Source organism: Equus asinus, chromosome 2 (genome assembly GCF_041296235.1).
Source record: "Equus asinus isolate D_3611 breed Donkey chromosome 2, EquAss-T2T_v2, whole genome shotgun sequence".
In the NCBI taxonomy this organism is placed as follows: Eukaryota; Metazoa; Chordata; class Mammalia; order Perissodactyla; family Equidae; genus Equus; species Equus asinus.
In genome coordinates, this window is record NC_091791.1 from 155,117,842 (window position 1) to 155,178,708 (window position 60,867).

Genomic DNA, 60,867 nt, shown 5'->3' on the forward strand with positions numbered 1-60,867 from the left:
ATCGACATTCAAAGTTAGGAGACTCCCCAGATACTTCCTTGGGTCTTAGTTTGACAAAAACTTTCATAGCCTAAACCTGAGGCTCTTCACCTTTTTTTGTACCACAGCCCCCTGTGGTGGTCTGGTGAAGCCTTGGAATAATATTTTGCATAAAATATACATACGATTGCAAAAGAAACCAAGAATATTGAAAATTAGCTATCAAAATACTAAAAACCAAAAATGTGATATTGATATGTGCTTCTTTATGAACACATTAAGATTCTGGTGGCAGGTCTAATAATTCTGTAATTTCTAGATAGTGATGAGTACAATTGATAGCTTGTAATATCTTCAATAACTATAAGGTGATAGAAAATATCTGTGATTTCTATAGATGACAGAGTCACCTACTTTACTAACGTCTTATAAAACTATGAATTTACAATATTTCATAAAATATTCGCTACATTTCAGAAGAGGTTAGGGAAAATAAAGATGCAACTTTTCCCTAAGTTTACCAATCCCCTGAATTCTGTCCACAGACCCCTAGGGGTCCCAAAGACCCTAGCAAGGACCTTTGGCCTAAAGCTTACCCAAACAAAACAGTTAAAGTTATACACACGAATTCACCATTAGCTGCAGGCTTGCGTGATTAAGGAGCTGCCCGCTTACGTGGACCATCCCTCTCTCTCCTTTCACCGAGGGGCATACCCGGGACTCAAACCAACACTCTTGGCCAGCGGGTCTCTGAACCTCTGTGGCACTGTACCACAAGAAGCTTAACTGTCCTGGCATGATGAGGTTCTTACCTGGATCTTCTCCTTTTACCCTTTTCTCTTCAAAGATTCACTACAGGGTGAGGTGTGTGTCCTCCCCTTGGCTCTCGGGCACCCGTCCCTGGGAGGAGTCCCATGTTCCATAACACTCTTGTGTGGCTCCCAAGCTGAGAGGAAAGGCCCTAAAGAGACTCTGCTCATCCCCTGTGAAGACGAAGGTAACTCCCCAGAGCACAAGGACCTCCTTGGTTGTTAGGCAACCAGTCATGAGGAAGGGGGGCCAGGAGACCTCCCGAGCAAGAGACACCCGGCCAGTTCACCCTCCGGCTGAGAAGGGTGAACTGCCCTATGGTTGCTAGGCAACGAGACATAATTTAGTGATAGCGGTACCCAGAAGATTGTTATACCCTTGGTAGTGTGTGGCATGTGGGATGTGAGAGAGAGAGAGAGAGAGTGTGTGTGTGTGTGTGTGTGATGTGATGTATCGTTTCCCCTGAAGGTCTAGAAGGCAGCAGAAAAAGTCAAATTTCTGAAACAGCAGAACGGGGCTTTTGGGGGTTCCAGCTAGAGCTGACTATGGAGACCCAGGCTTACTGCAGAGTAAGTTGGAGGTGTCCCCTCCCCTGGGATATCCCTCTTTTTCCCACACCAGGTCCTGCCAAAATCTGCTCTCCATTCATGGTCAAGGTGCTAAAAGGGGCTGATAAACGAATCCATCCTAAGACCCCTACTGACAAGACTTCACAGCTGCTCCTGGCACCACAGGGGATGAAGACAGACCCAAGAAGCAAGCTCTCTGCATCCAATCCCGGTTCAGCTTCTCACAGCTCTGTGACAGGCCTCTCTGAGCCTCAGCCTTCATTTCTGCAAAAGGGAGTAGTAAAATCCATCAGAGGGTCACTGGGAACACTCAACGTGAGAGCCAACCTGAATCTAACCATGAGGAAATCACCAGAATATCCAAACTGAGGGACATTCTGCAAAACAACTGATGTGAATGCTTAAAAATGTCAATGGCATAAAAGATCAAAAAAAAAAAAGGTGGGAGACTGTTTTACAGGAAAGAGACTAAGAAGCCATGACAACTAAATACAGTGCATGATCCTTGATTGGATTTTTTTAAAAAAAAAGGTCAAAAGACATTATCTGGACAATTGGGAAAATTTGAATATGGACTTACATAATACTGTTGTATTAATGTAAAATGTCTTTTAATTACGGTATTGGATCACACAGCAGAATGTTCTTCTCCTTAGGAAATACACTTTGAAATATTTTGGGGGTGAACCATCACCCCCCATGTCTGTAATCTGTTCTGAAATGGTTCAGCAAACCTACATCCACAGAAAGAAAAAACAAATGTGGCAAAATGTAAACTGGTGAATCTAGGACCAAGAGTGTTCATCGTACTATTTTTATAACTTTTTTGTAGGTTTGAACATTCTCAAAATAAAAATAGGAGAAAAGATATGCAGACATCTCTTCGCACAGGGCCTGGCACAAAGAAGCAGTTAATAAATGATAGCTTCTTACTATGATTATTTGACTTTTGCATCTCTGTGGGGATGATTTCTTAAACCAAAAGAATGACTGTAGAACAGGGGGATGACAGGATCTGGCATGGGATGGTGACAGGACTCGGGGTGCTGGAGCCTTAGTGGAGCCTCCTCCACTTTGCTGGGCCACTCAAGGGGTGATGACAGTGTTCCTGACACTCTGAGCAGAGAATGACTGGGCCCAGGCTGTCGGCCACGTTCAGAGCCTGGCCTTCAGACTTCTCTGTGGAAGGTAAGAAATTGGAGGTGGAAATGGCAGTTTTAATCCCAGGCGTGGTGGAGGCAGCCTCCCCGGGCGCAGAACTTGGAGAGCAGACGGTACCTTGTGAGAATGAGAAAGAGGTGCTCCTTCCTCTGGGAGACCCAGCCTGAGTCTGAGCACCCGCAGCCCAGCGGCACACAACAGCCCTGATTAATCCCTTCTGTGTAATATTAGCTCCCATTTATTGAGTGCCAGGCATGCTCTGTGATTTACTTTGAAACCTCACAACAACTCTTCAGGATAGATGTTATTTAGCTTGTTTCGGTTGTGGGGAAACAGGCTTGGAAAGGTTGAGAGGCTTGTTGGATTGGCCCATCTAGTAAGTCTGAGCAAGAGAGCAAGGATCTGAATCCAGCACTTCCTGACTCCTAGGCTCTCAGTCTACTGACGCCCTCCAGCCTTCTGTTTGTGCAGTTTTATACTGTGCAAAAACTCCTTTCCTCACGTGGTCTGCAAGTCCCTGTAAGGTAGTGAAGGTGACCGGTGAGGAAACTGAGACTTAGAGAAGGGACTTGCTCAAGATCATCAGAGGCTTGTGGCACACTCTGGACTGAAACACAAAAATTGGGTCACTCTGAGTCCTTAACACCCCAAGGGACTCCCTCCCTAGTAACCACTGGAGGCTGAGACCCATCTCCTCTAGGAAGCCTGGATGGGTCAGGAACAAATGAACTCCGCCCCCTTTTACCTCTGCTTTAGGGAAGCCATTTGATTGCTGAAAGTTCCTCCCTTCAGGGAATTCCCATGGTCACTCCTCAACTCCTGGGCTCCTTTCTTGGTTCTACTTTTCATGACATCTGTCTCTCACCTGGCTATGCTCCTGCCAGTCCAGGTGGCACCCCTTCCCTCCTGTTTGTCAGCATGCCCAGGACCCAGCCCTACCTGGGCCTCTTCCTCCTTCTAGGACCCCAAATCTCTACCATTGCTTCTGTAGTGGAACATCTCTCCTTCCAGTCTTCTCCTTTTAAGAAGCACTATGCTAACCAGCAGATGTCCATTGTGACTCACGATTTCTCTTCCTGCAGAAGGTCCTCTTCCTCTATTCCCCTTGCTGCCATCTGCCCATCCATCCATACATGTTCTCCAAAATCCACCAATCCATCCATCCATCCAACTACTTATCTATCTACACACACACACACCATTTACACATATACTCACTCACACACACACCTATCTATCCATTCATCCATCCATCCATGTGTTCATCCATTCAGTCATCTGACCTTCTACTTATTCAATCTTTATTGAGCACCTATTATGTACTAAATACAAAGAGAAACAAAGCCTGGCCCTTGTCTTTGGGAAACTCTCAGTCTACAGGGCAGGGACAGACTAGTAACACCATGGGATGAAAGCTCCGCTAGAAGTGTGTAGTAGGGACCACAGAACTTTAGAGGAGGAAGGAGCTAATTGGTCAGTAGCTGAGAAAAGCCTCAGGGAGGGCCAGACATCTGAGCTGTGACTATGAGTCCCCTATCTTGTTCTATTCCTCCTCTGTGCCCATCGCTCCCTCATCCCTCCATCTATTAACTTTATCTGTGGGTTCTTGGGCTAAGGGTAGTCTCAGTGAACAAAAATCAAGGATTCCTCCCCAAAAGTTGCACAGGGCTGGCTTTCCTGCTTTAGTTAGGCCAGCTCTCTCTTTCGTCTATCAGATCAGCTCTCTTTTTATTACCGGACACTTGCACCCAGGCAGCAGGAGACGCCCCTTCCATGGACTAGCCTGCCACTGTATCCAGCAGCTTCTGTAGAAGAGGCTTATTAAGGCTTCTCATTAGGGGCAGAAGGTGAGAGGGTCAGGCATGCCTGGGTCACCAGTGGTCAGCTGACCCCCAGTTCGGCTTAGCTCTTCAACCAGAAAGCCTTGCCCCATTCCCCTGACCCCTGCGCAACCAACCTCACCATTCTTGGGCCTGCCTCAAGTGCCTTCCTTCAGGCAGCCTGTGGCCCCTCACAGCGGCACACTTAGGGGCCAGCCCGATCTCCAGCTCCATGGACACCTCTGCTCTAATGGTTCCTCTGACCAAAGTGCCTGGACTCTTGGGACTCTGCTGCCCCTGGGGCTCTGGTGGTGTTCCAAGAGGCAACTCAATATCTCCAGGGCTAAGGACAGAGAAATGATCCAGTGGATGCCTGATGACCTCCTGCCCCCTTGGCTTCTGTGAGGTTGAATATCTGGTTCCCACCAACTGCAAACAGTCACTGAGTCAGCAGGTCTGGGGGCTCTGCTGGGCCAGTGGCAGGAATGGCACCACAAGCTCTTCCTTCCCCAGCTCCTGAAGTCCCGTTATGTCCTTCTGCCCTCCAAAGTCCCACCGCAAGGCTGAGCTGGCACAGTTTTCTTGTGGGAGGGTTGAGGAGCAGGGGCGACCTGGTCTGACCTTGGTCCTCCTTGTCCCCTCACAATGGTGCAATCAGGACTGATGCTGTGATCCTCTTTCCCTCTATGGAGACTCCTCTGCAGCTGGGTCCAGGACCAGGCGGAAATAAGCTAAAGAGCTCAGGAGGAGGATGCTACAGAAGACTTGGTACTGCTCTGCATATGGGTCGCTGGAACTTCACTTCCCTCTCAGGCCGCCCCTGGCATTTAAGTCCAGGGGGATGATCACACTGGGAGGAAGCCTGGACTATATCCCCTGGGAGGTCTGGGGCTTCAGCATCCAGACTCAACCTCTGGGTGAGTCTGCTCTTACCTGAAAGGATGTGAGCCTATGAGAGGTGGAAGCTAGGCAGAGGTGATCATCAATATCTACCTAATTAATGACAATGACACAAACCAAAGATAATCAAAACCTGCAATGAATTGAGTAAACTGCCAAGAAAAAACCCTGACAATTATAGGATGGGCTTTTGGGCACAGTGATGGCACCTGTCCTCCAATGCCCAAATGAGGGCAGGGGCTTTATTCCTGATAAAGACAGGAGTGACCATGGGGGAAGAGTCTAGTTCAGGATCTCTCAGACATCTAGAGGCTCTTGCATGGCCAACAGCTGTTTTCTGGCTGTTGAAAAGGTCATTATGTCAACTGAACCTATGGGACCAATGTCCATATGTCAGAGTGGCCAAGTTAGGTCTGTATGGCAGCTGCTGAGGTGTCCTACTCACATCTCCCTTCAAGAGAACCTGCTGTGAGATGTGTAATTGGCTGACAGTCCCTAGCTGCTCTACATCTTTCCATCTGCCTCAATGTTCGTGTCCTCCGACTTCAGCCCAATGGAGGACTCCTCCAATAGGCCATCTTTGCTCCGAATTCCCCACTGGCCTTGCTGACACTTTCTTAGAGCTGCACTGTAACCTGAGACTCTTCCCACCCAATTCTTCCTTCCCTCTCTCCTTTCACATGTGTCAGGCTCTCCCTGCCTACTCCTGCTCCCCTCCCCCTTTATCCTTCACAGCTGTTTACTCCTATAAATCTCTTGCACATCTAATTCTGTCTTGGCATCTGTTTCTCAAAAGACCCAAACAAAAGTCTAGTATGTTCATGGTCCGGATCCAGCACTACTGGAAGGTTGATTCTCAGGGTGGGCAAATCTGGGGAATTTTGTAATAGCTGGAGAGAGGGCTGTGGACAGAATCACTTGAGCGTTGAGACGGAGGGCTGGAGAAGGGTGCAAAAATCAGAGAAAATGAACACAATGTTCATCAGCAAATGCAATGAGCTGGATAACTTACAATGCACGTTCACTGACGGAGGAGAAAACATTAGATGGTTTTAATTCCAACACCATCATCTCTTTGGCCAAGTCACTTAGGCTTAATTTCCTCATCTATAAAATGGGAATAATTTAGGGGCCGGCCCTGTGGCAGAGTGGTTAAGTTCACACACTCTACTTCAGCGGCCCTGGGTTTTGCAGGTTCGGATCCTGGGCGAGGACATGGCACCGCTCATCAGGCCATGCTGAGACAGGCATCCCACAGGCCACAACTAGAAGGACCCACAACTAAAAATACATAACTATGTACCAGGGGGCTTTGGGGAGAAAAAGGAAAAAATTTAAAAATCTTAAAGAAAAAAAGAAAGGGGAATAATTTAACTTACTTTGCTGGGTGGTTGTAAGAACGAAGAGGATGATGCATGTAAAGTACTTAGCAGGGTGCCTGGCACAGGAGCTCTCAATCCAGAGTAGCTATTGTTAATTATTAGTATTTTGCTTTAGGAAAAGAAAGAATGCCTTTCCTCTTGCTTGAAGCCAGGTATGGGCTGGTTCAATAAGAAAAGCACCAGATCCACTCTGGGAGGGGCCCTGGGGGTTTGGCCCCCTCTGGTGATGGGCCCCTGGGAAAGGCAAGTGTTCTGCATGCACCCAGGGGGGAGGGTCAGCTGCTCCACTCAGACCTTGTTGCTTCTGGCTGAGGGCCTGTGTGGGACCCTCCTGGAGGGAGGGGACAGAGGTGGGAGAGAGAAGGGGAGGGGAAAGGACCTCAGAATTTAAGGTGAGGTGGTTTCTGGTCGGTAGCTTCAGATAGGATGAAAAATGGATCAGAATTGGAGCCTGGAAGTGGAAGGCCAGGCTTTGGGCTCCTCCTCTTTCCTTTGTTCATTGCCCTCAGCTGGTGAGAGAAGTTAAAGCACTGCCAGCCCCATCCCGCTGTGCCCAGGAGGACTGGGTTGTCCATGATGGAGCGAGTTCTAAAGTGGACCCTTGTCCTCACAGGTGCCAGGCAGTGGCGAGGGCTTGGCCGTGTGGGGATGAGAGCAGACCCAGTAAAAAGGGGGAAGTCCAAGAAGACAGGTGTTCAGGCCTGAGAATGCTCCTGTCCTGCCCCTGGTGACCCAGAGCCTGCCACACACCCCCAGCTCTGGCCTGATTGTCCAGCATAAGACAGGCCCCAGTTTGGCTAGCTGGACCCCCACAACTCTCTGCTGTCTCCTTCTCAGCTGCTTTTAAGAAGACCAGTTTCCTGAAAGGAAGGGTAGATGACAAAGTAAGTTCCTCAGGAGCTGACCCTAGGGAAGAAAATGACACTAGGTGGCAGTTTATCTCAGCAGTCCGTCTCCCTTTTACCTCCAGCCCTCCTCCCCACACCACACGTGTTGCGTTCTGGCTGTCAGGATGCTCTGCGGCCTGGCACTCTTTTCTGCCTGGGAGGAGAGTAGCCAATAAGCTAACCACATTAAGGACTTCATTTGTCTCCCACTCCTCCAGGGCAGGGACTGGTAAATGTCAGCTGGGCTGAACTGGATTCTCTGCAAATGAAGGAATGAAAGAACTGAGGGAGAACGGGTGCAAACCCCCTACATACAACCTCATCCACCCCTCCTCCTCTTCCTACTCCTATTCCCTCCTCTCTCCACCCCCACCTTCCACAGTGCCCCTGTTGGGGGCGGGATACTTACTCTCTCTGTGCCAGATTCCGTGTCTGTAAAACTGAATAACACCCGTGGTATCGGGCTGTTGTGAGGTTTAAGTGAGATGAGGTCAACATAACAGCTGGCCCAGCATTTTCTGGGTCCCGCGCTGAAGGCCCTTGTGAGGGGGATGGAGTAGCTGCTGTGGGTCTGGGGAGGCAGTTCCTGGCCAAGGAGGAAGAAGCTAGGGGCAGGGTGGGGATGGGGGGCTTCCAAGGGGACGGAAGCTCAGAAGAGGACTGACTGGTTGGCAGAGGAAGTGAACCCACGCGTCAAAGGGGCTCTGCCCAGAGGCAGCTCTGGTCTCTATCGCTGAGTGGACACAGTGTCCTGGCTTCTCTCCTGTCCCCACAGGCTCCTGGTGGATCAGGTGTTCAACTAGCATTTCAAAGAACATCCATTGAGCCAGGTGCTGGGATGGGCCTTTTTACTCGTTTTGTCTATATAAGACAGGTGTTATTGTTCCCATGATACAGTGGGGCACTTGGGGGCTCAGAGAAGTGGTCAGCCAGCTGGTGAGAAGTAGAGGTGGGGCTTGTTTGGTCTGGTGATTCCAAGCACAGTGCTCTCTGTCCTGCAGTAAGATGTACACCTTGGTTCTGCTGGGCCATCTGCATGCCTACTGTGTGCCAGCCCCTTGGACTAGGTTCTGGGAATGTCAGGTGAACAAGACAGACACAGTCTCAACTTCACACAATTCACAATCTCATTTGGGGAGGCTGACAAGTAATGGGGCAGTTACAACACAGCACGCTAACTGCTATCTGAAGTGAAGTCCCCAGACCAGGTGACCTTGAAGAGGGGCATCTGACCCAGACAGGTGATCAGGTAAGGCCTCCTAGTAAGTCATGGCAGAGAACCATGAGTGCCCCTAGAAGCCCCACCCCCCAAATTCCTCCTCCAAAATCAGGGCAATAGCAAAGTTAGGCATAAGTGGCATCTGCAAGGGGGCCCTTCCCACCTCCCTCCCTCACTCCCTCTGGCACCGCCTCTCACCAGTGTCTCAGGTCCCTGAAGTATAGGTGTTTCCACTGTGGGTGTATGAAATAGACCAAGAGGGCAGAGCCAGCTCTGGCCTTGCATCTCTCCCATGGGCACAGCAGGTGCAGCCACTCCGTTCCCCATCCCCTGGTGGGCCTGGGATCTCAGAAGAGCAGTGGGGGAACAGGTCACATTGAGGCCTATCCTCTACTGCCCTGACCCTATTCCTCCCACATAGCCCACAACTTCTTCTGGAACTAAGTTGGCAAGAACCTGTCCCTCGCTCAGCTTCCCTGCCTTCCTTGTAATTCTCAATGCCAGGAATAACCTCCCTTGCTCACATGATGACCTCCTTTTTCATCTGGGGGCCTCCTCAATCAAGAAGTATTCCTGCCTAGGAGGAGAAGGAGTTGATGTCTCATCCCGGCCCCCTGCTTCGGGAATAATCCCTGTAGGTGTGCTATGGACCTGGGGCCATTCCTAAAGGGGCTGGTCCATTGGTGGCATCCTAGAAGCTGAGTCTGTGATCTGGCACGGCCTATGGGAAGCCCCCAAAGGCTCCATGGCCCGGCAATGGCCCACCGGACCGGCCTAAGCAAGTTACCCTTTGTCTTTCTTTCTCTTTGTCTCACTTTCTCTCCCTGAAGCTCCCGCTCCTTACCTGGGAAGACAGACACGGAGACTTGCTGGACCCACAGGAGCTCAGAGGGAGAATCAGAGACAGAGACGCTGACTTTGTACACAAAACAGCTTTATTAAAAATTCAGCTATTAATAAAACAAAGGCTTCACAAGGGTTCTATCAAAAAGTACAAATTTTAAATAAATGCGTCAGAAAACTGGTAACCAGATACACCAACCAGTCACAACCTTGAGGGAAGGGAGGAGGTGCCCAGAACCCCAAGAAGAGGCTAGGTGCAGGGGTCTTTGGATGCCTGTGGGCCGGGTCCTGGAGCTACCAGGCAAGGGCCCTGACAGTTTTCCTGTCCTTGGAAAAATGGGTCTTTACTTGTCAAGTGTAGGAAATTCTCAGTCTGAAGCAGAAAGGCACAGAAGTCATTGATAAGGCACTTGTGACTCCAGCCCTTAGGCACACAGAGTGGATGAATGGGCAGTCAGAACCATAGGGCTCCCGGCTCTGGCTGTGCTCCTGATTGGTGCCACCTCTGGGTTTGGCCCCAGCTTAAATTAAGGTGGACCACGTGGACGGCATAATCCCTGCAGCCAGGGGCCTGGAGTCGGTCTTTAGAACAGATGTGTTTGTTGCTTCACTGGCAAACTGGTGTCTGGCCCCGCCAGGGCAAGAAGGATCACACTGGCCCCCAAGGAATCCCCTCAGTGGGGACACCAGGCCTCCTGTCCAATCCTGTTCACTGAGCCACTGTGGGCACCCACCTTAGACGAGGAACTCCCTGGCATCTAGGCATCTGGAGAAGCCCCAGACCCCAGAGCCAAGGTTTCTCTGGATGGCAGGCAGCGGCCCAAGAAGCTGGCATTGTCGAAATCAGTCTCCAACAGCTGCTGGCCCATACCCATGGTCATTGGTGGCAGGCCTCCCTGGTGACATTAGGCAGTGGGTAAGCGAAGAGGGAGAAGTCCAGGATGTACTTAGGTAGCACGTCCTGCAGCAGGGCCCGGGGAGCACTGCACAGGTGGTAGTGCAGGCTTTCAGGGCTGGCCGGCCGGTACCAGGACTGGCGAGCTGGGAATCGCACATGGGGCGGTGCCTGCACCCACTCCAGCACCTGGTTGGCATCAGCCTCCAGCCTCTCATAGGAGCCTACAAAGTCATAGCGCACCGCACAAGGCTGGCACAGGTGGTACACGGGCATCCAATGCTCATTCATGCGCTCAGGGTCCTCGTCCACCAGGTATCTCAGAAACTCCGGGAAGGTGACATCATCCCCTGCGGGGCTGGGGCCCGCTCCAGCCCTGTACCGCCGCACGATCTCAGCGCCATAGCGCTGTTGGTACTCTCGGATCTCGCCAAACTTGTTGCGGTAAGCAGAGAGGAGGCGCTCCAAGGGGTCCCGCACAAACAGGAACTTGAAGTAGTGCTGCAGGCGGTAGCGAATCTCCTCAGGCCGCAGGTCTGCTAGGAACACCAGATCATTGCGGTGGTCCATCTTGAGGCGGACGTCCACGCTGTCCAGGACGCCGGCCAGCACCTTCAGCACCCGCTTCCAGTTAGAGCAAGCCACCTTGGGGACGTAGCAGTACAGGAAGCGGTAGCGGTCACTCACGAGGATGTGGCGTAGCAGGGTGCGCCGCTGCCCCACTGGCAAGTCCCAGGGGTCCCGCGGCATGCCTGGTTGTCCGCACACTGCCCGCAAGGTCCGATTCCGGACGTCCTGCCTCACCTGCAAGTCCGAGTCCCCAGCATCCAGGGACAGCCTCCCAGGCCTGAGGACTGTCCCGCGCCAGGCCACACCCTCGCGATTTGGAGGGTGCAGGGGAAGGGGCTTCATCTCGGCCAGGATGCCCCGCTCGATCATGAGCAGCAGCCCGCTGGAGGCCACGATCACCGCGAACATCAGCATGGACGGCAGCAGCAGGGGCGGCCCCCCCAGCCCCGCCCGGGCCCTGCCCAGTGGGGGCCGCCTCAGCGCCCGGCCCAGGGGCTCGGCGCCATTTGGGGCTGCCAGCGGGGTCAGCGGGCGGGGGAACATGGTGCTCCCGGGGTGGGGGCCTGCGCGGGCAGCCCGATCCGAGGGCCGCCCGGGAGGCGGGCTCGGGCTGGGGGCGGGAGCCGAGGGTTGGACCCGCAGCGCCGGGCGGGGGTCGAAGAGGGGAGCGCGGGCGGGAGGGTTGGCGCGCGCGGGGGTGGCCGGCTCCCGGGCTGCGGCGCCGGAGCGGGCGGCGGGCGGCGGGCGGGCGGGCGCGGCGAGGGACCAGGGCCGGATGTCCCGCCCGGCAGCTCTCCGCCCCCAGCCCCGCCGTGACACAGGCGCGGGGGCGGGCCCAGGCCGGGGGCGGGGAGAGGGGCGGGCGTCCCCGCAGGGAGCGGGCTACCAGGGAGCGTGCAGACCCCTACCCGGGAGAGGGCGCCTGAACCAGGGCCGCCCTAGTCCTCCGGGCTTCGGGGACAAAAGCTCGCAAGGCTCTGAAGGCAGAAAAGACCCGGGCCGCGGCGCCCTCTCTTGCGCAGCGCGTGCCCTCAGGGAGCTGGATGGAGAGGGCCTGCGCCCAACACCCTGCCGCTCGCTCCGGCCTGGCCGAGCCCTTCCTCCCGCGGCGGGGGCCCCCAGCAGAGCTCTCTGCGAGTCCAAACTTTGGAGAGGCCCGTCTCTCTCGCTGGAAGCAGAGTCCCCAGTGTGCTCCCCCTGCCCACCCTGTCCTGCCCGCTCCAGTAAAGAGGAACAAGACTGTCGAGCACTGACCAATGGCTCATCTCCATGGTGACCCTTAGATTTAACAGTACGTGGTGGATTACGGTGTTTATCCACTGGGTAATGCTGAAATGTCTGGAAATGGAATCTTCTCCCCTCATCTGCCTTCCCTTCCCCAGGTCTGGAGAGGTGGGATACCTGGGACACTCTCTGGTGAGAGGCCAATGACAGGTCGGTGCCTTGTGACCACTGGTGTGGCCAGCACACGTTTTGAAGGGTGAGGGGCTGGGGGCACAAAGCAGGAGCCTTCTTTGCCTGGAGCCAAACATGTGCTCAACAGCCAGTGACGTAGGCTAGAGGCAGCTATGGGAATGCCTGTGCCCACCTGAACTGGGCACCTAGCTAAGCATCCAGACCTCACCCTGTTATGTGTGGGAGCCAGTGAGGCTCTGAAGCAGAGTAGTTATGCGATCAGAGTCCACAGTTACCAAGGCAGGTGTCTGTTCAGTGTCTTGTATTCTCTCCTTCAGTTGTTACAGTCACCCTGTGACTAACATCCTGGGAGGTAGGTACTATGGGCAATCGCACGGTACAGCTGAAGAAACAGAGGCTCAGGGAAGCTGAGACTCTCTCTGGATCGGTCTGATTCTAAAACCTAAGTTCCTAATTATGATCCTTCAGAGATTAATGGAGTACAAACATGGAAGGGTGGGAAGAGAGGAAGCAGCTGACCCCAGGGAGTGATGAAATAGGAGAAGATGCCAGAGGCTTTGAGTCTAGTGGGAGAGTGGAGCTACCACTGATCAGATGAATTCAGAAAGGATGAGGGGCTCTGAGGGATGAGCCGAAGCTAGAGGGCTCATGGGTTTCCTCCAAGCCCCATCCTTGTAATGTGAGAGCACAAAGGATGAGCAAGAGGAAGGAATGGAAACCCTGGAGGCCTTCCAGCTCCTTAGAGTAGGCTCCCTGCATTCCACTGTCTGAATGCTGGGGTGCACCTCAGGATGCACCGTTCACTGCTAGAGAAATTAGCGTTAAGGTTCAGCCTTCACCCAACTGCTTCCTGCCTCCAATAGCACTGAAGGTAGACTGCTGGTGGTGGAATTATTTTCTACTGAAATCTTTCGTTTGTTTGTTTTAAACAGTAAGTACATCTTTTGTACTAGGAAAGGGAAAAAAAAACCTTTGAAAAGTTTTTGATAACTTGGCCACATGCACTCATTTCTCTGAACAGTTTTCTGCGTTAGCAGTCACAGAGAAGGAGTCTGAGTGCAGGAACAGCCACTTAGTGGGGGGGAATCCTTGGGCAAGGTACTTGTCTCCACACCAGTTTCCTGTCTGTAAAATAATAGGATATAACCCATATCATGGGACTCCTGTGGGCAGCACACTGATGGCAGTGCTATAGTCCATGGTGGTGTTCATGCCACTGAAAGCCTCAGTGGAAACGCACCTGCCCAGATTTCCTTACCAAGATGCAGAAGAGGGTAGAGCAGCCATGCTTTGCCTCCTAGGAGTCCCCATGGCCTTAGAATTGCCCCACCTTGAGCACAGTCAACAGAGGCTTTGTGGCTGGGGCTGGTGTGAGCTGGGGTCCAGGCAGTCACAAACCCTTGGCCCCATGAAATGGTCTTCACTCCCTCAGCAAGGAGTGCCAGTTGCTAGATATGAGGCCCTGGGACAGTTTTTGCTAGCCAGTTCCAAGAGCATGACCCAAGGTGACAAGATGATAGCCTCACCATGCACCTACTCAGCGACCAGCTCCTAGGTCAGTGACCAGGGGAGGGCTGGCAAGCCAAGGATTTCACAGTCCAGGCAGGTGGCTCTGGCCACCACGATGCCAGGAAGTCAACTATAAGCTCCCACTCCCGCCGCCTCTCCTCCTCCCTCTGATTTTTCCTGCCCTCTCTGCTTACTGCCTCAGTGAGCCCCTGCACTGTAAGGGTTAAGAGGGATCCCCAAAATAGAGTGGTGAACCCCTTGCACCACACACAAAGACGACAGGACACACAGGAAATGATCCTTTTCTAAATCAATACAATTTCTCAAATTTATTTATTTTTCTTAAAGAAGTACTTCTAATCTCTGTCAAAAGGGAGGTGAGGAAAGGTCCTCCCTCCCTTGTAAACACTGAAATACAGATCTGAGAAACCAGGGTCGACACACACAAAAAGTGCATTTTACAAAATATCAACTAAAATATATTTTACATGAATTATGCTTCCATTGAAATTCTACCAGCTGCATTTTCAGGTTCGAAAAAATATTTCCACATCTAAGAGATTTCAAAAGCATTTAAGTTCTGGGCAGCAGACCCTGCCTCCTGGGAGGAGGGACCTTGATCTCCTCTCCTGCTGGGTGAGGCTGGGCCCCTTGGCAGCAAGGGCTCAGCACCTGGGAATGAGCTGGCTCCAAGGCTGGCTCTTCAGAACCCCCATGGCCACTCTCACCAGCCTCTCTTACTGCCTGGCCCTCCCGGACTGATGATGCCTTCCTCTAACCAGCTTATTCAATACAAGGGGACCCAAGTCCCTTCCCTCCGGTTTTGGGATTGGGCTTCCCATGTGTAAATTCACCTCAGAAGCCCCGAGGCCTCCGCCCTCCCAGCCCAGTGGCCAATCAGGAGCAGCAGGTCTTCTCTGGGCAGCACGGGGGAGGGGGTTGCTCGGAGGGGGTGCCCTCACGATTGATTCGCTTCTACCTCCCTCTCCAGCTCCTGTCCTCACCAGCGCCACCTCCTCAGCCTGCTGGGTCTATGTCTGCCTCTCCGTAGGGGAGGAGGACTCAATGCTGCCCTCCTTGTCTTCTGTCCCCAAGGGTGTACCCCATGGGAGTGCTCACGAGCAGGTTCCCAGCACCAGGCCCAAGCCACGCTGTGTCCCTCTCCCTCCGTCTCCAACCATGCTCCTCTTTGGTACAAATAGGAAAGAACCGGGCTGCTCCAGCTCCCTCACAGAGAGCCCCAGGGCCAGGGTCTAGCCCTGGCAAGGACAGCAGGGAGCTGGCTGAGCCTCCTAATCTACTCTGGGGAGCAGCATGAGGTGAGAAGAGGGCCCCTGGGCAACTGGAACAAACTGAAAATGCAGGTCCTTAGCTCCTAGAGTGAGTGGCTGCAGCTCAGCAGGTCTGCGGACTGATACAGTGTTGATTCTCGCTGGGATGTAAATTAGTGCAATCTACAAAAGACTAGGGGAGGGGGTGGCAGGGCAAGGGGAGCCACAGCACTCCTTTGGTTTGATTTCAGGTGGGTGTGGCTTGAAGAGTCATGTGTGAAGTTCTGCAAGAGGTTTCCTAGAACCTCCAAGAGTAAGGCAAGAGGAAAAGTCTTCAATAAATCAGGTAGCAATTTTCCTTGCCCCCTGCCCCCCACCCCCTCCCAGCTCCCTTCTGCCCTGAAACGAACCCCATGTTGATCAGTTAACTTCTGGGAAGCCAGACCTGCTGGGCCACCCTCACCAGGAGGCGGACAGGAAGCTGACTCCCACAAGTGGGCCACACCCAGGACTGTGAGGGCCGGGTACCTTGTCCCAGCACCAGGGGCTACTGCAGGGGCAGAGGAGGAAAGCTAGGGAAAGGCCCCAAGTCCAGGAAAAGGAAGTCAATGCTCTGGAAGCCAGACTCTGGCTCTCTCTGCCTCAAAGGAACGAGCTCGGAGCTGTGCCGGAATCTGGGAGAGCCTGGTCCCAGGCTGATGGGGAAGCAGCGGGTCACAGTGGGTGAGGTAAAGCTGGCTCCCACTCCCCCTTGAAGGGCCCAGGGGAGGCTAAAGAAAGGCCTGTTTGGCCTGGTTCCTGAAGGACCCCCCACCCGCCCCTCCAGGGCCCCATGCCCCTCAGGCTTGGCCCAGCCTCAGGGAAGACTGCTTCTTCAGGAGTCTCTGCTCAGGGGACCACAAACAGGTACGCTGGGCCAAGCTGAGAAGCTCTGGTGCTTTTCTTATACCCTGGCCTCCCCTTCCCTCCCATGGGGCCCAGAACCCAAAGGGGCCCCTGCCCTCCCCCCCAAGAGAACCACAGGCCAGCAACCTCAGGCCCCTGTGGCCCCTTAACCAAGTGCTGTGCTTCAAGCAGTGCCCCCTGCCCCGAGCCCCACTTGCCGTGGGCAGCCCAGTGTGGGCGTGAGGAGGCTACTGGGGGTTCTTGAGGATGCGGCCATGGCGGAAGTCATAGACATGGCGGCAAAGAAACACCAGCTCAGGGTCCGTGTCCTCGGGTACTGTGCGGTGTGGCGGGGTGGAGTAGTCTGCAGAGGGGGGCACCAGTGCTGTCTTTCGGCTGGGGAGGCCCTCACCTCGGCGCTTGGCCATGGCACAGAATCTGCAGTGACACACCGTTTGCTGTCTTTACCACAGCCACCTTTGCAGGAAGACCAATTCCTTCCCCACCCTGCCCAGGGAGCTGGGACATCCCCTCCTGCCCCTGCAAGGGCTGATGCTGCCTCCATCTCTGTCCTGCCAACTGCCAGCCCATCTTCTCTGTCACTAGGGGATCACACCTGCTGGGGCCTCCCTCCCAACCACCTGCCAGCTTTCAGTGACTTTCTCTGAGAACAGTACTGTAACCTCCTCAACCCTGTCTCAGAGAGGAAACAATTTTTCTTCTTCTACAAAAATTAGATGGTGGAAGCAGGCTATGAGGAAGAAAGTTCTGGGAGGTCAGGCCCAGTGAGTAAGATCCTCTTGGGGATCACAGGCAGCCCCCAAACAGCCCTGGGGAGTCTGAGGGGAGAAGCCAGCAGATGTGCAGGGCACCACCCACCTGCAGTACTCGGCAAAAGTCAGCACGTAGCACTTCTCCTCGATGCAGGCCACACTGTTCTGGTCCTGATGTCTCGATGCAAAGACTTCATTCTGCAAAGGCTCAAAGGGAGAGAGGAGGGGCTGGTTACCAGGGCTGGAAGCACCTAGCTCCAGGAGCAAGGCAGACGCTAAGCCCTCTGCTGGACTCTTGACCTGAGGTAACTCCAGCTAGTGCCCAGAAAGCGAGAGCTTCCCAGAATTTCAGCCTAACTGCTCCTCACTTAGCACCCCAAGGCATTCCTCCTAGGTTCCTCCTAGATCCCGCCAGGTGTCTGCTCCAGCCCCTGACTATCATCAGGCTCCTGGCCTCCACCCCATGCCCAGGGATGGAGAGGAGAACTGGCGTGCATCTTCTGATTAGATGAGAAGTCTCAATGAAGGAAACAAAGTGACAGGGAGCTCAGACGGGGCAGAGACATTACCGCTCCTCGCACAACGCTCGGTAGAGCGCCTAGGGGTGTCAAGAGGAGTCTTTCCCCCTCCCTCTCACGCCGCAGACAGTCTCAGAGCAGACAGGCGTGCTGCTCCACCTCTCCTTTCCTGTCGCCAGGAGAACAAATCTGCTTGCTCCCACTCTGGCACCCTCTGCCATAGAGGGTTCCCTTTCTGCCTCCCTTTTAAGACAAAGGTTACTACTCCCTTTGAAATGTGAATTGGGGCAGTATTCGGAAAGAGGCTAAAACCCAGGCCCTTCCCCAGGTTCTCTGGCATCCAAGGTGATGAGTCCAGAGACTTGACTGCCCATGGCTGCCTCCCCAACACGATGCTCATAGTGCCACAACTTCTCCCTCTGCCACCCTTGCCCTCTCCGACCCATGTGCCCAGCGGCTCACCTCATGCATGCTGGGACTGCGGCCTCCCTGTAAGTGCTCTGGTCTGTAATACCACAAGAGGCTCATCATCAGCTCTCCTGGGGGGAGAAGAGAAGCAGTCACGGCTTGAGCTGGCAACCCCAGAGTTACTTAGACAGGCAGGCAGGCCGGGCCACCTGCCCTGGAGGCTCATCCAACTTTAGTGATTGGGCCAATCCTGCAGGTTCCAGCCACCCATGTCCCCTGCCCCAGGCCAAGCCTGGCCTTCAGTGGCCTGGAATGCTATTAGCATGGAGGAAGAAAGAGGAAAAGGCACTGACAGGTGAGCTAGGGGGACAGGTGCCCAGGCCCTGGTGGCTGGAAAGGTTAATAAGCTGATCCAACTCAAGCCACAAGGCCGTCTGCAGCCCTCAGCAGCAGAGAGATGCTGGCCGAGTGGAAGGCAGACTCTGTGCCAAGAACACGGGGAGACTAGGGCCAGGTCAAAACAGGCAGGGGGCTACCTGATTCAGGGTTCTCCCAGAGGGCAGAGATTTTGGCCACATAAGGTGTGGATGTCTTTCGTGGGCCTGACTTGAGGAGGACAGTGTCCCGGACTCGGATCGTCTCTCCGTGCCGCTCCACCGCCTGGTAGCTCTTTCGGATGGCTGGTTCGGGTTCATCCTGAGCAACAAACCAATGACACAAATAGGCTTGTGTGGGGCCACCCTCAGAGTGAGGAGGGAGGGAGGGAGCGGATTACGTCCTCTCTACGCTTTCCTCAGGGCAGTCAAACCACCGAGGACTGAGAAACTGCAACAACAGTTTGCAGATGGCCCCTTCTCCCTAAGGCTGGCTTTTGGGGGCAGGATGGGGAATCCCCATGGTTGGAGAAAGGATGAAAAATGGGAGCAGGGGTGGAAAAGTGGCCTGAAGCTTCTGGGGTGCAGTGTGTCCACCACACCCCCAACAGTTGGCTCTCTCATTCCAAGCCCTAGCATTGGGTAGGTCCTGAAGCTTCCTAATGGGACAGTCTGGGTTTGACCCTTAAACCATCATTGTAAGTGGTGTCACCTTGGGCAAATTACTGAATCGATTACTAAGCCTCAGTTTCCTCATCTGTGAAATGAGGATAATCTTAGGAACACAGGGTCTGTCCCTCACAAGGGAGTGGTGAGAATGAAAGCAGATAATTCAAGCAAAGTGCTTAGCTTAGTTCTGGCCCTTAAGAAGTGCTCAATCAATTTTAGCCTACATTGTTTTCATGATCCCAGATGATCCCATATCACTAAGGTTCTCTGCCTACCCCAATATCCCCTATACGTACTTATCTAAAGAGCCTCCACACAAGTCCTGCATCTTATAATCCAGGATACAAGGGACAGCATGAGCAGGGATGAGGTGAAGATACTTCAGATGGCTTCACTGAAAGTCAGTGACAGAGATGGCAGCCACCAGCTGTGACTGACTGTGCATCCTCTGGCCTCCCCAAGGCGCATGATACAAGACCACTAGAGGCTGGGGGAGCAGGCTGGGCCAGCAGGACTGGTTCCTGGAGTCCAAGTGAGCTGGAGCCCCTCGTCACCTCACAGAGTAGCTAGAGCCTGGGGTTCCTGAGACCCACCTCACTGCAGGTCCTGGGTCCCCCACTGCCACCCTCCCTTGTCCCCAGGAGCAAAGAGCTGCACTCACCAAGACGTAGACGGCCTTCTCACAGGCAGCCCCAACGGGCACCCAGCCGTTGGTGCGGCGGCGGCGGCGACGACGCGGGCGTGGGCGCTGGACGCGGGACTGCTTGGGGTGGCTGGGCCTGCGGGCAGCCTTGCTCCTCGCAGTGTGCCTACAGCTGGAGCCCGTGCGCAGACCTGACTTGGAGCCGCTAGGAGGCTTGGCGCTCTGAGGGCACGCGCGGGCTACTGTCTGGGGCTCCGAGGTGGGTGTCTGAAGATGGGGGACGGGCTCTGCTGCAGGTGGCACGCTGGGCACAGGGCATCCCAGGAGAGGGTGGGCAGGTGAGGCAGGGTGGCCGGCTTCTGGGAGAGGAAATTCTAGCTGGCCCAGGGACCTACAGCCTTCTGGAAAAAGGAGAGAGGGGGTCAGGCCAGGTGAGGACAAGCAGTAACTCCCCTGGCCCCTCTGCTCTCAGGGCCTGCCCCTGTCTTAATTCTGAGTGTGGACCCAAATGCCACTGAGGTGGCTGGTGGGGGTCAGGAGCCTTTAAGGTAGATTGTCAGAGTGACTGGCTAAGAGTGTTTTTTGACCTTGGAGACTGGTCCACAGACATCTCCATCTCCCCTTCTAGCCTGAAAGAAGGGGAGATAAAGAGAACAGTGTCTCTAGCTGTGATTTCATCTTCTCTAAGGCTTCCACAGCGCTTAGGAGCAGGGGATCTGGAGTTAGACAGCCTGGGATATGAATCCCAGGCCCGCCACTTACTAGCTGTGTGACCTCCGGCAAGTCACTTTACCTCTCAGAGCCTTGCAATAGAAATAGTAGTTGTGAATATCATATAGTGTGTCCTAGGTGTTTTTCTTATCAATGTATTAACTCGTCTCATCCTTACAACCCTATGTGGTAGGAACCATTACCCCCATTTTACAACTAAGGAAAGTGAGAGACAGAGCAGTTACTGACTTGTCTGAGAGTCACGTGGCTAAGGAAATGGGGGAAAACCTTTCACTCCAGGCAGTCTGGCTCCAGAGTCTATGCTCAATGACATGCTACATGCCCTCCTATATAAAGTGCTTAGAACAGTGCCGGGGACGTAATGCCCCAGGAAGGGAGGAGGGATAAGGGTTTCAGCTCCCACAAGTTAGGTGTCTAGACTCGGAAAGTGGCATGAAAGAGAAGGAAAAGCCCAGAAAGAAGTCTGTTGTCACTTCTTAGAGCTCCAACTCACAGCAGAATCTGCAACAACCAGTCTGGCCAGAGCCAACCGGTCTATAAAGCTGTTTTATAGACCCCTTCAAGAACGGGTTGCGGGGGAAAGCCCTGGGAAGGCCTGGCCACTCACTCCCCCAGCAGCAGGGCAGGCTTGCCAGCCAGGATGGCTGTGGTCACTTTGTTTCCACAAGGGAGCCAAGAAGGGGGCCTGGAGAGGCATGTGAGGACACTCCTGCCAGTTTGGGGGAAGAGAGCTCACCGTAGGGGTATCTCATAAGCTGCAGCATGAGCCTCTCAGGTGTCTGGGTCTTGCTGGGAAGGCAGACACCAAAGCCACGGGGTCTGGCAGCACCCTGCCTGTGCCAGGGTCTCTGCTTGTCTGTTCTCCGAGTGTGCCCACCCCATCCGCCCCTAGCAAGGTGATGCTAAGTCTGGGCACCACTCTCTTTCAAAGTCTGTATACTATTGTAGCTGGCACCACCTGCTGGGCCTGGTCCCCACCACCCTTCCCATGAATGCTGAACTTGGCCAGCATGCAGAAGAGGGTCTGGGCTTCTGGAAAGTAAGGAATTCTAGCTTTTCTTGAGGAGGGCTACAGGGACATGGGAACAACTTAGCAAAAGCTTAATTTCAATATTAATCTTGCACTCAGAGTCTAAGAATGAGTCTCCCTATAGGGAAGGAGGAGAGGCCCTCTCTGCTCCCTCCCTCCACTACAAGGCTACCTAACTGCCAGGCCAAGAAATCTCCATAGACAGCGGGGACAGAGCAGGGCTGCTAAGAGCTAAACATGCCCCTTTCCTGGGAATGCTCCTAGGCTTGGGCCACAAAACTAGGAGAATGCTCCCTTCTCAAAGACCTCTCCCTCCCATGCAAGAGCCAGACCCCAAGCAGCCCCACCCTCCTAGAACACCAGGTTGCAGAGACTCCCTGGTACATCCCACCCCGAGGAAGACTTACCTGCTGCAAAAGGCATTTTGTAGGGGCAGCCGCCACAGGTAGTGCCAATGTGGGTAAGAGACGAGGGCAACATTTCACAGATGCTGTAGCCATTCACTCCAGAGTCCTCGCTGGAGCAGTAGCGAGAGCCCCAGGCAGGGTGCTGGAAAGGGCTGCCTGCGGGCACTGAGCTTGGGGCCAAGAGGAGCCCCTCGTTAGGTGCAGCCACTGGGGACAGCTTGCCCTCGGGGAGCATGGGGCAGAGGGAGTAGCCCCCACACTGCAGCCCCTCTTGGCTGTAGTACAGGTAGAATTTGCCTAGCTCAGTCAGCTCAGGCCGACCACACAGGCCACTGTAATCGGCGGGGTTGCCAGGCATCGGCAGCGGGGACAGCTGGGGTGTGGGGAAAGAGGGCTGGTGCAGTTCCTGTTTGGGGGCAGGTGACTCCTCGCCTGGGCGCCCAGGTTCCGGCTTCAGGGCTGCCTGCCCACCCATGAGCAGGGGCAGGTGGGAGCGCAGCCCCAAGGGGCTCTCCAGACCCTTAGTCAAGGGCTGGTAAGGTGGCTGGATGGATGGCCTACGAAGGGTGGCAGGTGGCCATGGCTCCTCAGGGTGTCCTTGCCAGCTGAGTGGCCCTGCAGCCTCCCCAGAGCCAGCCCCCTGCCGGGCCTTGGGACAGTTCTTGCCATTGACCTTGGCCCACTTTGGCCTCGGGGCCTTCAGTGCCGCTGGCTCAGTGGAACGCCCGTCAGCTTCAGGATGGGCACGAGGCAGCCGCAGGGGCAGCTCCCGCTCCTGGCTCAGCTTTAGGAAAGCAGCTGCATTCAGGCTGGCCAGTCTCTTGGGAGCTGGGTCACCATCTCGGCGGGCAGCTTCATCCAGTGCTGGCTCTGGAGACAGGTCCCGACTTCCTCCTCCAAGGTCCCCAGGTCGGGGCCGCTTCTTGGAGGACCAGCCCCCAGTGGCCCTGTCGCGGTCCCGGCTGCGGTGAGGGTCTCCCCCTCGACTGCGGCGGGTGCCCGCCAGGCTACTGGTGTCCTCCCGCTCCAGCAGCAGGTTATTGAGGGCCTCAGCATTGAGAGAGGCCAGGCGCCGCTTGCGGGGCTGGGCAAGGCCAGTGTCCTCGCTGGATGGAGCCGGGCTAGGGGGCTTGGGCAGGTCAGGGGGCAGCTCATCAGCCTCATCTGCACTCCGTGGACCGGCCACATTCTCCAGGCGGGTCAGCAGCACTTTGCAGGCCTTGGGCTTCTCAGGAACTAATGGGCGCTTACGCAGTGGGTAGTTCTTGCGGCGCCCTGTGAGGTGCCCTGGGCTCTCAGGCATGCCTGGCTCCACATCTTCTGCCCCCTGCTCCATATTACTGCCTTCCATTTGCAGGGGCTCTTGGCGGCCGGTGGGGCCCGAACTCAGCATGGGAAGGGACTTCCTCCGAGTGTGTGTCATGGAGTATCCTCCAATCTGCAGGACAGGAGGCAGGCAATGAGAGAGGCCCACCCTGGCCTGGCCTGCCTGCTTTCTCCCCGATGGCAGCCCATCCAGCATCCCCCTCACACAGTAATTCTGGCCTATCCCCACCCCATCTCCAGGCTGGATTTACCCAGGACACCTCTTCCAGAGGGCAAAGGTCTAGCAGGGTCGGGCTGCCTCACTCTCGTTTTAGCCTAGGGTCCCTCTCTGAACTAAGCCCTTGGAGAGCCCACAGAACAATGCAGACCCCAGGGTCATAAGACAGAAGGAGCTGGGGGCAAAGCTCTCTGTTCTCTCTACCTGTTCTGCCACCAGATACTCACTGCCAGACAGGAAGCTCTGAAGACACCAGGCCAGGGGGGGGACTTGGGTGGTGGGAGCCCCTCTATTCCTTCAAAAGCATTACTAACCCCTCCCCCATCTCGGGGTCTCTGAGATTGGCCACAGGAGGATAAGGAGTGGACAGTGAGGAGCTGAGATAAGGAAACTGCTCACTGGGCAGTGGGGGAGGCAAAGTCCAGTCTGTGAGGACACCCTGTCTGGCACGTATGGCAGAACAGCCATAACCTGGGTCTTGTCGGGAAAGCCCCCAAAGGGTAGAGCCCTGGCTTTGAGGAGCCTGTGGTCAAGGGAGGCCTCAGCCAACCCTAGGAGCTAGGCTACCTTGGTTCAATTCCAGGGAAGGGCAGCCCAAACTGTGCCAGTGCCTGGGGAAGGGCTGTCGGTAAGGCTGAGATGAGCATTCCCAGGTAGGAAAGCCAGGGACCACACACTAGATCTGTGGTATAGCTTTAAACTCCCACCAGCCACTAAGAGTTGGGAAAAGAAAGTATCAAAGAGAAGAACTAACTCAGGGGACAAACTGGGGCTGCCTTGTTAGTCCTGTCCTATTCCTCGGCTCTCTCTCCTGGTAGGCAAGATGCCAGACGGGGGGCAGGGTGGAGGAGTCACAGGAAGCCTAGAGTCCTGACAGAAAATGCCCACAACCAGGCATCATCTCCTACTTTTGCTTGGCAAACACTCCCCCGACCCCCATCATACCTGGGGCAGCCTGGGCCCCGTCCTGAATGAAAAAGTCCAGAGCCGGCTGTGTGCGAGAAGCTGGCACAGCCAAAGCAATGAAGACTGGGGGTGCGGGTGTCAGTGTCTGGTCAGAGATGACTGAGCTGCTCACTCCCTACCTTCTCCCCAACCCAAAGCAAGGGGCCGCCAAGTAAGGTGCCAGACAAGGCTCTGGCCTCCCGGGCACCCTGCGACCCCTCCCCACCCAGCAGGCCCAGGTTTTCAGCTTACTTTCCCCACTGCTGTTGTTATTCGCACGCACTCTACCCAAGGAGCTGAGAGCAGTCCCTGCTGGGCCAGGATTTAACCCTGACGGCCCCAAGCCTGAGGGCTCCCAGGGACTCCTGAGCCCTGCCCAGCTCGCTCCTGTGGCTTTGGGCCAGCGGCCGGGGTCACTGGGTCCCTTCTCTCCGGAGACGTGCTGCACTAGTTGAGAAAGGGGGCTCAGAAAACCAGGCTGAGGGCAGCATGGGCACTCCTCGGCCCCAAGAAAGGACTTGGAAAACTGGAAAAGGGGGGCAGCGTGCCAGGCATCGCTCTGGCCACGTGCAGGGACCTGCCACTGCTCACAGACCAGGCTCCAGGCAAGACGCAGAGTCACAGAAGGCAAACCCATTCATTCCTGAAGCACAGACAGGAGAGCTCCTACAAAATCCCAGGCATCTGCTAGGCTCCCTAAGACTTGTCCCTGCTTCTAATCAGGGTGCCTGCCCATCCTTGTTTGCTCAGCACGCTTATTGGCAATGCCTCCTTTCACTCTCAAAAGCATCTGTTGGGGCCGGCCCCGTGGCTGAGTGGTTAAGTTTTCACGCTCTGCTTCAGCAGCCCAGGGTTTCGCCAGTTCGAATCCTGGGTGCGGACGTGGCACTGCTCATCAGGCCATGCTGAGGCGGCATCCCACATGCCACAACTAGGAGAACCTACAACTAAAAATACACAACTATGTACCAGGGGGCTTCGGGGAGAAAAAGGAAAAGCAAAATCTTTAAAAAAAAAAAAAAAAAGCATCTGTTGCTTACAACCCACACGCCCTTTTCTCAAATGCAGGGCACGCTGTGCTGGAGGTGGAGGAGTAGCAGCAAGGAGAAGCACATCTGTATTTCCTAGGAAAGCTGAGGCCCAACCTTCCCCACCCTCAAAGGGCCTGGAGACAGAGGACAGTAAACAGACCACACAGCTGAGGGGCCGAAGCCCCTCAATGGGCCCCAAGTTACCAGAGAAGTCAGGCCTGGGAATGGTGGGGGCCAAGGCTGAGGTCACCTGGGCTTGCGGCCTTTAAGGACACGGACATCATGTACACAGTAAGGAGGGGGAGATGGGAGAGCAAGCACAGGGAGGTGCTTCCAAGCCTGGCGAGCGGAGGAGCTCCAGCGGAGGGGTGGCTGGCCTGCTCCCGCTCCCCCGCCAGTTTGCCGGTGGACTGGCTGCATGGGTGGACGCGCCCAGGATTCTGGCACACTTGCCCACTTCTCAGTCTTGTCCTCTCAACACGCAAAAGGTCCCAAGCAGGGAGCGGCTAGGAGCAGGGCCTTCCATGTTCAGGAGCCTGTCTCCAGAACCTTGGAATTTGTTCCCTGTAGAGAGTCTTGCTCTTTCACCTCCCATTCAGCCCTCTAGTCCCTGAGGGACACCTACTGTCCCTGGGCTGACGATCCCAGGAAAGCTCTGAATCACAGGGTGCAAGTCACATTTCCAAATCAAGCGTAAGCACCTCCAGGTAGCCTCCCTTAAAATTGCCAAATCTCCCCTCACCCACTAAAAACGCCCAAGGCCATTGAACACACAAGGGAAACAACACCTAGCTTTCATGTGGTGCCTAAGACAGCAACGTCACTCACTGTCCCGAGGAGAGGCTAGGGTCTCCGCCACCTGCCTTACTGTACCCCAGTCCGTGGAGAGCAGGTGAGTCATGCTTTGAAGCTGGACATGTGAGAACCTTGGCTGCAGCTTTTCCCTTGGGTGGGGCTGGGTGGAGGGGGCTCCCAGCCTGCCGGGGCCCCTCTAACCTGCAAGGGGTGGCCCAGCTCCTTTGGGGAAGAAGCTCCGGGAAAGCAATAGGCTTGGTTCCCATTCCAGCTCTGCCAATCCTCCTGCTGTCCTGTCCCTCCCATGTATCCACTGCCTCAACTAGGAACTTTCTCTCTGCACTACCCTCCTCCTCTCCGGGAAGCCCTGTCCTCCCAGGCACAGGGAGTCCAGGCCCTCTTGGGACAAGGTTCCTAGGAGGGCCTCCCCAGGGCATATTATCCCTCACCTAGACCCTGTCAAGCAAGCTCTCACTGAAGAAAGTCAGTCTGACTGTCCCCAGCTCTGAAGAGCAATCGGCCAGCTGCTGTGAAGGACAGTGGCCCACCGCTGGTGGGTCTGAGTCAGAGGCCCAGACAGCAGGTTGAAACCAAAATCCCAAGTGTACTCTAAAGACAGCAAAGGGGCCATCTCAGCCCTGGGCACATCAGGGTCTTAAAATGGAGGAGGGAGATGAGGCCCAGCTGAAGTGTCATGGGGAGGTCTGGGCCTGTGTTGCCCCAGGCCTGCCCAGGGCTGGGAGAAGCCATCTCCACAGAAGCAGAAAGGGAGGGAGAACGTGTCTTTTGCCCTCAAGCTGCAGCTGCACAGGACATCACCCCCCACCAGCGAGGGCAGAGCACACCCAAGATGTGGTGTGCAAGGGAGGGTCAGATGTCTGGAGGAGTGTGGGCTGTGGGCATCACTGAGGGGAAAGTGAGGGGGGGGCCTAGACCAGCAAGTCAAGCCCAGATGTCTCACACAAGCAGAGGCTGCCCTGGGGCAGGAAGTGGTCCTCAGCCTTGACCGTGGCTCCCCCCTTACTTACCCAGCTCAAGGCAGCAGCCCCACACCCGTTCTTAGGGCTTCAGGAGCCAGGGCTCTGCCACTGCCCTTCCTGAAACCTCTCTGACTCACTGCACTTTAAATTTTGCTTTTCAGTCTTTTTGGTTTATTGTTAATGGGAGGTGAGCATTGAGGGGGGGGTCTTAGGCAAAGGCAGACCAGGTGGTCACCTGGGTGAGGGCCAGGAAGGGCCCTGACCCAAGCCGCCTCCCAATTACACATAAAGCCACAGTGGCCCTGAGTTAAGCACTGCCCTCCTCTGCAATGTGTCCTGCAATAACCTCCCCCTCCCCCAAAGGAATAACACTTTTTCTTCAGCATTGAGTTTCTTGAATCTTCTATGAGAAAAGAAAAGCAGCAAGGGCACAAAGGCTGGCTCCTCTTCTTTTCAACTCAGCTGATGGCACTCATGGCAAAACAGAGAGGGGAAGCTGCTCAAATTCTTACACTAAAGCCAGGTAAAGACGCAGCTGGGAGCTCCTGAACCCCCAAGTGCTGGTCAAGGGGAAAGAACCAAGCTTTGAGTCAGGCAGACCGGGGTTTAAATGCCAGCTCTGCCCCTCATGAGGAACTTACTTAATTTCTCTGAACTTCAGATGCCTCATCTAAAACGGACACATCGAAATGAACCTTACTGAAGAGCGGGGGTGAGGACAACAGAGTCACCGTGCAGGAGCCTAGCAGGGTAGGAAGCAGGCAGGCCAACATCCCTCCCCTCTTCCAGACCCACTAACAGAGGAGAGGAGCCTGCTGCCCTTAGCCTAGGCCGTTCCCCACAGCAGGAGCCAGAGTGGTGGGGAAGCCAGCTTCCGCTGGGAGAAATCTGAAAACCCAGCCTGCACCTGCACCCTGCTCGGCCCCCACCCAGTCCATGGAAACACGCAAGTGCCAACCCCAGGGAAAGATGGCGACGCAGCTCCTTCCCCACGCAGGACCCAGTGTGGGATGAATTGTGGAGAGTTCACTTTACGACAGAGCAAGACAGGGGCAGAAACTGTATCCCAACAGATCCTGAACAACACTCTGCGCCTCCGAGAAACATTCACCTGGATGGTGAAAGGCGAGATCTGCAGATGCTAAAGGCCCAGGGGATGGGGTCGGAGGGTGTACATTCTGCCTGTTGCCGCCATCTGGCTGCGGCCGGTGCAGGCACCCAGAGAGCAGAGTCCTCTGGCAGCACAGAGCTCATGCCCCAGGGTGCCGTCCCTGAGGAGAGAGCAGTGGCCATGGCCACCAGCCCCACCTCCCTGGTGCCCATTCAGCCTCATTTGCTGCGGGCATTCAACGCACTTTACAACCAGGCCAGGACCCTATGAACACCTACCTGGGCAGGAAGCACGTCGCCCAACCAAAGGGAACTGGCCTAACCCGTCTGGATACAGCCTGTTTTAGAGACTGCCCTCAGGTCTGGTGGCCATCTGAGGAACTGGGCCCGCCCCCCTTGGAAGCACCAAGCCTATCCATAGCCTGTCAGACCACCTGCTCCTCACGTTTCACACTGGCGGCTCCCAGGAGCTCAGAGCCGTGGAGCGGCCATGCAGGGAAAGTCCGCACCCACCCCACATACAGTCTGATGCATCGGCCAGGCCCCACTTCTGGCCACTCTTGTCCACTCTGACCATCTTAGCCCAGACACACAGGCCCAGAGCTGCACCCAAGTGTCCAGAACCCTCCACTTACTTCTGGCTCCAGATACAAAGCCAGACATCCCATCTCTTGTAACTACAAAGGAACACAAATCTCAGTGGGAAAAGAGGAGTTTTAACTCAGACTATAAAGTAGACTCTCCATTTTATATTAGAATCGCAACTAAGTACAGAAATACATGAACAGTAGAGTTGTTGGAACCACCTTCTCACTGGAAACTGCCAGTGCCTTAGTCTTAGGACATGGCCCTTCCGATAGGTAGGGGGCCGAGTGAGAGAGATGAGAGTACCTCTTGGATCTAGAAGTCGATATATACACATGGACCCTTGAGCTAGGACAGCGGGCAGAGACCACTGCTATTTTAAGCATACCACAGTGCTCGACTTTAAGAAACTCGAACGTGACAAATCATAAGGTGATCAAGCGCAATACAAAATTAGTCTTTAGAAGCTTTCTTTAAAGGCACACCTCCCTACTTCAGGCGGTCTGCCTTCCCCTAGCTTCTTCCCAGTGCACAGCTCCTGTGTGCACAAGGCAGATTTGTATTTGCAGGTGCCGCTCCAGCTAAGCCACAGCCCCCGCTGCTCATTCCCAGGCACCCGGCACCTCTTGTGACCTTTGCTCACACAGCCAACACTTGCTGGCCCCTCGCCACGGCTCGACACAGCAGAGGTAAGACCCATACAGGGTTAGAAGCCACTTCGTGCTGCTGCTAATCCTAAGTGGGCTTGGTCAACAGCCTGTGCTTCTCTGAGCTTTGGTTTCCTTATCTATAGACAGCAAGGTTGTTATGAGGATCAAGTTAAATAAGACTGTCTGTCAAATGCCTAGGAGAGTACCCGGTATACAATGGTGCTCAATACAAGCTCATTCTTTCCCCCATATGTCAAGTATTAAGTGCTGAAGAAAAATGCAAAAAAAAAAAAAGAAATTGGAGCCCGGCTGGCAGAAAGAGGACAAGACAGTGCGACAGGGGCTGTGATGGAGAGCTTGGGGCTCGGTGGAGAGCTCCAGCTCCATGGCAGCTTCACAGAGGGTACATCCGAGCTGGGACTCAGACACTTACTGAGGGCCGACCTCATGCCAGCTGTACTGAGGGGAGAAGAGCCCAGTAGGGAGGGGTAGACAGCAGTCTAAGAAACTCACTTCACAAACACTCGGATGCAGGAAGAGGTAGCAGACAAAAGCTGAAGTCTTGAGGGCAGGAAACAAATGCAAGTTTTCCCACACTCACCCCTACTGGCTCCACATAGGACTACTCCAGGCTGGGGGACAAGGGAGCATCGGGGCAAGACTCCCTCAGACCCTCCTACCCAGGCTGAACCAGAAGTAAATCTATTCCTGGAGCAGGACTCATTTGCTCCAGGCAGTTAACAGCAAGGGAGACATAAAACAGGAATAGGGACAGGGCACCCCAACGCTCAGCACCAGGCCCTCAATGGACCCAGGGGGAAAGCTCAGGCTACAGATGCATCATTCTTCAAAATACACAACAGCTCACCTGCCTGTTTCAGGCACCTGCCTGGGGTGGCAAAGGGTACACACGTACTGTTCAACCACCAGGACACCCCAGGAACCAATAACTTAGATTTCTAAGATGGCTTGCCAAGACTGGAGGTGCTATCTCTTGTCCTGAACAGAAGAAACCGGCCAACCAGGTCAAGAGGGGAGCTCTGTCCTTGGCGTCCCCAGCAGAGTGCTAACCTCCTGAATGAGCCAGCCATGAGGAACAAGACGCGAGACCAGGCCTTCCCAACACTTTGCCAGCACAAGCAGAACCACAAGGCAGACCCTATTAGAGTTGTCGGCACCCAACTCGAAGATCTCACACCTAACTGACTGACCGATTAGTGCCACCCTGCCGTGAGGATGCAAGAACTATGAGGACAGGCGGGCTCTGCCTTCTTACCAGTAGAGCCATCCACAGGGCTTAATAAGAGCTTGCTGAATGAATAAAGATCTGGTTGCCCACTCGCCCCACCCCATCTACCCTAGACTGATGGCACCACGTGGAGCCCGGGACAAGAAACTCTGACCTCACATTCTCCCCCATCTTGCGAGTCCACCAGGCCTTTTCAATGTAATCCAAGTTCAAGAGGGCTACTTCAAGAAATCTCTCATATTTACACAGCACATCCTCCTTCTCTCTGCCAGCTTGCCCAGCTATCTCAGGAAAATATTCCTCTCATTTCACTCCTTAGTGCAAACCATTGAGCAAGGGTAACACTTCTATCAAGACAAAGAATGTCACCTATATTAAGGTGAACTGAGCAGCGAAGAACCAGAGTTAGCATTATCAGTCCCCAAATCCCCTAAGTGTGCAGGGCTGGGAATTCTTGATTCACCACAGAGGCTTCTAGTCTAACAGGATGGCTAATGTTTGTCAAGCACTCACTATGCGCCCGACACACCACTCAAAGCACACGATATTCACTCTCATTTATCCTCACAGCCACCTCACGCCCTAGCTGTTATCTCATCTGAACGAGGAGAAAACAGAGGAACAGAGGGAAAAGAACTTGCCCACACTCCCGCGCCATCCAGGGTCAAAGCCTGCGTGTGTGGTGTGGGTTCCCAAGCCCATACCCCCACTGCAATACAGGACAGTGGCTGGGTCACAGACTGTCATTAGACAGACACTTGCACATTCCATTTTTTCAGTGCTGTTTTAATTATTGGCATTAATACGTTATTAGTTTTTCCTGATTTTTCACCACAAAGGAACTGAAGAGGTACTCCAACTAAAGGCAACTGTGGGCTGGCCACGGAAGGTACACATAATTTTACAAAGTGCTTCTACAGAAAAGTCTGCTCAAAGTTCCCAACTAACTCTTACTTGCAGTTTGGAAACAAACCCACTTTATAGCCTAGAAAGGGGGTATGGCTTTCAAAGATATGTTGTCTTGATTTTACAGTAAATCCAGAAAAGAAGTCGACAGACCGCACCCACGCATCTAACCACATCTCTTGAGTCAGATCAAATCTCTTTCCTCCAGCCCGACCTGCAATGACGACTGAAATTTGGTCATCACACACCAAACAGCCATCTTAATATTCGAAGACATATTAACTGCCCTTTGGCTACCTCTCTTTGGGCCAAACAGATCCAAGTCCTTTCAATTTTCTCTGAAGATTATCTCTTACAGTCACTTCATTAATTTTACAATTCTTTTTTACATACTGTTCCAACTGTGTGAACCCCTCCAGGCATACAGCAGGGGACCCCCCTCACTTCCGAGGAGGGCCTGCCCACCCTGGCTATAGTGGAAATGTGGCTCCATCTTTCCTTCCAGCATACTCGTCAGGATATCCTGGCATCAAGTAGCACCTTAATACCTTTCCTGTGATTTCTACAAAGACTCTCTAAAAACTAATAATTCATCTCTAAACCACCTGGCCAGATGAAAATGTGATTAAAAAACTGACTTTTCTCCAAACATTTTAGACAGGTACCTGGGCTTGGAGAAGGACCTCAATGTGAGCCACCCCTCTCCTCCACAGGCTGGAAGCTGAAAGAGCTGCAGCTAAGGAGGGTGGGGGACCAAACAAACACTGGGGATGGAACAGACGCAGGAGCAGTCAGCACCACTCCAGGTGAGATCTGGGGGTCACAAAAGGTGGAAACACCCCAGGTCCCATCCTCTTAACCAAGGACAGGGAGTCAAAGCACCTCGCCCCTCCAATCCACTGGAAAACACACTGATGGGAGAAAAAAAGATGTAGACCCAGTTCTTGCCTGGCACTGACGTTGTTAACTAAGAAGAGTCACCTGTCATTTTTTCATTCAGGTAATTTGGTCATGGTGCCTCGGAAAAAAGTCCCCATTTCAAATCTTAGAGAGGTTGAGAGACAAACCCATTCTTTTATTCCCGGGGGATCGGCCCTGTAGAGGATCTCAAGGACAATGTTATTTTTTTATTTTTTGTGTGTGAGATGCTGAGTCAGGTGAATAACCAACCATCCTTGCAGGTGTTTCCCACTGGGAAAAATGGAATCTGGATGAAAATCCTTCCCAGGACACAGCCCAAAATCCTGGCTGTGACTTCACCCTGAGGCCTGCTCACCAAACCCACAGTCCTTTGGTCCCCAGCTTCTAGACCAAGTGGTCTAGGGCAGGGCATCAAGCCCCTATTGGAACCCCAGGGCCCGGCTGGTGCTCAGCAGCTCTGCAAAGCCAGCTCAGTGGAGCCAAGGGCGCTTGTCGGGCTGTCTAGCCCCGAGCAGGCCGTCTGCAGCCTCGCAGCCGCCACTGCTCTTCCTCCTCCTCCCCGTTAGCTGGTTTACTGCTCATTAGTGGCGGTACCAGGAGGTGAGCAGGAAAAACATAAAGGAGCTGAAATTCAAACCAGTCCATTTTACTCCAGTTAGTTGCCTCCCATAAAACCAAGCAGGATTTCATCATCCAGGACCTCCGTGTCCCCTGTCCCAGGGAGGTCGAAACAACCCATAGGGTGAGGGGCTGCAGAATCTCAGGACCCCAGGCACCAGGACTCTATGCTTCTAGTTATCATGAGCTCTTATCTACGTTCTGTATTTCCATCTTTTCAGGATTAACATGAACTTCTAGGCCTGAGCTGGCCCACCAAGTCAAGGCAAGGGACCTGCTGAGCAGGAGAGCTGAGGCTGCCCTCAGTATCGAAGCATACTCTCCTTGTCCCTCCGAAGTCCCCAGCACAATGGCAAGTTCACAAAGGAAGTGATTCTTGCCAGACTGTGCTAGCAAATTCCCATAAATACTTGGGCTGGGGTAGTACTGCTTATGTAAAATGCTTCCCCATTGAGAGATGCTGCTTTATTTACATTCTTCACAACCCATTCATAAAAAGGAGGCCCTTTAATGTTGGGGCTGTTCATATAATGCTCCATAAACCCAGCAGCTTCGGCTGGCAGCCTTAGTTCAACACAGGCTACTTCTCAACTCCAGAGACTTTTTTTCCTTAAGAGTTTTTTCCCCCTCTCTTTAATGACTCACCTTGCGACAGGGCGCTGAGGCCAGATGTTGCAGGAGCAAGGCCAAGAGGACTAACAACAGATAAAATGAAAACACACAAGTCCTCCTGAATGCTAGGACAGAGAGGTGACGAGGAATGAAAATAAATAAACTGAATATCCCTATAGAACTCTAATGTGAAGTATGTACGTTGGAAGGTTGAATTCCTTCCAGGTTTACCGAAACTTTCTTTATGGATGTCAAAATCCTTCCCAACTTACATCTCTACATAACAGAGAAGATGTGGAGGAGATTTTTTTTTTTTAACCCAAAATGAAAAGATACAAGAGGGCTCCTTCTGGTTTTTGATTTGCATTGTGGATTAATAAAAAAACAGTAATTTTCTCTGCATCTTCACAGAAGTATTCCAGGGCCTGCTGGATCCAAGAAGGGCACAATTTGCTCAGGGTGAAGAAACTCAGGCAAATGTCCTAAAGAGAGGAAGGACTGTGTTCTAGGGCACGCAGTAAAATCAGCCTGAGCAGTTCAGGAGAGAGCCCAGGAGATGCATTCTGAGGCAGCTTGTCTCCTGTCTCCTGCTACAGTAGAAACAAGGAGAACAGAAGTAGTAGGGATTTTTTTTTAATTGACGGGAGCGGTCTGCATCGCCATGGCAACTGTGAGGGGTGGCCTTCCCACTTGGAAGGGAAATGCTGGTCCATTAATCATCAAACTGGGGCACAAAAGGGAGGTTTGGGGGGAAAGGGGATGGATGCAGAATTTATTTTTTCACTGTCTAGACTCAAACCAGTCACCAGTCCTCTCTCCCATTTCCCCCATGGCCAGGGTTGACGGTAAACAAAAACAGAAGTTCTGAGAGCTGGGATGATAGCTCTCCTTTTTGATGGGTCCAATGTGGGGCGGATCATGCCTTCCATGCCAGCGATGCCCCTATAAACACCTCTTCCAACAACAGTCCCAAAAGTCCCATCCACAGGCCAGACTCAGCAGTCTTTTTCTTTTCTGTTCTCAGAACCATGTTTTCTCCCTCATTTACACCCAGGATTGAGAAGAGATAAAACATATGGATTCATTTAGCATGGACAACAAGGAAAATTGCATAAGAGCAGCAAAGCCGGGTGGAGAGAATGGCCTGGTAGGGTAGGAGGAAAACAGGGTTACAGCCCTTTTCCAATTCATGTCTATATGGTGTCATGTGAGCAATCCCCAGGACAGACTCTTCCCAGCCAGAATATCAGAAACAACATCTAAATTTCATTTGCTCCCCATGCAAAAGTACCCCAAACATGCTCTACCTACATGCCATTGACAGAAAAGGTTGGAAACCACTAAGGACTCCATACTGAGCATTTCTGGAGAAGCAGAAGGGAAGGCTTCCCCTCTGTTCCCACCCAACTAAGCAGCCAACTGCATTTATTCATTCAACAAAAACAATGTGCACAGCACTATAGCAGAAATTCCACAACATTCAAACACACACACACATACACACCAAGGTTTAACACTCATACTGTCCCGGTCCTTAAGAAACTTGCAACCTACAAAACCACTCAAAAACACACCATGTTATAAATCCAGAGTCACAATCACAGAGGCAGGCAATGTTGGCCTGGTGGCCTGAGTGACAGTGAGACGAAGGATGAGAAGGGTTCAGGTGGGAGGAGAGGAAGGCGAGGGGCTCCTCAATGGGGACAACTGGGGAAGGGAGCAGGAGCAAAGATGCAGGGAGATAAATGTGCATGACACAGCCAGGGGAGAGCCTTAGGGGACACTGTCTAGGGTCAGACTGCAGGAAAAAGGGGAGCCATTGCAAGTCTGCGGACAGGAGAGCGACATGGGGGAAGGAGTGATTTAGGAAGAATGATCTAGCAGCCGTCTACAGACTGGATCAGAAGGACTAGAGGAAGCAGGAGGGAAAGAAAGGTTGTAATAACAACACAGGCCTGACATGGGGACAGGAGGGCAACAGAAAGGAAGAAAAGGAGGAAGGTGCAAAAATGATAGAAACTAAATTCTCCAAAGCAAATCTTCCCAAATACTTGATTCCACTGACGTGAGTCTCCTACCAGGTAAAGAGCTTGTCAAAGAGAAAAATGTTGTTTTGGCAATTCCCCTTTATATTCCAGTGGCCAGACCAGGTCACCCCCTTCTGACTGCCACCAAAAGAAATCACATACTGTGTAGTCCAGAGAAGGCACAAAGGCCTTGAGATTCTTCATCATTCTCTGGATCTTAGACATACAATTAAATTCTCTCAGAACAAACTTTAGTCTCCTGCATGAAGTAATACCTCCCTTTCCCACAAGTCTCAGCTCCACCCAGCCTGGGGTCTAGACCCTCCTGGGAAGGGGGATGGAGGGCGGCCATGAATTAACTCTATGCCTATCCTAGGCAAGGCTGACAGGCAGCTTTCCCAGGGCAGGCTACAGCCAACCACAGCTGGGGGCAGCTAGTAACCAATAGCTCCGTAAGGTAGGGCTCAAACCCAGATTCTCAGCAAAAGACCACAATCTAAACAGCAGGAGTTTCCCTGTCTTTGTGGTCCCAACTTTTCCATTAGGTATGGGGTCACACCAGGGGGCGTGGGAGCTCTGAATGGGTTTTTACAACTGGGAAAACAGCACCCAGTTTAGAACTGGTGACTGGTGGGGTTAGAGGGACTTATAGCTTAAGCCACTGGTTTCCAAGTGTCCTCCAGTGGGCCAAGGACAGTGGTGTCCCTCCAGGACATGTGGTGCCCTTTTCTCCTTTATTCAGATGACATAGGGGTGGAGAGAGTAGGAAGGAAAATCTCAGGTGGCACAAAGTAAAAAGGTCTGGAAACCTTTTTTATTTAGTCATTAAATGCCTGCCTGGATGTATAAACCCAGCTTCTCATTTCCCTGCATGGGTACCTTCTCTGGCTAAAGAAAAGTGCTGAAGGCAGTTCAGGACGGACTGCTGGAGCACATTTGGGGGTATCTCCTAGGCCCCAATACAACTGGTCGTCTGCCCTCTTAGGACTGTTGACATGTCGACTAGGAGATGTCCCAGGTGGGATTAAACCTCTGCCCAGGGGCAGACTCTGCTTTCTGAAACCCCTCATTCCTGGCTGACTCTAGAGCGGCTCACTGCACTGTCGCCTCGGTGAGTCCAGCAACCCGATCGCCACCGGCCAGGCCCACCGTGTGCACACCCCCACCTCTGCCCCTCTGCCCTGGCCGGGTCGACCCCTCTCTTCCCAGAACGGCGAAGCGATCCGCGGCTGGTGCGGTGAGCCAGTGCCGCAGCTCCTCCCGGCGGGCGCCCCGGCCCCCGCAATCCCCGGGGCAGAGTCCGGCCCTGTCGCCCGCCCCTCGGGGTGGGTGGCTCGGACCCGCTCCCCTCCCCGACGCTACCACCTGCGCCCGCTCCGGCGCCGCCTTTGTCCGGCGCTTCACCGCCAAGCGGGCTCCTCGGGCTCGACCTGACCCGGCCCCCCGCCCCGGAGGAGAGGCGGCGAGGCGGGCAGGGCATGACCAGGCCGGGCCGCGAGCACGGGGTCCCGCTGTCACTTGGAGGCGGTCTGACAACTTCGATCCCCCCGCCCCACCTCGGACTCGGCCGCCGCTCCGCACGGTCCCCGCCGGGCCTCCCGCGGCCCACACTCGCTTCTCGAACCGGTTCCCTTCCGTCTTCGGCGCCTCCCTTCCTCCCAGCCCGATCAGGTCGGGTCTACACTAGCCCCCGCCCCGGCGCGGCCCCCATCCTCTGTCCCCCATCCAGTAATAACCGGCCAGCTCCCAGCGCGGGAGGGCGCCCCCCACCCTGAGCGGGCGATCCCGCGGCGCCGCCCCCAGCCGCGGCCCCTTGCCTCGGGGACCGCGAAGGGGGAGGGGGCGCAGCGGGGGGGCAGGGGCCTCGCCGCCCGCGCACTCCGAGGCGAGCCGGCTCCGCCGCGGCGAGGAAACGACCGGCGTCCTCCCGCCCTCCGCGGCCCGGGACGCCCGCGCCGCCGCCTCCCGGCCGAGCTGCCACCCTGCGGCCGCCACCCACCCCGCCCCCGGCCTGCGAAGCGGGCGGCCCCCCGGGGGCTGTCACCTCGAGGCGCGCCGCGCTCCCCGATGGCGGGACCGTGGCGCCGGACCCGGGGGAGGGAGGCGGCGCGAGCGGGCGGCCGCACCTGCTTCGCGTCGTCCGTCCGTCCGTCCCTTCCCGGGCTGGCGGGGGCGGCGGCGCGGCGCGCTCGGTGGGGCGCGCTGACGGGCGGCCAGTCCTCTCCCCTTCACTCGTCTGCCTCCCTCGCTCGCTCCCTCCTGCTGGCTCGCCCCTTCCCCCCTCCTCGACCCCGGCCTCTAGCTCACCGGGACGGCGGCGCGGACGGCGCAGCTCTGGGCGCCCGCAGGCCCCGGCCGGGCTGGAATCCGGCGGCTGGAACCCCCCGGGGGCGCTCAATTCCCGGGCTCCACGCTGCTGCGTCAGCGCCTCCTCCTGGGGGCCGGGGCCGGGCGGGCGGAGCGGGGGCCGCGGCCGGGCGGGGCCGTCGGGGGGGGGCGGGTGCGCCTGGCCCGGGCGGGCGGACGGCGGGGGCCGGACGGGCGGGGCAGGCAGCCGGACGGGCGGGCGGCGGGGGCCGGGCTCCGGGATCCGCTACGCCGCTCGCGGTTCCCCCACAAACTCCCCGAGAGCGGAGCCTCCGCCGCCCTCCTTCCTGCTTCCTCGTCCCCAGCCAATCAGCGGCGCGCCCCTCGGCCAGCTCCGCCAATCAGCCACCCCGCCCTGCGCTGGCCCGGCCAGCCAATCCGGCCCTTGGCTCCCCCTCCCTGTCTCCGACCAATCAGAACCGTCGGTCGGTCGTCCCAACGCAGGGGGCAGCACGAGGCGGCCGGGGGAGGCGGTGCGGGGAGTGGTGGGGCCTGGGGGGAGGGGTACGGTGCCAAGGGTGGTGGTGGGGGTTGGTTTTCTTTGCCGGCTTCTTGGATTTTTCTCTTCGTCTACCGAGCTTGAGCCCGTATCCCATGGTGACCTGACCCTGGAGCCCCAATCCCCCAGCTGCTACCCCACCCCCCCGGGAAATCTTACCTCGCCCCCACCCAGGCCGTCACCCCTCTACATCCCTCTTCCCTCTTCTCCCCTGGCCCCCACTGGAGAAAACTGCAGGCCGAGGAACACCCCACCCTCGCCAGCGGCTGCTGCCCCCAGGGCAAAGCTTCGGGAAGACCAGCCGAAAATCAAGAGAGGACAACCCCCCTTTCCTGCAGAAAGGGCCCCAGACTCCAGCGAAAGGGCCCCGACTGCTGAGAAGCCCCTCCCGCCCTTGCCTCATCTTTCCGACTTCCCTGCCTGCCACGTCTCCTTTCCTTTCAAGCAAGGTCGGTCCTGGCTCGGTAACCCCTCACCCGCATCTCTTTTTCCTCTTTCTCCCCTTCACCTACCGCCCCCAACTCCAGCTCTTAATTCACCCTTCTCAGAAGCAGAGTGTGGAACCCTCATCCATTTCCAGCTGACAGCAGAGCCTGGTCTGTGAGTCCTTGACACCCACACACCCTCTTCCACCACCGCGGGGAACATCAGAGCTCTCTGGGGGAGGGGAGAGGGGGCGGGCAGCCTGACAGCCCCGGCTGGACTCCCTCCCTCGCGTCCCCAAGCCAGGATGGGACCAAGCGTAGACACTTACCTGGCTTCCCTCTAGTCACCGAATGCTCTGGCTCCATCTCACACCCACAGACGTGCCTTCCCAAGCCCGAGCACGCTCGCGGGGTCAGCAGGGTGGGTGGGCACAGCAGGCGGAGGTCACACGGAGGTGTGGGAGGTCCCTCTGAGGTGCGGGAAGGGGCTGTGTCTTGAGCACCTTGTGTTGCCAGAGCCGGGATAGGGCTTCACTTCAGTAAGCACTGGCTGTGCACATAGTAGGTTCTTGAGAAATGCTGAGTCCACCCCAGAACAAAGCCTCATTCCCAATTCAGGCGGGGGAGGGGAGCTTTGGGAGGTAAAAGGAACAGCAGCAAAAACGGTAGTGTCAAGTCACCAGAGCGCTGGGAGCAGCCCAGGGAGGGGCTGGGCCGAGCACGCCTCGGTGGAGAGAAGCACCCCTGAGTGCTGGGGCTGCCTAGTTGCTAGAGGAGAAACCCCGCCTTGGTGTGTGGCTGAGGGGCTCCTCCTGTGCCCCACACGCTGCCTAGCCTTTCCTAGACCTTGAGGCTCCAGCACTCAGGAAGGCAGCCTTTAAGACAATCAGGGCTGCTAGCCTCCATGGCTGGGAAATAAAACCCTAAAAGTTCCCCATCTGCCACTAGAGCTGTCAAGGGGACCCACAGAGTCTTAACTGTGTTTGGGGACGTGTTTAAAGGAGGGGGCCCCCCAGCAGGGGAAGTAAGTGAATAGAAGCTAAAAGTTAAGACTGTGGCATAGAAACTTGTCAAAGGATGATGTTCTCCTAGGACAAGGGCCCCTCCTTCTCCTATCTCCCATCCTTAGGGAAAGCAAAATCCCGAAATCTATAAAAGTAGGACACTAAAAGATCTCTCTCCTCCCTGAGCCTCCCAGGACAAAGATTCCTAGCCGTCCCTCCCACCCCCAATAGGCCAGCCCTACCTTCTACCTCACAAAATTCCCCCTTCTCCCTGTCCCCAGTCTGTCCCATGGGCTGATGTCCCCCACCGCTCATCAGAGACTGGTGATAGAGGGTAACAGCAGCAGTGGCTGCTGGAGCTGAGCCATGCCATCCTGGCAGCCTGGAGCCAAGGCAGAAGAGGGGACAGGGCTCCTGTCAGCAGCCCAGCCTGTGCTGACCTTGGCTTCATGCCCACTAATGGGCAGGGATTGAGGCCAAAAAGGTCAGAAGAGAAATGTACCTAGTCACAGGGAAGGAGACCCAAGTGGCAGGAAGCCTGTGCTCGGCCTAGGAAGTGGTTGCAGGGTGAGGCGGGAGGACTGGACTTTCCCCCAGCGTCCAGGAGTGAAGATCCAGTGGCCGTGGGATGGGGTAGGGGGAAGAGTTGTCTCTATTTGGGGCCTTGGTGGGAGGAAAAAAGGGAATACTGACTGGAGAGGCGGCAGTGATCATGAGAGCCATTCCAGCCTACCCAGCCTGCCTGCTGGAGGAATTCTACCCTCAGAGCCTCCTCTAGGTGGGTGGCTGTCTCCTTTGCCCCAGGAGGCTCTGAGTGGGTGACCATTCGGAGACACAGGCTGGTTAAAGGCACTTGGTGTTCCTCCTAGGCCAGCCCACTGATCTTCCTCAGTTCCCCACCCCCTTTTCTTAAAGCTGGTCAACAAACCAGCAAAGAAGAGGGCAGGGGCTGCACACCCTGCCTGTCTCCCAAGGGACCCTTTGGCCTCTTCTCTGTCATCCCACTTCCAGGGACCTCTTCACCTGGGCCTCCTTCCTTCCCAGTCCAGAGTCCTTCCACACCTGGAAAGGTCTCCATCTCTTCCTCCTTCCTTTAGCTCCTCTAAACTTTCCTGAGTGCTTCCCCCACCCCCACCCCACCCCACTCAGGCAGCTGTGCCAACGCCTGGGGCCCATCACCTTTCTTCACCCGGGCACACCCAGCAGCCCAGAGGTGCACCACTGAAAAGGTTTTCCCCTTGGTCTGGAGACAGGAATGGATCCATCAGGTCTCCTCACCACCCCCTCCCTGCCTCCAGTCAAGGGGCTCTATCTACCCAGGCGCCTCCAGACCCATCAGGAAGGGTTAACTGCCTCAGAGCAAGAGAGCAGAGAGAAGGAGATGCAGAGAGGAAAACACCCGGGGCTGAGAGAAAACACGCCGCACACCCCTCCCCCACCGCGTACGACCAGACTGACAGCCGGGACAGACTGGCTGCTCCGTCATCTCCAGTCCAGCCGCTAGGCACCTCCCCCACTGCCCGCCGCAGTCCCTGCAGACCGCCGGCCCTCGGTTCCAGCCACCTGGCACCGGGTAGGGCACCCCAACAGGGCAGCGCAGTCCCTGCAGTGGTGGCAGTAACCACTTTCCCCTTCCTCCATCCCCGCCCTGGTCCCATCTTTCCTGGGAGTGGGGCAGCTGCTCCCCAGCCCTGCCAGAGTGCCTAAACTCTGGGTCCCAGGAACCCTTACTGAGCCACCTGGCCCCTCAGCCCCACTGGACAAACTGGAGGGCACAGCTCCACGAGGGAGGGACATCAGGGCACCAATTAAATGCGGCTGCAGCACTTGCCCCTTCCCCCACTGTAGGAAGCCCCCAGGGCTGCGGGAAATAAGGAAAGCTGGACTTTTATAGTCCTTTTATCTGACCCACTCCCTCTTAAAGGGATCGGAACCCCCTCCTTAAAGGGATCTCCAGAAATTATTTGCCCCCAAGGAAATCCAAGTGCAGATGTCTGTTTGGTCTTTACCTGCTGGGGCCCCTTTCCCTAGGGATGGGGGAGGCAGAAGTGCTCTCCCTGTGACTCTGAACCGGAGGGGCAAGGCCCCCTCCTGTCACCAAGGAGCCAGCTGTTGAGTGCCCAGCAAAGAACAGGACCTCTCTCTCCTCTAATGGCACCCACTGCCCCAGCCTGGAGGGAGGTCAAGATGAGGAGGGGACCTGTGTGGGCCCAGTCTCTGCGTAAGAGCAAACAAGGGGGGCTACATGCACTCAGACTTTGGGGAACACATGTCCATGGGGCTGTGTCCAAAACCCCCATCTGTCCAGTGCTAGCCTCCAGATTGCTGGCCAAGGGAAGTCTTTGCAGGCTGCCTTTCCCCGGAAAAGCTGTTTCTGCATTCTCCTTCCCTCTCTCCTAACTCCCCACTCCTACCCTCTTTGGGGCCCCTAGCCTTCCCCTTGGGGTGCCCTCTCTGCCCCTTATCCAAGTTGCCTCCCCCACAACCCCAACAACTGCAGACTACACCACATTTCAGGCTCTTTTCTGCCCTAGTTGGCGTGTCCCTGGGGTCCGTGTTACCCCTCTGCGCCCTCCCCCCGCCCCCCGCAGCCAAGAGGTGGGGGATGGGCACACCTTGGCTCCCAGGAGCCCGGCAGAGCTGCACCGTCTCCCTCCTGCTTACTCGGCACCTAGTCTCACCCTGCCCTTGGGGCTGCAGGGTTCGAGGAAGGGTGGGTGTGAATGGGGGGGGGTGGAGGGAGCTCTGAGGGCACCCTAGACCAAGAGAGGGACAGAGTCGGAAGCAGGCATTCCCTGAAGCCACCCCTTCTCCCCTCCTCCCTTCGCCGGTGGAGGGTCGAGGCTGCCTAGGGAGGGCTTACTGGGCGCTTGGGAACTCGCCAAGGCCCCCACCCCTGCCACTCCCTGGAGGAGAGGCTCCCCTCAAGGACTGGAGCTCCGAGCCGTCCCCCCCCCCCCCCCCGCCCCCCCTCCGGCAGCTGCTGCAGCCTCCGGCTGAGGTCAGGCTCCACCTCCTTTCTCCGGAGGGAGAGCTCGAGGGTTGTTTGTTGTTGGGGTGTGAGAGGGAGCAGGTTCGAGATTACCTGGCCCGGTGGGCACGAGCTCCGAGAGCGGGAGAGGGTCCAGGTGGGCTGGATTCGGACGCAGCCTACTGCAGAGGGTGGAGGGCTGACCTTACCCCACCCCCACTCCCACCCCCGCGGGTTCTAAAAAAGCAGCCCCATCCGCTGCTCTAGTTCGTCCCTCCCAGCTACCCGCTCGCCCCTGCCCCTCGCCCAGCTATCCATTCTTTGTGGAGTGGCCAGAATGCCCCAGGCAAAAGGGCTAGCCCTTGGGTTGTCACGAGGAACAAGACTGCTTTCCTGCTCTCAAGAAACTTCCAGTCGGGGGCTGGGATGTGTTGGTGGTAAAGGGACAAGTAGCAGCGTGATAAACGTAACTTCATGACAGCAACGTAATGGCTGCTGAGGAAGCAAAGGGAAGGGTGCGAAGGTCTGCCCCTGGTGTGGGGCTGGGGTGAGGTGCCACAACGCTCCAGAAAGGGCTAAGCCATGATCAGAGTCTATATGAAGGAGCAGGCATTCCTCACGCTGACCTGCCATCCGTAGGGGTAAAGATGAGGACGCCCCAGGCAGGGGTGCCCGCTTTAGCAAGGTCACAGAGCCGTCAAATAGTTAGGGGTGAGGCTGGAGGGGTGGCTGGGGCCAGCCAGGCTTTGTAAGCCTTACTAAGGAGCTTCATCCCGAAGGCATTGGAGGCACTGGAAGATTTTAAGGGAAGGAAGGTTCTGCTCACATCTGTGTCTAACAGAGATCTGGGGAGGCGAGTTGCGGGAGCATCGGGATGTGGATCATGCAGGGGGAATGTTGTGCCTCGGTTTCCACCCAGCGCCGGCTTCCCGGAGGGATGTTTAACCTTGGGTCTCCCTTGCCCTCCCAGGTCGGGGTTAGGTGGAAAGGGTCCATCCTTGGGGAAGAGTCAGCTCTCAGCGCTGCCCTCACGGCCAAGCAGGGGTTCTACCTTCTCTCTCCCCCGGTAAGGGATGGGGACGACCCAATGCCTTCATTTCCTCCCTCGCCCCTTCTAGTCAGTCCTGCCCTCCCAGAATCAATGCCATTTCCTGGAGCGTCCACAAGAAAGAAGTCGGCCAACGTGGGGGCCAGCTTTGCCCCACCTGCCTGCCCTTTCCGACTATGACCATGGTCGGGATTGCCAGGTCAAGTAGGACGGGGTGTGGGGGGTGGCAGCAGAGCCTAACCCTATAGCCTTGCCCTTTCCAGCGAGCCTTTTCCCAGGAGATTGGGAAGCAAGCTCTCTGGGGCTTTTCTTTGGGGTTTCCAGCATAGGTTGTGCCGATTTATGTTTGTTCCTGGAGCTCTCTAGACTCGCCGCGTCTGGAGTCTTCATCCTCAGAGCCTCAAGCCTAACTTCCTAGAAAGGTCTCCAGAAGCTCAGGTCCACCTTGCCCCCTGATGCCCTGAATTCCTGGGGCCTCCACACTGTCTTGCTGACCAACTGCTGCTTTGCCTGGGTCTCTGTGATGACACTGTAGACCCCTGGAGGGCAGGACTCTGTCTTCAACTTCCTCTTTATGGCTTCCTGTGTGTCTAGCACATCCCAGGATCCAAGGACGGAGGGCATTCTAGGTCCCTAAAACCTGGCCCAAGGACACACAGCCCTCTGCCTCTCCCTTTCTACAGACCCACTCAGGGGTCCCAAACTGGCAACCTTTGGGCAGAATTCAGCAGGCAGATGAGTTTTGTTTGACAAGTTCTTGTCTCACAGGGCTTACAAAAAAGATTAAGATTAGGAGCCAATGGTGAAATTTTGGGAGATTTAAAATCAAAATCCAGATTTCCAGTGTCTCTTGAAAAATCAGAATATCTGGCTATCCTTTGGCCCACATTTCCACTTGCAACAATAGGCTGGTGCCAAGTAACAAATGCCATCTTTATGAGGCGATATGCTCCAGTTTGCCAAGGTCCCACCTTGCCCTTGAAGAGGGCCATTTATGAGACCTCATTTATGAGAAGGTCTTCAGGTTTGTGATCCTTGAATTGTGGCCACAAAGACACGGATGGGTGTCACGGTCCAGGTCTTTGGAGTGTCTCCCTCCCTTGGACAGACTTGGAGAGACTTGTTACATTCTCACAGCCTGGGGTGGGCCTGGTGGTGCAGCAGTTAAGTGTGCACTTTCTGCTTCGGCAGCCTGGGGTTCGCCGGTTCAGATCCCGGGTGTGGACATGGACCCCTCCCATGAGGAACCCCAGAGGTTATGGACTAGAAGTCCAGGGATGTACCCACTGTGGTTCCTTGAACCCAGACCTGCAGACTCCTGGGATGATGAGGAAACCCAGATCTGAAATGGGCTGTGTCTTGAGAGCCCCCAAAGCCAGGGTCTCACTTTTTTTTTGGTCACGAAGAGTGGCCCTGAGCTAACATCTATTGTGAATTTTCCTCTTTTTGCTTGAGGAAGATTGTGGCTGAGCTAACATCTGTGCCCATCTTCCTCTATTTTGTATATGGGACACTGCCACAGCATGGCTTGATGAGAGGTATGTGGGTCCACGCCCGGGATCCAAACTTTCCTTCTTTCTTTCGCTCTTTCTTTCATTTATTTATTCTTTCTTTCTCTCTCTCTTTCTTTCTCTCTTTCTCTCTCTCTCCCCCTTCCCCTCCTCTCCCTCCCTGAGCTAACATCTGCCACCAATCCTCCTCTTTTTGCTGAGGAAGATTGGCCCTGAGCTAACATCTGCCTATCTTCCTCTATTTTATATGTGGGATGCCTGCCACGGTATGGCTTGATAAGTGGTGCATAGGTCCACACTCAGGGGCCGAAGTAGCGAACCCCAGGCCACCGCTGAACTTAACCGCTGTGCCACGGGGCCCGCCCCCGTGTTTCTTTATTTAATCTTCAATAACTCTATTAGGTAAACATTATTTTCAAATTTACAAACGAATAAGGAGATTGAGACCTGGAGAGTCTAAGTAACTGCTCCAGATCACACAGGCTTGGAGTGGCTCCAAACTTTTGCTTTATTTAATGCGGCAGTTAGCATAAAGGTTAAGCAGAGGTCCACCCCTCTGTAGGTCTAAGAGCTTTACTCTTTCTCATTTCACATAGTGTAGTGGTTGAAAATACAAACTCTTTAGCCAGACTTCCCCAGTAAGAGTCCTGGCTCTGCAGCTTCTTAAAACATACAAACTGCCTAGGACAGTGGCTGACCCATAGCAAATGCCACCAAAGCGTTAGCAGTTATGAATCTACTTCATCATGCCGGCATGCCTGCAGTCTGCCCTGTTTCTACTTTGGAATCCAGTCCTGCAACCCCTGTTTGCACCCCGGTCTCCCATGTGGAGCCCCCACTATGTGGTGCCCATGGCTGTATTCTGTCCACGCGGCTGCAGCGTGTCCCACTCTGGCCTCAGTCAGGCTGGGTGCCTCCCTTTGTTGGTCTGGAAGAGGGGCCAGCCTCTCTCCCCATGGCTTTCCCACTCCACCCTCCCAACACCAGGGTTGTCTCCGTGACCCCAGCCATCTTCCTGTGCATTTGGAAAGTTTTTCGGTGGCATCCCTAGTTTCATTCCCCGAGGTGAGGGGCTCTGTCTCCTACAGGCTTCCAGCCACAGCCACCAACCTCTCTAGTCTTCTGAAACCAAGAGCAGAGGGAGAGAGTCACCTGTGACTCTTTTGCCATCTTCCTTCAATCTCAATGAACCCACAAGAGCCAGGACCAGCCCCTCCCAGCAGAGACCCCCACCCCTCCCCCCCCAGAGATCCCCAAACTACAGTCTGGGCCACAAGTAGTTTAACCAGCTACACTACCACTCCAGCTCAGCACTGTTCAGGCACCAGTGGGCCCTGGAAGGGGATGCTGTTAACATTGCTCTTACCTTGGAAAGCTTCCTCTCCACCTAGCACCAGAGAGACCCTCTGAAACTGAAGAACCAAGCACAGAGTGTAAGACCCAGGCAAGATGGGGTCAGATGACAAATACCTGGATAGGTGACGCTAAGACTCAGGCATGAGGTCTGACTAATACTTTCCCCTGATTTGTGAATATTACTCTATTTTTTAAAATCTTCCAAGGGGATTTGTGAAAATCATGCTTAGTTATATGAGCAACTCTTCTTTATTGAGAAGCATACAGGGAAGTCAACAATTGCCTTTTTCATTTGTTTCACTCTGTCGGGGCATCTTCTGTAGTGATAGGTAACATTCCTGCAGAGACTCCAGGAGCTAGGCACTGCGTTAAGTTCTTTACACACCTCAATCAGTCTTATGAAATAGGTACTGTTATTAGTCCCATTTTACTAATGAGGAAAATGGGGCACAGAGAGGTTTGGTAACTTGTCCAGAGTCACACAGCTAGTAAGAAGCAAAGCCAGAGTTCAGATCTCAGTCTTGTCACTTTTTTTTTTTTGGCTGAGGAAGATTAGCCCTGAGCTAACTTCTGTGCCAATATTCCTCCACTTTACATGTGGGTCGACACCACAGTGTGGCTGATAAGTGCAGTAGGTCCACACCCGGGATCCAAACCAGCAAACCCAGGCTGCCAAAGTGGAGCCCAGCGTCCCAAACTTTAACTACTACGCCTCGGGGCCGGGCCCCAGCCTTGTCGCTTTTAATTATTCCCTGATCATTTGTTCCTAAATGAGCTTCCCCAAACAATTCTCTATTCTTGTATTTCCCAAATGTCTGTTAGCAACTCATTTGGATTTTACACATGAAGTTGCTGTGAGCAACATTCATCTCACCATTAGATTGGGGGCAAAATGTCACGAGCCTTTTGTCATATTTCTTTATAAGGAGAATATTCCTTTTGCAAAGCCTCTTCAAAAGTACCCTTTCCCTGTCCTCTGCACTCCTTTTGACACTGAAGTAACAATGTGGTCTTTCAGGAACATCAGATACACTTCAACCAACTTCCAATTACAGGCAAACCCAGTGCTCTCCCAGTGTTTCTATTTGGGGGTAAAGGCACCACTTCCCACCCAGGTTCCAAAGCCAGGAACCTTGAGTCATTCTTGGCACCTCCCTCTCCCTCCCTCAGCCACCACCCATATCTAATCCATCAGCACAGCCTGACTGTCGTTTACCTCCACTCCTTGAACCTCCTCCTTCCCTCCCCAGCAACCGCAGCCCTGGCCTCCTGCATCCGCTGGTGGCCTGTCCCTTTCCCCTGTTCTCCCGTTCCCCCAGCCTCCTGTTCTCCACACAGCAGTCAGAGGGATCTTTCCAAAACAGATCCCATCATACTGCTCTCCTGCTGAAACCCTTCTGTGGCTCCTGCTGGCTGACAGGATAAGGATCCGAATATGGAACCAACGACTGAGGCTCCCTGATCCCTACTCCCTTCCCTGCCCCGACTCACACTCCTGAACCTGCAATGCTCCCTCCCTCCCAAGCCCCGCATTGAAAGTGAGTGGTTGCTGGGTGGGGCCTGTCTCTCTGAGTAGGCTAGCGGGAGGCCCATGTCTGCATTGGGTCCTGCTGTTTCCCCACTGTCTGGCAGGGAACCTGCACATAGTAGGTTCTCAGTAACAATCACTGAATGACGAATGAATAAACGAATGACTGGCAGAGAAATAAAGCCTTTCCCTGTGCTGCAGCATCTCGGCAGTCAGCTTGATTTGCCATGGAGCTCACAATACTGGACTTTTCTATCAGCTTAGAAAACTACCTCTTGTAGCCCCACTGTGTGCCAGGCCCTGCTTGCTGCCCTTAGACTCACTCCTCCCAGCCCTATTTGCCTGTTTTCAGGACTAATTGTGATATTACCTTGGCCTCTGAGTCTCCAGTGTTTGTGGGTTTTGTGATTTGTGTATATTTTTACTGTAAAATTTACTGAGTTGATTAATTCAGTGACTGGATTACAATAGTTATGGGTTCGACAGGGCAGACTCTTTGAAACCTGAAGACATAAAAATTACAGTTTTGGCTTTGGCAGTCCAGATGGCTTCTCCAAGAAGCTAGAGTCTGTGGCCCCAGAACCCTGCTCTTTTAGCTGCTAGTAAAAAGACGGGAGAGGGGCCCACCCCATGTCCGAGTGGTTAAGTTCAAGCGCTCTGCTTCAGCGGCCTGGGGTTTTGCTGGTCCAGATCCTGGGCGTGGACATGGCACTGCTCGTTAGGCCATGTTGAGGTGGCGTCCCACATGCCACAACTAGAAGGACCCACAACTAAAATATACAACTATGTACTGAGGGGATTTGGGGAGAAAAAGCAGAAGGGAAAAAAAAAGATTGGCAACAGTTGTTAGCTCAGGTGCCAATCTTTGAAAAAAAAAAAAAAGAACGGTGGGAGAATTTAGTTGAAGGCAAAACCTTGGGACTTCCCCTGCCCACTTCTACCTTTCCCTCCCCCCGCCAAGTCTGCCCTTGATGTTTCAGTTAAATCTGATTTCACTTAGATAAGCTTGGTGGAGGGTGACAGGAAGAGAGGTGGTCCCCTGGTGCAGCACCCCCAGGGCAGGCATTCATCATGCGAGTATTTGTTAGTTGGGCACCTTCATTAAGCCAAGCTTAATGCTGGGATACAGCAGCAAACCAGAGACAGGCAATGTTTAGGTGAGGGGTGCTCAGGGCTGGGTCTTAAAGAATGAACAACTAGAGTTGATTGGAATGATTGAAATGATCAGTTTTATGTCTATTTCCTCAACTAAATTGTGAGCTCCTTTGGCCCCGTAACTGTTGCTGGTCTTGGAATCCCTGGCACCCCTGGCACATAGTGGCCGCTCAGTGATGCCAGTTGTTCTTAACTCTCATGGAGGATGGAGGGGCAGGCAGGTCACTCAACTGGGCTGAGGGACAGGAGGCTGGACAAGCAGGTCCATCCACTAACTGGGGATTTGGCCGTGGGCCCCAGGAAACCCTCACAGACTCTCTGAGGTGCAGAGAGATGAGGTTTCAGTGAGGCAGCAGGGAAATGAGTGGGGTAGCTGTTCCTGGTTGGGGGGCGTGGTTTGGGTGGAGGGAAGGGGCTTATTAGAGGTCCTTGTAGGGAAGCATAAGCTGGCTGAGCCCACAGGAATGGCCACTTGGGGCTTCCAGCCTTGGGGCGGAGGGGAACGTGGAAGTTTAAGGAATATAGAAAATAGGATAAGGAAGGGTACCCAGTAGCTAGGAAGATGCCTCAGAGCTAACACTGAGGAGCCAGCATTTCTCTGACCCTTCTTTAGGGAGGGCTAACAGCTTCATTTACAGATTGTCTTGTGTCTATTGACAACAGGCTATACACTCTGAGGCTCCTCCAGGGTCTTGCTCCACCCCCATGGCCTCTCTTGGGCTCTGGAGTCCAAGACAGGAAGCTCCAGCCCCCTTGGAGGTGTAGGTGATCCGTGGGGAGTGCAGAAAAAATGGCAGCAGGAAGCTTTCCCACAGGCGCTTAGGGGTTAGTGAATGGGGCATGGAAGGGGGTGGGGATGGGGGTGGGGGCCAGGGTTCCACACACCTGGGCATCCTGCACAGGAGAAGACTGTGAAGGGCCCCACTTGCTTTCTAGTAAGGCCTTCACTTTCCTTCACTCTGGAGCCAGGCAGCTTCCCAGGGAGGGGGGCTACGCAGCGGGAGATGGAGATCCCAAAGGCCAACCTGCTTCCCATCCCGCCTCCTCTCAGCCTTGCAGGACCTCAGGGTGTACTCTGCCCAGGGGTACCTGGGAGGTGGGGGCAGGAGGGAGGTAGTGAGAGGGGCTGGCACTGGCTGGGTCTGAATGTCTGGGTGGGGACTCTCTAGCCTGAACCCTTGCCAGCTCTGGGCATTGGAAGCAGTCTCAGCATCGGGGAGCAGATCCCCACTCTCCCAGACAACCTCAGTCTAAAACTCACATACCTCCAGCCTTAATTAGCAACCTTGCAGTGGCCTGGACCCCATCCTTGCACTCCAGACCCACAGCGGGAGTCTAGAAAGAAAGGAAGGACTGGGCAGGCTGCAGGCCAATTACGAAGAACAAGTCTCACCTCCCCAGCCTTTTCTCATTTCGGATTCCTCCTACCCCTATTTTAAATCTTAATTCATCTTATAATAAATTTAATGCAACAGTTTTACTTCAACAAGCAAAGAGACCTACTGCATACCCAGCCTGGCAGCATCCGACAGGGCTCAAGTCTGGACTAAGACACTTTGCTACCCTACTCCCATAAATAGAACAAGCATTTGGGGTGGTGCCCCAGGGTGTCCTGAAAACACTTGGCGTTGCAGAGGCTGCCTCTTGGGAGCCCAGGCGGATGCGTCCCGCGGGGACTCAAGGCAGGCCAGGCAAGCGGCCCCAGTGCTGCACTTATCTCCTGCCGGCAGCCGTGAGCTCACACTCCTTGCCTCCACTCCCGCAGCATGTGTAACCGCCCATCCCTTGGCATGTGCAGCATGCGCGTGTCTGTGTGTGTGTGCACCTGTGTTTGCCCCTAGATGGGCACAAGGGCACAGGTGTGTTTGGATGGAGCTGTGTCTATCCCTGTGATTCTAAGGGGCCAGCCGGGTGGTGTAGTGGTTAAGTTTGTGCGCTCCGCTTTGGCAGCCCAGCGTTCGCAGGTTCGGATCCCAGGCGCAGACATAGCACCGCTCATCAAGCCACACTGTGGTGACATCCCCCGTAAAGTAGAGGAAGATTGGCAGAGATATTAGCTCAGGGCCAAGCTTCCTCACACACACACAAAGGTAGCTATCCCTGTGGTTTCTGGGCATAGTCGTGGTCTTCTCTTCTGTCTTTCTTCCCTCTCTCTACAGCCGGTAAGGGCAGCCCTTTGTAGTTCCTCCACTGATCCATCCACTGTCCTCTGAGGAGGGGAGATACTCCCTGTGCTGAGCTATCCCTGGACCCAGAATATCCTTCTCTCTTGAAGAAATCTCCCACTTATCCCACCAGCCCTTCTCTCTCTCCTGTGTCTGCCAGGGCAAAGCTGTGTCAGGCTGCCTAGCTGAGTAAGTGGGAACAACAGTCCCTCCATGAGGCTGGTCAGTGCTTACTCAGTGCTGTCTCCCAGCCCCTGGCCCAATGCATGGCTCTCAGCTTGTCTGTAAAGGTTTGTTGACTGTATAGTTTATGGGGCCTGGGCACAGGAGTGTGATGCACACTCTTTTGCCATCTGACTTCTCCCTCTTGCTGAAAATAAGCTCATGGAGTTGGCTCTGGGGGTAGCATGCCACCTCTGCCCCTAGTCACCTCTGGTGGCATCATTTTAAAAAATATAGGTGCACAACTACTTTGAAAAACAGTTTGGGGCCAGCCCGGCGGTGTAGCGGTTAAGTTCGCGCATTCTGCTTTGGCGGCCCAGGGTTCACAGGTTCAGATCCCAGGTGCAGATGTGGCACTGATTGGCAAGCCATGCTGTGGCAGGCGTCCCACAGATAAAATAGAGGAAGATGGGCATAGATGTTAGCTCAGGGCCAGTCTTCCTCAGCAAAAAGAAGAGGATTGGCAGCAGATGTTAGCTCAGGGCTAATCTTCCTCAAAAAAAAAAAAAAAAAAAAAGAAAGAAAGAGAGAAAAGAAAACAGTTTGGAATTACCTAGTAAAGTTGGTTAGGGGTATACCTGACAACAAAGAAATTCCTTTCCTGGAAATGTAGCTAGAGAAACTGTAGGGCACATAAACCAGAAGACACGTACCAAATGTTCTGAGTAGCCCCAAACTGGAAACCACCCAAATGTCCAATGCTAGAATGGATAATTAAATTGTAGTATTTTCACACAATGGCATACTATACAAGAAAAAACACTGACCAAATTACAGCTCTACTCATTAACATGAGTGAAGCTTTTAAAAACAATGATGAGCCAAAGAAGCAAGACACGGAAGAATATATTTAATATGAGTCCAATTGTAGAAAGTTTAAAAACAGGGAATTTAAACAATATTGCTTAGGGATACACACAGAGGCAGGAAACTATAAAGAAAAGTGAGGAGAGGATTGTCACTAAATTTGGGACGGTGGGTCCTCTGGGGAGAATGTGTCAGGGAGGGGCACACGGGCTTCTAAGGTGCTTGGAATGCTCTCTTCTTTGACCTGGGTGCTGGGTGCATAGGAGTTTGTTTTATTATTGTCTTTATACTGCATATATGCATGTTACACACTCTTCTGTATATACCATACATTTTACACAAGAAAAAAAAGGATGGTATATGCCCCGATTCTGCCCCCTCTCTCCATCCAATCCCCATTCTTGTTCTCAGCTGGCAGAGGAGGGGCCAGGGTCCCTCCTCACAGTTCCTTACTGTTTCGGAGTGGGTCAGAGGAATCTGGGGGTGAGGGCCTCCCTTCTGCAGCTGGGCTCTGGCTCCTCCAGGGTGAGGAGCCTGGGGAGAGCAGGGCCAGGCAAGGCCGGCTGGCCTGCTGCTTCTGCCAACTCTGGGATTAGGCCAGGGCTCTGGCCCACCTGTTGTTTCACTCATTCAGCGTGAACATAGCCACAGAGCGCTTACTATGAGCACTCGGGGCTGTTGGGAGGGTTCAGATAAGTGAGAAATGTCTTTGACCTCAAAGATCGTACAGTACACTCAGAGGTGATCGCGTACACAAGTAACCATGGTACCAGCAAAATGTGAGCGAAGGGTCACATGACTACCCTTCTCTTTCAATGAACATTTGTGGAGCACCTGCTACATGCCAGGAACTGTGCTGGATGGTTGGCACATGACGGCTGCTAAATCACAATCCTGGCCCTTAAGTCCTTAGCCTAAGGCAGGGGAAACAGACACACATGAGGTCATTGCAAGAGTGGGACTAGCCCACTGATGCCGCTATGCCCAGGGAGAAGCAGAAAGGGGCCCTGCTCAGGATGGGGGAGACGGGGACAGGTTGGAGAAGGGAAGTCCCCCTGAAGGCTTTAGGGATGAGGAAGCAAGAGCAAGGCAAAGGGCTATAAGGGCGTGCTCCACGGAGGGAACAGCTAGGGCCAAGGCACAGGGGTAAGGAACAGCACCCGGGAGGTCTGTCTGCAACAGAACACAAGTGCTCAGTGGGGATGGGGAGAAGAGCAGCCAAGGGGAAGGCTAAGGCCGATCAGGGTCACATTTGCCTTGCAAAAGCTTAGATCTTATAGGTGCTGGGAGCCACAGAAGGATTTACGGGGAGCTTGATAGTTGAGTCTGGCTCAGTGTAGAGGAAGGGTTGAGGGGCGTGGATTGGAAGAAGGCAGGCAAGTTGTCAGGTTGTTGTGGATGTAAGAAATATTTAGACAGGCTAGCTGTGTCTGAGAGCGGGTGGGTGGTGTGTGTAGGAGAGGCCAACTTTGTGAACAGCTCCCCGCCAGGGAGACCAGGTGGAGCACACGGGGAGGGCTTACACCCGAACTAGTGTGGCTCTGGGCTCTGGCAGTGGACAGCCAGGAATACAGATGGGACTCTGCACCATCGGATCCCAGGGCTCCCAAATGCTGGCCAGTGGACAGTATTGGCCTGAGGAAGTCAGGAAAATATGGGCATGTAATGAGCTGCTTATAAATCAAATGTATGCACTTTAAAGAACTACCCATAGAAGTGTCTGGAATTGAATCAATGAGTAAGCATTAGAGGCATGAAGAGAATTACCAAAAGAAATCTCTTAAAGATTCAAAAGCGGTTTCATCCTTGGAGGAGGGCTGGGATGAGGAGGGTTTTTTCTTTAAATAAGCCTTTTAAACTATCATATTTTAAAACCCATGAACATAAAACATATACAAAATGTTAAAAATAAAAAAACACTGGCCTTTGTTCTGAGTTTGCATCCTTCCTGCTTTTTTTAATTGCTAAAAGTCGCCTTTTTTGTAGGAAATGATACAAGATAGAGGATACCTGGCTTTTTTTTTTTTTTCTTAATGTCCTCTTTTGGCAAAACAGAACGTCGTTGAGCCCTGTGCATCCTGAAAGCCGGCAGTGGGAGCGGCCCGACCAGAGCACGGGGCAGAGGCCGGAGAGCGGCAGGCCTGGTGCGCCTGCGACCCCGCAGGCGGCCGGCAGGGGTCAGGCGAGCTCCACGCAGCGCCCGCGGAGCCCCGCCCGAGCCGGAGCCGCGAGCCCGAGCAGCACTCCGCGGCGTGCAGTGCCTCGGGGAGGGGGCCAGAGAGAGGACCCTGGACTGGCCCTAGGCGAGGGGTCGCGACTGACGGCCACCTGGATCGTGGGTACCACTCCTGCCGCCAAATCGAGGAGAGGGTGCTCCGCTCCAGCCCCCACGCCGCGTTGGCACCAGCTCTGCTCCACCCGGCTTCTGGGCGTGGCTGGTCCGCCGGCCGTGTGTTCGAATACCCCGGGCCAACTCACCTTAGCGGTCTTCTGGAAGGGGGCCCTGAGCAATCTTGTCTCCTGCACCCGGTTGTCGCGAAGTTCAAGGAGCTAATATGTCAAAACGAGACTTGAGAGGGCTATATAGGTAAGGGATTGTCATTACTAGATTACCTGGGTTTAGAATTAGGACTCAGGCCTGTGCGGAGGCATCCTCTAGGCACCAGATCAGTTCTCAAAGGTTTCCCGTCCTCAGAATTACCCCTGGAGGTGTGATTAGGGGCTCTTCTTGGAACCAGCATTTTTTACAGGCTGCCACATTCTGGTAAAGGGTGTGCCCAGAGCTTCTGTTGCCATTCCACAGGGCAAGCAGTAGGAAAACAAAGAATGGTATGGTAGTCAACAGGGGAGCCGGACTGATAGCTGACTCGACTAAAATTGGAGTGGAATGAGAGGAAGGAGCGGGGCTGGCAGCTGGCACTGTAGCATTGCACAACGGATATGAACAACCAAGAGCTCCCACAAGAACCAAAGTGGAAATACCCCCCTGGCTCTTCCATTTATGACTCAGGCTACACTTTTCTCTTTTGGCTTTATTTAAAACACTTCTCTTTTATTTCACATGTAACATCGGGAGGACAAGCACTTTCTCCTCAAGTTGGTGGTAGGGCTCTGTAAGCCACACTGACTGGACGAAACATTCCATTTGGTCATATTCTGAACGTCTCTGGGCTGGTCGTTCCGGCTGCACTTTAAACCCAGCAAGACCACCATTTCAGCCACATTCATCTCCAACATAGCAAAGGCAGGGTGAGGAAGTGAAGGGACAGTGCCACAAGCCCTTGGTCTTCCCTCAGTGTGGAACTTGGCTGGGATTGGTGAAGCGCAAGCTCCACCTGTCTCAAGTGTCAGGCTGGGAATGGCACTTGGCTACAGGCCAGGACCAGAAGTCGGAACAGGCACTGCTGGGCCGAGAGCCAAGAAAACCAGTTCTCTTTTAAGGAACTTGGATGCTGTGGGAAAACCCAAACCTGTTCCCCTCAGACCATGCTCCATCCAGGCGGCTATGCAGTGGGGCCCCAGGCTGGCATCCTCAGAAGCCCCATTTCTGCTGATCTGGATCTTGGCTTCACTTCTGACCTTGGGAAAATCAAATTGTCTTGATCTTTTAAAAAACATGGGGTGGTTTCCAGAAATTTATGAGCTTCCTTCTGGCTCCAAGACTTACCACTCTGCGCTCCCTCCTTCCCTTAAAAATCACCAGGAGATCTGGGACAGGAAGGCTGAGACCCCCTCTATCCTAAGCACTGAGTCCATCCCCTTGTCGTCCATCACCAATGAGCAGGCTGGAGGGCAGAAACAGGATCTGGACCAGCCACTCTCTAGGGACATGGGGCTGGAGCCAGACGGGAGGCAGCAGCAAGTACACTGCTCTTCCTCCAAAACACCAGCTTCGAAACAGGTGGGTTTACTTCATAATACGTTTAATACAAGATGGCAGCAGCCGCTGTGCAGCTGTAACAAAATTAGCCATAGGGTGTCCACAGAAATGTATGCAGGCAGCCTTGGCTGGAGGTGAGCCAGCCAACCCAGGCCTGCTGCCTAGTCAGCTGTGGGCTGTCACATGGTCAGGACTGGAGGGTGGCAGTGACAGAGCAGTGAAGGGCTCAGAGTGCTGCCATGGAGGCCAGTGTTGAGTCATCTTTTTCAAGCACGCTAACCTCTGCCCCACCGTGGACTCTGGGTGGCGCAGGTGTTCTGAGATGCCTCTTCCCAGACTCCACCCCGACATGGCGAGATTTAGGGATTTCAGCCCTAAAGAGTGAAGCCCTGGAAAGATGGAGGGGCTGCTGCAGAGTGGGTGCCTGCTCACAAGCTGCTGGGAGCTGATGCCTCTAGAAATCAGCAGAAATGAAGGCTAGGTTTGGGGGTTTTTTTCCCCCAGAAAGAAAAGAGCCTACTAAGTTCGAATAAATGGAGAGGGGTGATGCTTCCGGTGTACTTGAGCAGAGGGCTCCTTGCCAGAGACTCGCCCTAGAAAAAGGGGTAGCCACCTATCTGCCCCCAAGGTGCCCGGCTTGGGAGGTGGGGGCATCAGCCTTGGAAGTTAGAAAGCGAGGACAGAGAGTCACCAAAGCCCTCCCAATGAGCCCCAGAAAAGCCAGTATGCTTCCTTCTGAGTCCGTATTAAGCCACTGAATGCTTTTCCTGGGCTGGCTGGCTGGCTTGGCTCTGAGGCCAACAGGACTTGGCAGCCATTGTGGAGAACTCAACCTCATGCAGAGGCCAGGAGGCTGATGCAAGGAGGGCAGGTGATGGGGCCAGCCTGGTGGCGTAGTGGTTGAGTTCATGTTGGGCCTGGGGTTCACAGGTTTGGATCTCGGGCCCAGACGTACACACTGCTCATCAAGCCATGCTGAGGTGGCATCCCATATACCAAGCAGAGGAGGACTGGCACAGACATTAGCTCAGCGACAATCCTCCTCAAGTAAAAAGACGAAGATTGGCAACAGATGTTAGCTCAGGGCAGATCTTCCAAACAAAAAAAAAAGGCAGCTGAGCAGCCGGGCCAGCCTCGGGCAGGGGAGGAGAACTGCCACATCCCTACTTCCAAAGAAAGGCCTCTAGGTGCTGGGAAAAGTGGCTGAAGGGTCTTGGGGTTAGCGGAAGTCTGTGTTGAAGGCTCTGCCGATGACCAGCCTCCTCACCTCACTGGTCCCGGCCCCAATCTCATACAGTTTGGCATCTCGCAGAAAGCGGCCCATGGGAAAGTCATTGATGTAGCCATTGGCACCTGCAGCCGGGGTTTGGGCGGAGAAGAAGACAACAGGAACAGTGATGGGCACTGGGCAAAGCAAGGAAAGCAAACAGAAGGCCAAGTAGATAGAAAGAGGCCAGAGGAGGGGGTGCCAGTCAAAGAGAAGCAGCAGGGGGTGGGGGAGGCAGGGTGTGAGGAACACCTAGCTGGGGGTAGGGTGGACGAGGGGTGGGAAGGCCATCCTGTGCCTGAGGATGATAGGCAAAGTAGGGGAGAACCACTGGCAGATGTGGAGAAGGGGGACAAGAAAATACTGCACGGCACTTCCTGGGTGCCAGCCTGAGAGGTTAAGTCATTGCACAAGTCACAAAGCCAGTCAGTAGTAGAGCCAGGATTCAAACCTAGACCGTGTGGCTGGAGTCTGTGCTCTTAACCACTGCCCAGCCTTGAAACAAGGCTGTCCCACCTCTGGGGCATCTCTCCCCCCTCCTTTCCCAGTGTCCACAGGACCAGGCGGGGAGCATGGGAGGGAGCACTGCTGACAGGAGTAGCAACTTGTGGCCTCTAGCAGTTTTCTCCTTTGCTTTTCCATGGCCTCCAAGTAACTAGGGCAGAGGGAGCCTAAGGTGTCAGCTGAGCTGCAGCCAGCTGAAGCCCAGGGTGAGGAGTGAAGAGGAAATCTCTTTCTGGAGGCAGCCACGGGCTCTGGGAGCAAGGGAGGCCTGGGAGTGGGCAGTGGGGGCCACTCACCGAAACACTGAATGCCGTCCAGGGCGACCTGTGTGGCGCACTCGGCTGAGTAAAGAATCACCCCCGCGCAGTCCTGCAGGAGCCGGCTCGGGGTCAGCAGGGCCCTGCATGGGGCCACGCAGAGAGCGAGGCCCAGCCCCAGCCCGCTGTCCCCGCTCTCCCCCCTCAGGCGCCGGGCCTTACCTTGGAGGTGCAGTGGCCCTCATCACAGGCTTTGGCGACGTTGTAGACGTACTGCCGACATGCCATGAGGCGCGTGTACATGTCAGCCATCTTCCCCTGCATCAGCTGGGCATAAACAGAGATCCCAGGTCAGCATGCTGGAGCCACACTGCTCTCAGACACTCTCCCCAGGTACCAAAAGCAGGTCTGCAGTAGCACCCTGACAGCCAGGAATGGGGACACCAGGGCACAGAGAGGAGAAAGGACTTGTCCAGGATGGCAAAGATGGTAGTGGGCCTGGAGTTAAGGCCAGAGAACTGCCATTGCACTGTGGACACTGCCCCCTGAAATGGCCCTCCAGCCACCACAGCCCTGATTAACGTCCTGTGGTGACTTTAGCCCAGAAAGTATGACTAGAAATGCGGCTCCCTTTCCCCAGACCTCCCCACAGGCTGCACACTTCACTCTCCAACCTTAAGGAGGCCTGGTTCATTCATCTCAAACAGGAAGTGAGGTGACAGGGGATGAACTTCCTGACAACTTCCAAAGCCAGGTGGCATGCTAAAGAAGCTTGCATTCCAAGCATTCAAACCCATTTTGCCGGTGAAGGGCAGTAAATGCCCCACAGCACGTGCCCTGTTTACTCATTTGTTAAACAAATTTGAACCCCATCAAAGAGTCCATTTCAACAAAAGCGATCTACTCACTTGGAAGTGGCCAATCTTCTGGCCAAAGGCTTCCCTCGTGTGCAGGTAGGGAATGCTGTGGTCGAGGACGGCCTGCATGAGCCTGCCCGAAAGGAGAAAGACACTGAGGAGGCGCCTCACTGTCCCCCTACTGCCAGGTGGAAAGGCCAGGGGGACAGCTTGGAGAGACAAGGTACCAGAGTCCCAGGGAGGAGTAAAGGAGTGTGAGGACTCTGGTCACCCCTGCTCAGTCACTGCACTGACTGCCCAGGACTTGTGCCCCTTCCCCTAAAACCAGACAGAGTGGCAGGACCCCCGTGTAGAAGGGCCTCAGAGCCTGGGCTGTGTGGTTTCACAGGTGGAGTTACTAAGCCGTATTGCTTCCCGGGCCTTCTGTCAGTCACTTAGTGACATTTCTCTTCACATGGGAGGAGGAGGTTCATTTGCTTTCCAGGAGAGAAGGTACACTGGCCAGGAGGCAGCTCCCATTGGCCCCTAAGGGGAAAGCTGCAGTGGCACCACCTGCCAAGGAGGACAAAAGCTCAGCTCCCTGCTGAGCCTCACACTCACCCGAGGGGCCCACCAGCCAGCACTAGCCGTTCCAGGTCCAACCCACTCATCAGCACGTAGACGCCCTTACTTGGATGGCCCAGGATGTTGGTAGCTGCCAGGAAAAGTGCTGGTCAGAGGGAAGACGGCTGTCCAGAGCCTCTTCACTTTTAGCAAAGCTACTAGGTTTGGTACTGTGGCTCTCACACAAGCACTAAAATCTGTCACCTGACCTTCAGCTGGGGTTCCAGGTGAGAGAAAAGGACGGAGTTCACCACTTACAGTCATTAAGTGGAGCTTGGAGGGAGGCTACGCCCCGCTCCCCACCCCCACGTACATCATCCACAAGACCAGACATGAAGGCCCGATCCTTAGATCATCCCTTTCTCTTCTTCAACTGCCTTGGATAGGAAAGAAGAAAAGCTAATTTGGTCTAGAAGTCATCCAACCCTTCCCTGTGCCCATAAAGGAACCAGAAAATTACTTTGTCCCCCGGGTGGATTCTGCGTTGGTCCAATATCACCCCCTTGCCCTCCCCCACCAAGGTGGTCCATTAAAGAGTCTTTGTCCAGGAGGTGGGCCATTCAGTGTTAGTGACAGAAACTGCTGAGCATCTCTCCACCCTGGAAGCCAGGACACTGGACAGCCTTGGGAGGTGTGAGCAGGAAGCTGAGTACAAAGAGTTGACACCACTAACCTGCTTGTAATGATAGCGGAGTTTTCTCCCGCTGACAAAGAAGGATCTGCACTGACCCCCTCCCTAGGTGCTCCTTGTAACCAAGGCACACTTTTCTTGGCAAATCACAGAGGAGAGGAATGGTCT

General features: G+C 54.5%; 3 protein-coding genes across 6 annotated transcripts in view; all 3 read right to left on the bottom strand.

Annotated features, from left to right (window-relative positions):
* Positions 1-9,644: 9,644 nt before the first annotated feature.
* Positions 9,645-11,828, bottom strand: CHST14 (carbohydrate sulfotransferase 14). The gene has a single exon (XM_014840753.3). It carries the CDS (start codon positions 11,576-11,578, stop codon positions 10,448-10,450), a length of 1,131 nt encoding a protein of 376 aa, XP_014696239.3. The 5' UTR covers positions 11,579-11,828; the 3' UTR covers positions 9,645-10,447.
* A 2,430-nt stretch (positions 11,829-14,258) lies between these two features.
* BAHD1 (bromo adjacent homology domain containing 1) lies at positions 14,259-39,402 on the bottom strand. Of its 4 annotated transcripts, none has more exons than XM_044765149.2 (7): positions 39,263-39,402; positions 21,671-23,108; positions 19,520-19,902; positions 18,352-18,511; positions 17,870-17,946; positions 16,996-17,096; positions 14,259-16,554 (listed from the first exon to the last, which is right to left on the bottom strand). In XM_044765149.2, exons 2-7 carry the CDS (start codon positions 23,091-23,093, stop codon positions 16,365-16,367), a joined length of 2,334 nt encoding a protein of 777 aa, XP_044621084.1. In that variant the 5' UTR covers positions 23,094-23,108; positions 39,263-39,402; the 3' UTR covers positions 14,259-16,364. The 4 variants fall into 4 exon arrangements, with proteins under 4 accessions (XP_044621084.1, XP_044621086.1, XP_044621082.1 ...); XM_044765151.2 differs by lacking the exon at positions 39,263-39,402 and adding an exon at positions 37,950-38,089 and having other exon boundaries at positions 16,996-17,087; XM_044765147.2 differs by lacking the exon at positions 39,263-39,402 and adding an exon at positions 37,950-38,089.
* A 16,310-nt stretch (positions 39,403-55,712) lies between these two features.
* The window catches only part of IVD (isovaleryl-CoA dehydrogenase), a 12,450-nt gene continuing 7,295 nt past the window's right edge, over positions 55,713-60,867 (bottom strand). The window contains exons 8-12 of the mRNA XM_014847354.3: positions 60,066-60,159; positions 59,517-59,598; positions 58,831-58,935; positions 58,648-58,720; positions 55,713-57,933 (exon numbers count right to left, since the gene is read on the bottom strand). Of these exons, the coding sequence (XP_014702840.3) occupies positions 57,800-57,933; positions 58,648-58,720; positions 58,831-58,935; positions 59,517-59,598; positions 60,066-60,159 (488 nt within the window). The 3' untranslated portion in view covers positions 55,713-57,799. The remainder of the gene's footprint in view (positions 57,934-58,647; positions 58,721-58,830; positions 58,936-59,516; positions 59,599-60,065; positions 60,160-60,867) is intronic.

What these genes read in the sequence shown, in the direction of transcription:
- CHST14 (XM_014840753.3), bottom strand. Translation starts at nt 11,578, where the DNA reads ATGTTCCCCCGCCCGCTGACCCCGCTGGCAGCCCCAAATGGCGCCGAG.
- BAHD1 (XM_044765149.2), bottom strand. Translation starts at nt 23,093, where the DNA reads ATGACACACACTCGGAGGAAGTCCCTTCCCATGCTGAGTTCGGGCCCC. An exon ending in CTGGGAGAACCCTGAATCAG is followed by an intron (nt 17,947 to 18,351) that starts GTAGCCCCCTGC and finishes TTCTCCCCCCAG; the next exon opens with GAGAGCTGATGATGAGCCTC. An exon ending in ACTTTTGCCGAGTACTGCAG is followed by an intron (nt 16,555 to 16,995) that starts GTGGGTGGTGCC and finishes GTGTCACTGCAG; the next exon opens with ATTCTGTGCCATGGCCAAGC.